The 72,089-nt window shown below is 37.7% G+C and overlaps 1 protein-coding gene and 1 non-coding gene across 2 annotated transcripts; one reads left to right on the top strand and one right to left on the bottom strand.

Annotated features, from left to right (window-relative positions):
- The first annotated feature begins 10,078 nt into the window (after nt 1-10,078).
- Nucleotides 10,079-23,797, top strand: ABCF1 (ABC transporter family protein). Its single transcript, XM_006833154.4, has 6 exons — nt 10,079-10,196; nt 11,079-11,335; nt 21,382-21,455; nt 21,553-21,763; nt 21,875-22,109; nt 22,438-23,797. Exons 2-6 carry the CDS (start codon nt 11,126-11,128, stop codon nt 23,487-23,489), a joined length of 1,782 nt encoding a protein of 593 aa, XP_006833217.1. The 5' UTR covers nt 10,079-10,196; nt 11,079-11,125; the 3' UTR covers nt 23,490-23,797.
- A 19,428-nt stretch (nt 23,798-43,225) lies between these two features.
- On the bottom strand, nt 43,226-43,299 carry TRNAI-AAU (transfer RNA isoleucine (anticodon AAU)). Its single transcript has one exon. It is a non-coding gene; the product is annotated as a tRNA-Ile (tRNA).
- Between the last annotated feature and the right edge of the window lie 28,790 nt (nt 43,300-72,089).

Consider the following 72,089-nt stretch of genomic DNA (forward strand, 5'->3'; position numbering starts at 1 on the left):
TTCCGAGTTGTTAAAATAAAAAATAAAAAATAAAAAAAATGAAACACTACCGGACAATCGTGACCATGCAATGAAATTTGGACGGTGATGAGCATAAGAGAAATCGTTGTTCGGCTATCGCATATATATATATATATATATATATATATATATATATATATATATATATATATATATATATATATATATATATATATATATATATATATATATATATATATATATATATATATATATATATATATATATGGTGATTTCGCCTAGCCTCATCACCGTCCAAATTTCATCGCGTGGTCACGATTGTCCGGTAGTGTTTTATTTTTTATTTTTTTCTATAAATCAAAATGACTTGAAATTTGGAGGGTATGTACATCTTACTGAGACGCATCTAATAAAAATATAAAACAAATTATCTGTGAAAAAATTGACCAAAATAACCCCAAAAATTTTTGAGGGTATTTTGGTCAATTATTTTCATGTAAAATATTTTTTTTATATTTTTCAAATATTCCCCTATTTTTTATGAATACACACTTCAAATTTCAGGTTATTTCGATTTATAGAAAAAACAAATGAAAAATAAAATACTACCGGACAATCGTGATCGTACGATGAATTTTTGACGGTAATAGGGGTAGGCGAAATCACTGTTCATTTTTGCCTATAGGCGTTGCGTATTATATATATATATATATATATATATAGGAAAAATAGTGGAATCTTTAAAAATTATAAAAAAAAAAAAAAGGTTTACATGAAAAATATTGATCAAAATACCCCTGAAATGTTTCGGGGGTATTTTTGGTCAATTAATTTTTACGAATAATTTTTTTTATATTTTTATTAGATGCGTCTCAGTAAGATGTACATACCCTCCAAATTTCAGGTCATTCCGATTTGTAGAAAAAAAAAAAACACTATCGAACAATCGTGACCGCATAATGAAATTTGGACAGTGATGAAGGTAGGTGAAACCACTATTCATTTTTACCTATAGGCATTGGAAAGACCTTTTCATATATATATATATATATATATATATATATATATATATATATATATATAAATGATAATCTACATTTTACAACACTTCAAATTACAAAGATTAATATTAGAAAATTAGAAAATTTTGAACTCCAAAAATGGTCAAATCAAGTAGATCTATAAACATATGAAAATATTGAAAATGGACGGTCTAGATAATGTATTGCAAGATGCATTATTTTTTGTACTCAAAAACGTTTTTTTTTAATATTCATACATCTCGATGTCGAGATGATCAATTAGAGGGTTTTTCAACATTAAAACAGCCTTTTCGATAGATTTTTGAAGTGTATCGGTGATTCTACATTTTAAGGTTGCAACCTTATATAAACTTTTCCCATATATATATATATATATATATATATATATATATATATATATATATATATATATATATATATATATATATATATATATATATATATATATATATATATATAAGATGCTAGGCTGAGCCCAGTAGCCCATAGGATAATATAAGCCCAATGGCCTAGATTGAATCTGGGCCAATCTGACGATCAGGACTGTATATCAGTAATATAATTTCAATATTTTTTATATAAATCCAAATTGCATGAAATTTGGAGCATAAACTCTTCTCATCAAGGCGCATCTAATAAAAATATTAAAAAAATAATTCACATAAAATAAATTAACCAAAATACCTCCAAACTTTTTGGGGTATTTTAGCCAATTTATTTTATGCGAATTAGTTTTTTGATATTTTTATTAGATTCTAATGATCTTGAAGAATAGATGCTCCAAATTTCAAGTAATTTGGATTTTTTTAAAAAAAAATTAAAATTCAATTACGAAATACATTTGTGATCATTGGATCAATCCATATTCAATTTGGGACGTTGGGCATACACTGTTCCATGAGCCCATGGGCTGATAAGAACTTTTTCCATATATATATATATATAAGAAAGTCTTTCCAACGCCTATAGGTGAAAATGAACATGATTTCGCCTACTCTCATCACCATGGCTTACAACTATTTGGTAGTGTTTTATTTTTCAAATTTTTTTCTACAAATCGGAATGACTTGAAATTTGGAGCGTATATACATCTTAGTGAGGAGAACCTAATAAAACTATAAAAATAATAATTCGTAAATAATATTGACCAAAATACCCTCGAATATTTTTGGGAGTATTTTGATCACTGTTTTTCATGCAAATTGTTTTTTTGATATTTTCACAGATTCACCTATTTTTTATGAACACACATTCTAAATTTCAAGCCATTCCGAGTTGTTAAAATAAAAAATAAAAAATAAAAAAAATGAAACACTACCGGACAATCGTGACCATGCAATGAAATTTGGACGGTGATGAGCATAAGAGAAATCGTTGTTCGGCTATCGCATATATATATATATATATATATATATATATATATATATATATATATATATATATATATATATATATATATATATATATATATATATATATATATATATATATATATATATATATATATATATATATATATATATATATGGTGATTTCGCCTAGCCTCATCACCGTCCAAATTTCATCGCGTGGTCACGATTGTCCGGTAGTGTTTTATTTTTTATTTTTTTCTATAAATCAAAATGACTTGAAATTTGGAGGGTATGTACATCTTACTGAGACGCATCTAATAAAAATATAAAACAAATTATCTGTGAAAAAATTGACCAAAATAACCCCAAAAATTTTTGAGGGTATTTTGGTCAATTATTTTCATGTAAAATATTTTTTTTATATTTTTCAAATATTCCCCTATTTTTTATGAATACACACTTCAAATTTCAGGTTATTTCGATTTATAGAAAAAACAAATGAAAAATAAAATACTACCGGACAATCGTGATCGTACGATGAATTTTTGACGGTGATAGGGGTAGGCGAAATCACTGTTCATTTTTGCCTATAGGCGTTGCGTATTATATATATATATATATATATATAGGAAAAATAGTGGAATCTTTAAAAATTATAAAAAAAAAAAAAAGGTTTACATGAAAAATATTGATCAAAATACCCCTGAAATGTTTCGGGGGTATTTTTGGTCAATTAATTTTTACGAATAATTTTTTTTATATTTTTATTAGATGCGTCTCAGTAAGATGTACATACCCTCCAAATTTCAGGTCATTCCGATTTGTAGAAAAAAAAAAAACACTATCGAACAATCGTGACCGCATAATGAAATTTGGACAGTGATGAAGGTAGGTGAAACCACTATTCATTTTTACCTATAGGCATTGGAAAGACCTTTTCATATATATATATATATATATATATATATATATATATATATATATATATATATAAATGATAATCTACATTTTACAACACTTCAAATTACAAAGATTAATATTAGAGCGAGTTGTAATGGTTGACTTATAAATTATGTGGTTTTTTTGAAAAAAAAAAATATTCTTTATGATATTTTGCTCATCAAGTAAGATTGTTTGTGTAAATATCACTAAAAGATAAAATATATTTTTGTTATTTTTATAAGGTATGAAGTTGAAATTTTTAGTTAAAGGCAAATGTACTATTATATAAATAAAATTTCAAGACATTAACTTCGAAAATATTATAAAAATTTCAAAATTACCATTGCTTAATAATTAAATTACCTATTAAAATAAAATTTTAAACAAAAAATAATGATTTTTTTAATAAGAGACTGTGTACTATGATATCACTTATGTTTTGTACAAGGAGGGCACAATTATTTTTAGCCACTAGATGTGAAATCCAATAGATGAAAGTGTTTTACAACATTCGAGAAATATTGTTTTAGACTTTGTATTAAAACAATGACACATCTTGAATCACCCGATTTCAAATCTAATGGTCAATGATGATTGTGACCTCATTGTATCAAAAGTAAATAGTTTCATTATATTGTTTTCTATTTGATAAGTATATCCATCACAACTAATTCTATATAAATACGGAGGCACTATGTTGGCCGTCTAGTCGGACCATATTGATTATATGCCATTTGGGTGTATATTATTCCATCCAAATTTTGACATATAAAATTATATTATATAGGAAAGGATTTTTTGGGGAGCATTTTTTTATTTTTCTTCCGTAGGTAACACTCAATCCAGAAGTAATTATAGGACCCAAAATTTGAAGGATGTAACTACTTGAACCTAGCTACCAACCTCAACAAAAAATAATAATAACAATAACAATATAATAATAATAATAATAATAATATATTAACTTTCAAATATTGAAGGGATTGTCCCATTTTTTTTATGGTTACATCTAGGTGTTTAAAAACTCAAAATCGAATTTCTTTTAAAATGATCATTTAGTGATACATCGGTGGATCTCACAACAAAAAATCGAAAAGGTCCTCTTAAGTACTTTGTTGGCGTGAGGGAGCAAATGGATATTTGGAGAGCATGTTGCCGCAAGAGCATAATATACACACGCATAGATACACCAAGTCACCAACACAAAAGCGACCACTTACTTGTGGTATTAAATTACAAAAAAAGTTTCTATACTTCCTCTACAACATAGAAAAGCTTGCCCTTAAATTATATCCTAAGCATGAAAGATGTGAGATCTTTTATTTATTCCCCAAATTCTCACATTCTTTCCTCTACATCAAGTTTGAGATTTTTTATCGGAAATTGTAACTAAATACCTTATTTTACCTTACAAAGTCTTTAAAGGGTCCAAAGAGAACCATTTACCAAACCTCCTCACAAAATGTGATTGTCTACAAAGAGACTATTTATCTTTTACACATGGAGATTACAATCATTATTGTTCTTTAAATTTCAAAATAGGTGGTTGTAAGAGTATTCTTGAATAGAATCAAAGTTCAAAAAAAATAAATTCTTGGACTTCATGATTCACCCCAAGCCATCCAATTTGATATCCAGCGAGTGATGATGATTATGACCTCTATGTCCAAAAGATAAATGATTTCTTTGTAGACAATCCCTCAAAGAATTTGTACAACACTTCCCAATTGCCCTTGTTCAAAGTGGGAATTGCAAACAACTACTAGCATTTTAGTAAAAGGTCTTATTTAGTGGCTCGGGCAAAATTATGAAAGTATCATTCTTTGTTAAGAGTAATGTTGTCAGATTCGTTTCGGAGTCTTTTTCAATTTGGTGAAAAAAATAAAGCAATTCAGTGCTTTGATCGATTTGGGGGAAGATTTTATACTTTTTTTAAAAAATTAATATAATTAAATTAGATATTTATATATATATAATATAAAAATAATAAAAAAAATTTTAAAAAAATACTTTTATATCGGTATTTCTTTTTTGACCGTAGCAGCCCGAAGCTTCGACCGAAGCAGCCTAAATCGAACTGAAGTAACATGATTACGCTTCGCTTCGCTTCAGTTTATGCTTAAAATCTGCAGGCTTCGGCCTCTTCAGCCGAAACGAAGTGAATTTGATAACATTGATTTAGAGTTGAGAATATGAACTATCAAATGATCAAAATACCATTTTGTTGTTCAAGTTGGCAAAGCAGAACAGATGATATTTTCATTAATTGATAGTTATGTGTTTCGAGCTCTTAACAATTGAAGAAATTTATATTCGGATGAAATTTCTATAGGGCCTAGGCTTTATAAAAGCAAAATAAAGCTTCACCTCAAATCTTCACCTGGAAAGCACTTTGGGCATCAGAAATCTTCATGATGGCTCTATAATCAATTCCAATACTAACTACAAATTTGAAACTAAAAAAATAGTCAAATCTTGCGGATCTGTTAACTCTTATTTTTAAGGGGAAACGGATGATCTATAGATGATTTTGTGCAATCTATATTATTTTTAGAACTTGAAATCCTAATTTTTTTTCACAACCATAATGTTCAAGCTAAGATGATCGATTTGAAGGTATTTCAACACTTGAATTGCAATTTTTTAGTTATGAGGTAAGGCTTTATGGTGCTGCAGCCCTATCAAATCATTTTCTTTTATGTTATTTTATCGAACCACTTAAAAAAATTACCAAAAATATCCTTAACTAGTCAGAGTCTACAACCTCAAATACAAGTAATTAGAGAATTGTTAAACAAACTTTTTAGAAAAATGCCTTTATGAGAGGACATTTAAAAGGGAAATATTTGAGACCTTTGTTAATATTTCTTTCTTCATTTCAAATCAATGATAGACCTGGGGTCCAATTAGTTTGTTGTTCTGTTTAGTCTATGTCAAAGTCTCAAAGATGAAAGGTCTCACTAGATAATTCCTCTTCTTTATTAACTTTTTTTTAACCAAAGCCAAACCGCCACTTCTTTTTGAACTTGTTTTTAACCAAAGACCATTAGTATGCTCCTGTGCGAGTATACTGTACAATAATTCTCTCTAGCAGCAAAATAGCTGCGTAAGAGAATTTATTAGATCCGAAATTTTAAGATCTATCTAAATATCACTAGATGATTATTTAAAAAAAAAAAGATTTAGAGTTCTTGAACAACTAGATCTCATGTTCATTCTTGGGTGTCATCTTGTTTAGGGACATAGAGAATGCAAAGTTATTTATTTATTTCCTTCTTTCTGGTCAGTCATTATATTTCAGAGATTACATCTCCAAATTTCGGAGTTCATAAAATAGTTTGAGTTTTGTCCAAGGGAGCAAATGGACAGTATGCAGAATGGGAGCATGAAACCTTACCGCTAATTACAAACTTCATTCATATCAACATGACAGTTGGATTAAAAAGTAGTGGGGAAAATTGACGAAGTGATTGTAAAAGACGAAGTAATGATAAATATTAAAGGAAAAATTACTAAAAACCCCCTAAAATATACTTTTTTGGCACTACTCCCACCCTAAACTTTTCTTACTTCTTTTTCTCAAAAACAATTTCTTCTAACTAATACCTCCCAACTCAAAAAGTGATATCTTTTTTTTACGAAAATACTCCTTCCAGTACCTTCATTGTACGAACAAATCATTTGGACAGATCCCAATAATATTTTTGCCGGATCGCGGTTATTATTTGCCGGACTTACGATAAATGTCGGACTGCATTTCTAAAATGCCGGACTACTTCTTTAGACAGTGATACGCCGAACCATAGACTACTAACGCCAGACCACCCTACTCATGTATCTAAAGTGCTGGACTGAGACCATGAAATGTTGGACTTACGTCTCCAGTAGTAAAATCACGGGATCGAAGTTCTGTAATGCTAGACTGCGAGTAAGATATTGCCAGACTGCATTCTCCTAGTGCTGAATAGATCGACCATAACGCCGTAGCGAAGCTGTGAAACACCAAACTTAACATCATTCTAGAAACACATGTTGAACCGCACATTGCAAACGCCAGACTGACCCCATTCCAGTAAGTAAATTGCTGGAGCACTACTTCAAATAGCCGGATTGCCCACATTACAGTAAACATATCGCCGGACAACGCACATACACTGCCGGACAACTGCATCAAAACGTCGGAGTGATTTTATTACAATGAGCAAAAAGCAAGACCGCACCCACAAAATGCTAGACTACCTACACAAATGCCGGATCGACGGTTACAAAATGTCGGACTGCCTATGCAAACGCCCTTTTTAAGGTAGAAGTTAAAAAGGGGGGGTAATTTTTTCTTTATTTCTATTTTTTTTAGGTTGAGGGGGTAATAGTTAAAAAATATGGTTTTTGAGAAAATGATGTGAGAAAAATTTAGCGTGTGAGTAGAGTGTCAGAAAGTATATTTTAGGGAGTTGTCAACAATTTTCGCAATATTAAAATTGAAGTCACGCTAAGTTTCTCTCACATGGAAAGGTATTATAAATTTGCCTATGAAATGAATTTGATTCAAAAGCCATTATACCTAAATAATTAAAGGAAAAAAAAACAGGATTTCAAGCTTTAAAAATATGGTTAATGTAATAAATTATCTAAACATTTATTTCGCCTTAAAAATAAGTATTCATAGATCCATAAGATCTATACTATTTTTTTAATTTCAAATTTTATTGTTGATGTTGAAAATTGTTTTTAGAGCCATTATGGAGATTTTTATTGCCGAAAGTGTTTCTTGGACAAGGATTTGAAAAGAAAATCTAGTCTTATAGAAATCTCATTAAAGTGTTTTGCCATACGCCATGCTATACACAATTGGATACGTGTGGTATGTAGTGCACCACAAGAGCATCAACCACCCTCACCTTCCACAAGCTCTCTGATGAAGGATGGGGATAGTTATAGATCTCCACCATCTATCATCAACTAAGGGCAACAAATGCTCCATTGTCTGATACACAGGCTTTGTGTATGGTATACCGGCCTCATTAACTTTATCATACATTTCTAATGAAATAATGAATGGTGATGGAGAGAGTGGGACACACCACAAGGCGAGATCATTTACCGTGAGACTCTCTCTCTATTACAAACATCAATTTTTTTTTACCTCCTGAAGTTTTCTTTTGTTATAAAATTTTAGGATCCACTAAAAAAAATATGGCATAGATTATTGTCGAAAATCAAATTTAGATTTTTTTTTTTTTTTTGGCCGTTCAATTGTAGGGATTCAACTTGAGATGTAGCATTGCTTGATATCAACAACTAGCCACTCAAGGCCTAAACCCAATTCTTAAAACAAATTTGGATTTTATGAACCATAAAATTGAGATTCTTTTATGTAGGTTTAAAATTTGATGATAAAGTTATTCACTTATGGTTTAAAATTTGATAGTTCAAATTTAGGTTGTTCATTCTTCTAAGCATGTCTCAAACATTTTAGTGCCAAAAAATAAACAGCCTGAAAAGACAGATAGGTAGAATGATCGGCCACCCTCGGTCTTGATTCGAATCAATAATCTAGATCATTCTCGGATCGTCCAGATCGGCGATCCAGAAAAAAAAATAAAAAAAAATAAAAAAATTAAAATAAAGGTTTATTGGGTAGGGATTTAGGGAGGATTAAGGACAGAGGAAAATAAAAAATAAATAATGAAAGAGAGTTTTGAGGATGGAACCAATTCAGCCCCGATGGATTTTGCATTCAATACAGTGATCAAAAAATGAGCACAAGATCTTAACCTAATAAAATAGGATGAGATTTTTATAAGGTCTAAGCTTTATGAAAACAAAATAAAGCTGCACATTAAATCTTCATTTAAAAAGTACTTTCGGCGACGAAAATCTCTATGATGGTTTTAAAATCAACTTCCAATATCATAAAAAAATAATACAAACCTTGCAGATATGTGAACATTTATTTTTTGAACAAAATAAACGGTCTAGATAATTTGTTACAATATACACTAGTTTTAGAGCTTAAAATCCTATTTTTTTCACAACGATAATGTTCAAGACGATATGATACATGCAAAGGATGCTTGACGTGCGATTTTTTTTAATGAGCTAGGAGGTGAGGATGTATTTATTTTGATAGAACTGCAACACTATCAATCCATTTTCCTAAAAAACAAAGGGTAAAGTTTCAATAGAGCCTAGGCTTTATGACGACAAAATTAAGCCTCACCTCAAATCCTCTTATGGAAAGCACTTGTGGCATCGAAAATCTCCATGATGGCTCTAAAATAAAATTTGAAACTTAAACAATATTATAGATTTTACGTATATGTGAACACTTATTTTTAGGATGAATGGACGGTTTAGATTATTTGTTTCAATACATACTATTTTTAAAATTTAAAATTCTAATTTTTTTCACAACTATAATGTTCAAGTTGAGATTGTCGATTTAAATGTCAATTTTCGATGAGTTATGAGGTGGCGGTTTATTTATACCGATATCAAACCATTTTCCTGAATTAAAAGTGCAAGAGAAGTGGAATATGCTTCGGAGAGGGCGGCAGCGAAACATCAATGGTGCATGAGACGCTGATAAATCTGCCGTCCATAGAGAAACGTGACACTATCTACGGCCAGATTAAATACACGTGTATGATATCTTTTCGAACACGTGCGTTCCGGAAGTTCATGTGAAAGCAGGAAAGCAATGTTTGATTATGCGTTGATTGTGTAGATAAATACTCTCCTACCCACCGCTTCAACCCCCTCTTCTCGACCCCTCCTCCAGTGGACACTTTCTCTCTCATCCGACGAGAACCGCTTCTCTTTCTCTCTCTAACTCCTGCTATAGCACCTGCTTCCAGAGATATTTATCACTTTAAAGGTACTTTCTCTCTCTCTAAGTCATGTATTATCTTGCTCTTTCTACAAATGTATTTCATCTTCTGAATCTATTTTTTTGATCATTATTTTCTCTGAATCTTTTGTTGTTTTTGAGCATGCTTTCTTTGCGATCCACAAAAATACAGGTTTTCTTCGTCTCCCATCTTGTTATTTTTTCTTCTTGGGATTGCTTCCTTCTCTTACTTTCCTAAATGGGTATTTCGTTCAATAGGGTTTCAGTTTCTGATGCGTTAGCTTGTTGTCATTCATCCATTGCTCTTCCTTTTTGTGGTCAAAAGTAATGCTGTTTTTTTCTTTCTTGGCTCCAAGTTTGTGGGATGCCATTATCACTTAAGTTTGTGGCTTTGTAATTACTATTTCTGTTGATACAAGTTATCTTGTTCCTCAAAAAATATCCTGTTAAGTGATCTTTTGGCATTGGTCGGTTTTAGTTTTTGTGGTTCTTTGACCTAGCTTCTTTAGTTAGTCTAACAAGTTTCTCTTTTGAATGGGGATGAGTTTCTCTTTCGAATGGGGATGTGTTTTCTGTTATTTATGGTTTCCATGAAGCAGCAACTTCATATTAGTCACTAACTCAAAAATTTCATCGTGTTAGCATAAATGCGAACAAGAAATATTCCTGTGGCTTCGATTTGAGCGATGTTCTTGTGTCGCTGTCTTTTTTGGCGAATCCTCAGAGCCATTAACGTTATGTCCTTCTGTTTTGAGAGGGTTACAGATAAAATAATCAGTTATTCTTCTAGACGCTTTTCATCAATCCAAAAAAGTGAGATAATTCAATCTGACTCAATACGAGAACTAAGCCCTTTACTTTTTTTATAAGAAGTATAACTTATTATTGTTCGTTTGTTGTGGGAATTAGGGTTTCATCAGCTTGATCTTTGAAAAGGAGGATAAAGGAGAGAGAAGATGGTGTCCGATGCTAGCAAGAAGAAGGCAGCTGCCAAGAAGGCTGCTGCTGCCGCGAAGCGAGGAGGTAAGTCTGGGGCTGGGGCATCAAAGGCTGCCGAGGCTCAGAATGGAGTTGATAAGTTGGCCAATGGAGTTGGTGGGATTCATTTATCTGATCGCACTTGCACTGGAGTTCTTTGTTCACACCCCCTATCCCGAGATATCCATGTTAGTAGATTTATGGGCTTCTTTATTTGGCTTATTTGTTTCTTCTTTTAATTAGCCTCTCATGGCTGTTGTGATATCATCTGGAGTAATTGAAATTGCTTTCATAATTTTATATGATAATATTTTAAGGGTTTAATGGTGATGCAACTTGTTATTACTGTCTACTATTTATGCTGAATATCTTATAGCTTAGTGCTTTGATGCTTGATATTTAATGATCACGCTTACATCTACTGGTTCAACACTTATGTGGGGAGTATGTGGTTTCCTTGTCTCTGCAAGTATCTTCATTGCTTTAGTCTTTCCTCATATGCAGCCACATGATGAATTTGAAGGACCATGAAGGGTGGTTTGTATGTGTTGAACATTGTTGGTGCTCATCTCTTGCTCTGCCTGTCTTGTCTCTAGGCATTGTTTTTTATTTTCAATAATTCCTTCTTGTCATGTGGAATACATATTTTTTATCCATACCACTCACTTCAGATTTGTAATGAGAGTTTTAAGTTCATAATGTATTGTATGTGTTTTGTAATATTTCTCATTTCATGCTTCCTATTGCTTATGTTTTAAAGTAATCTTCAGTAGGAAATGTGTTTTCTTGGGTTATGGTATAACTTGTTTCATAGGTTTTCGTTTTTTATATCTTCCCATGATTAAAAAAGAAAGGATAAAAGTTCTGCGGTAACTTTTGCTTTGGTTCAAGACGCACACGTTTCACTTTCTTATGATCCAAACTCACGTATATGCATTTTTTTGGTGTTAATTTTTTATTGTTTTGCATTTATAGGTATTCTAACTATTTTTTTTCATGCAAATATATACACATGAATGTTGAAACATGTCCAAAACTTCAAACCATTGAAAATTTAATGAAAAACATAAACAAATCCATAGTGTATTAGTTCCAACTCTCCAATCCATACTCCATAGTGGCATACAATAATAGCCTCGCTAGCATCACAAAGAAAATTTAAATAAAAAAGGGTAAGCTTTTGGATGCTTCTTCAAACCTCTCAATTTTTTTCTATTCAAAGAAATTTGCGAAATCAGTTGATTTGGGGTGCTTCTAGGGTTTAGACTTAGAGTTTTTTTCTGCTTTGGAGGGTTCAGAACTGGGTGCTGGGAGCTTGCTTAGGTGGTCGCCTAGGCTGGTTTTTTGGGCACCCAGAGAGGGCCCCGCAAGCCCAGGCATGCGGCCTAGGGCCCTTTGGATGCCTAGGTGCGGGGTGGGGCTTTTTTTGGAACAGTGATACTTATCAAAATTTGTATGCATTGAACAACATTATCGTCAAACAATATTATCCTCACATAACAGCCCTCAACAATGGGAGATGTCAATTGGCCCCCGTACTGCCCTATATTTGTTTAGGTGACCAGAAACCGTATTGTAATTAACGTTGATATGTTCATTAAGTTGCACTCCGAAGAATCCACATGGCTTTGACTTCCATTATGGATTTGCTACTTGAATGGTTTGTTTGAAACATTGGATCAAGTGCTTTCCAAGAGGTTTACTTGATTATTAGCTTTTATGCTTCTCTCTGAGTTTTCAAGTTTAAAGAAATTCACACTCAGCTATCCTTCTGGTATTTCCATTGGAAAGTTGTTTGGATGTTCTATGCAACACTTGATTGATGCCATTCTTGTTGCTTAGACAAGGCTTGCTCCATTTCTTACAAATGGAATCCTCGAAAGATTGTTTTTCATTTCTTAGATGGTTGGAATGGTAGCTATATTTGAGCCATGCAATGAGCAGTTCACAATCTTATTGTTGCCTCCAGTTCAATTTTGTTATCTTTAGCATCACTTGGACAGTGCTTGACATTTTCATGGCTTTTGTGGATGATCGCCATTTAATTTGCATACGAGTCTGTAATTTTTAAGGAAACTTGTTCACATTTTGGGAACTAACTGCAGCATGCTATAGTATTGATGCTCATAAAATTGGTGATTTGGGTATATGTCATGAATGCACAGTTTGTGTGCTTGTCCAAATAAGTATTTTGGAACGCAACTCTATGGAATTGATTTTTTTATAAATGCATGGTTTCTAGAGATATTATTCAGTAATTTAACGGAGCTTCTAGGTATCTTTCTTATTAAAAAAAAAAAGGAAAAAGAGCTCTTAGGCTTAATGGCATCCATTAAGCAATTGCGAGGTTAGGATTTTTTTTTTGAAATATCATGCTGATGGATGTGTTAAGTGTGTGCTTTTATTCCCTGATAGAGCCATTCCATCAATGTATGGCCTTAAGGGAATTGTTCTTATATCATGTTTAAATTGTTTGGTGGAGACTGCAGCAGTTGGACAATTGGCAAGAATGTTAATTTCCAATTTTTATGACTACTTTTACTTTCTATGTAACCTCCAGGGTGATCCCGGTTATGAAGATCCATAACTCTTTGGAAAAATTAGTGATAGGATCTAAACCAAAGGGAGGCTTAAGAGATGAAACATCTTGCACCTTGACACTTGTGGCCTGCATTCTACGGTCACCTTCTGTTTGAGAAGTTGCTTTTGTTGAAACTCCCGTTGGTCCTCTAGGCTTAATGAAGTCCTCATCATTAGTTTGTATATACTTTCAGCTTTTATGGTTGTTCCTCAGTCTCTTCCCCTCTCTTTCCTAAGAGTTTCTCCTTTTCTGTTCTCAAAAAATTTCACTAATTTTATCCTAGTTTTGACGAAAACTTTTGCTCTATCCTCTCTGAATCTCATCTAAAATAGGTAGAGACTTGCCCCTTGGGGACTCATTTCTTTGTGTTACATTGAGGTACTTGTGTCCCATTTTTGACTTGGTCTCAAAATTCTATTTGAAAGGGGTGCTTATTGGCTAGCTCTGTTTTTAACCTCCGCACCACCTGGAGTACGTCGCAAAGTGTTGTATATAGCTCATTGGTCAGCATGCACTTGAAAAAAACAAAAAAATGAAGTAGTTTTGTATAGCCCATGATTTTATTCATTCACTGACACCATTGGGAGCGCACTGTTTTTGTAGTTGTTGGAGTGTATCAGTTCACAGTCCCCATGTAGTATTTATTCTTTATAATACACAATGTGTATAAGTTTAACCATTCTCAAGAGAAAGATATTCTATATGAATTTAAACTACCGTTGTTCTGCTCCCATGCACATAATATATATGATGCTCCCTTTGTACCTAATTTGATGCGGATATCATTAGTCTCCTATATTAATATTCCTGGTTGAACTGGAAATCTTTATATTCTGCAACTGTTAAGCTCTAATTCTGAATTACTATCTTCACTTCTTGATGACTGCATCTTTTAAAAGATGCACACGTACATTGTCATTGTACATGTTTGGTCTAGTAGTATTTTACCTTCTCCCCTCTCCTAGAAGCCTGTCTTCCACTGTTATCATGAAGTAAGGCATCCCCTTTCGTCTTGTAGCTCTCAGCACTTGCCAGAACATCCTATGAGAATGGGTGCCATGATCAACTTGAGTAGTCATCTATCACTAATGTCTAAATAGTTATCTATTTCAACAAAATCACAGAGAGCTTTACATGTGCAAACTGCAAAGACCCCTCATAGAGAACTGACTCCCTGCTATTACTTGTAGATTTACCTCTGTTATGCAGTACCTTATATGTCCTATCGACTGTGACTTGAAACAGATTTTCATTTTTGCACGTGATTTTCTTGTTGCTTCACTGACGAATTCAAGTGCTAATTAGGGGCTAACATCAACCTCGCCCAAGTACGCATCCCCTTCGACCAAGCCATAAAAAATCTCCCTTGACTTACTTGGAGCCCTAACTCTATCATCTCAGTGAAGGTTGTGTCCTCCTCCAGTTTGCGTATCTGTCCATGCATATGCTTCACCTAGGTTCTCACTTGATAATTGATTGCCGAACCTCTTTGATGGACATCTAGAGTTCAGTGATCCAAAAAAAATTATATATATATATATATATATATATTTATTTTCATGGATGTGGTTGCAGTTTATTTATTAAGCTTAATTGTTTTAATTTATATGCTTCCCTCTTTTGCCTAAGAAAAAATTCCACTCATCCATCATTTGCTTCTTTGATTTCTCTGCTTGCACATGTCAATCTTAGATAGGTGATGGAAGTGTCGGACAGGATGACTCCATATTAAGTCCTGGAGCTGTAAGGTCCATTGAGTTTTTTTTAAGAAAAATAATCACAAAAAAAAAAATTGAGATCATTCCCTCCTCGAGCTGGCACTCTGGCTATCCTTCCAAATAGATTGTCATGGCATGAACTAATTTTGCATTTCCCTATTGGCATCCTATGTCTCACTTTGGTGGGCTTCCCCTGAGGGGATACTGAAGGTGTATTTCCTTTTATGCACACTTCCCTCCTCATGTGGATGATCCCACTGTGTTGTTTGCTACAGGCCAAGTACAAATATAAAAATTTATGAAGTATATAAAAAGTTTATATATGCAAATATCAAAACTCAAGAATAAAAAGAAAGATTGCTGTCCAACCCCACATCCTTACGGCAGTAGCAGATACTTTGGGGTGTAGGACTGAGGATTCGTCCTCCACCTCTTTGCATTGGAAACCCAAAGCTACCCAGTGGAGCCACATTGAGACAAATTTGACTGTAGATTGGTGGGATGGAAGGGAAAGTATTTGTCCCCTGCCAGTAGCCTCACCCTCATCAAAGCTACAGTCACCAACGTTCCCATCTTCCAGATGCCCTTGTTCCATATGCCAGCCTTGGTGACAGATCGCCTAGGCAACTCATTGATGAATTTCCCCTGGGCTGGTGAAGGTGGAAGAAAATGCCATCTTATTTCGTGGGCCAGGGTTTGCACACCCAAATCTCAAGGAGGATTGGGTATCCGCAACTTGAGGCATAAGAACCTGGCTCTGCTCAGTAAATGGTAGTGTCCTTCACTACTCAGGACAACCACCTTTGGCAGACCATAGCGTGGCACAAGTACCGCTGCGAAGCTCATGCCTGGCTCCCTACTACTAGGGTCGGCCCCATCATTTCACTGGCCTGGAGATCGCTGCTCCACTGTTTCCCCCCCCCCCCCCCCCCCTCACTAGTAGCCTCTGTTTCTACCTCTGCCAAGGCCATTGGTTCCTCTTTTGGTCCCACCTGTGGCTAGTCCTGGCCCTACTCAAAGATAGGTTTCCCTATCTCTTTTGGGTCGCTCGAAACACTCTCGCCACTGTAGCATATAGCTTTCAATTGTTGGGCTGCATGAGAGTGAGGAATTCTAGCTTCAGAAGACCTCTCTCGGACCTGGAGATTCCTGAATTTCTAGCTCTATCCACCATCCTTCTCTCTATCTTCCTTCCCTCCCTAGGGATCGATGTACTTTCTTGGTCTCTTCTTTCTACAAAGCTCTCCCGCAACCTACCTCCCCTCCCAACCACCACCCCTCTTTAGTGGGTAGAGCTCGGTTTTCTCTCATCCGACCCAAGATGAAAATGTTTAGCTAGATTATCTTCTTTGAGAGAGCTGTCACTTCAGACCATCCAAAAGACATCCAGGCCTTCCTCTCTCCGCCATGGACCAAATACGGTAGCTACCTGTGCCATGCCTCTGTTGCAGCAACATTTTGGGTTATTGGTTGGAGCAACAGTCGGATTCTTAGAGGTAAATCCACTATTGTCATGGCCATGTTAGAAAAGGTGACATCCTTAGTGACCTTTTTGACCAAAAACAACAAGTCATTCCAGCATTATTCCTTTTTGGATTTCCATCTCAATAGAAGAAATTTGCTGGCTCCTTAGAGCAGCGATGGTCTCTTGTTCCTCTTTATGGAGACCACCTGAGTGGGACCAAGACCAAGTGAAGCGCAACTTCGACGGCTGCTCCCTCGGCAACCCTGCCCTGCAGGAATTGGGGATATTTTCAGAAACTCCATTGGAAATTCTATTCTCTCTTATTCCCTCGTTGTCGTAGACACCAACTCTGCCATGGCTGAAGCTTTAGCCCTTCTTGTGGCCCTACGCAAATTTCATCCTTTGTGGAGGTTTTTTTTTGAGAAAAGTTTACTGGTATTGAGTATGAGAAGTAAATATACAAAAAAAGACCCCTTAATTAGGTCGAATATCACTTAGAAGGTGAGGTAGATACAAAAATTCTATACATGCACTTTGTGATAAAGATCAAGACTATAGCTGCCAACAAAAACTCGTGAGGCCCATTCCCAGGAGTAGATGCTACTCCCTCTTCCGCTAAAGCATCAGCCAGGGAGTTGCCTTCATGCCAAATGTGGGTCATGAATTGTGGATTTGGCAAGTAATGTTGAAAATGTCATCGAAAATGTGGGCCAGCCTCCAGGGTTGAACAGCGGAGCCCAAAGCCTAAGAGATGATGGATTTAGCGTCACCTTCAATGGCAATTTGGTTTGCCCACTCAGTCTTATAAACTCTTAGGCATTCGAGTAAAGCATTGGCCTATGCTGTGGTACTATCAGCACGACCAAAGGGTTTGGAGATAGCAAGAATAGTTGAGCTAGAAGGGTCCCTGAACAATCCTCCAACCCCGGCTGGTCCTGGGTTACCCAGGGAGCAGCCATCAAAATTCAATTTGATCCAGGCCTGTTTTGGAGGTCTCCATAGCAGGTAATGAACGACCCTTGAAGAGGTGGAGTGGCATAGCACCTGCCAATTGTACTGGAAGTCCGCTGATAAGTTGGCCTTAAAACGTTTGTGGTTCTTGCTCCAAAAGATGACCATAGTTAGAATTTTTTCTTTGAGGTGTTCAGGTGAAATGCTTCCTCCTCTGAAAATTCTGTGGTTTTGTTCAATCCAAATGAACCACAGGGTGGCTGAAACTGGCCTTCCATAAGATAGTCCCTTGTTCAGGTTATGGGAGAAATTGAGAGAGGTTAAAGAGACTGGGGACAGACTGGGGGTGACCCTAGTTTAGCAAAAGAGTTTCAGGAACTGCCCCAAAAGGAATTGAGCAATGGTGCAGTGAAGAAAAGGTTCGCTCTCCTTAGCGCATAAACACATGGGGCATCGGTTACGCAAGGGAACACCATACATTTGCAATTGATCCACAGTGAGCACCCTTTGGTAAGATGGTCAGCCAATTGAAAACATGTGACTTTGGTGGGATAAAGTGCTTTGGCCGAAGAAGGGAAGGCCTGCGGGGGATTGTGAGAAGCAGCTGAGGCCAAGTAGCACGAATCCACAGAGCAACAACCCGAAGAGTTGAGTTTCCAGATGAGTCTATCCTCGCCTGTGAGAGGGAGATAGATGGGTTGCAAGAGTGCTTAGAGTTGGAGGAAAGACCCTAATCCTTGGTCATGTAAATAGTGCCTAAAAATGGGTGTCCAAGAGTGATTGTGGCTCAATTGGGTAAGTGGTCGAGGAAGGAAACAACTTTGTTTGTAGCAAGGAGAAAGAGGTCAGGGAAAGAGTACCTCGGGGGGGTGTGACCTACCCAAATATTCATCCAGAAAAGAAAAGAGTTTTGCTGCCACATCGAGGGAGGATTCTTGCATTGGCCTCGTAAAGGTCGTAGCATCGGATGATGGAGCGCCAAAAACCAGATGAGAGGCTATCGGTGTGGCAAGGGGGCATCCATCTAGATGAGTTTGATGTGGTATTTGCAGGATAGAACCTCCTGCCAATGGTGACCCTCTTGGGTAAAAAGGTGCCACCACCATCTGGATAATAGAGCAGTATTGGAGTTTCTCAAACTCCAAATGCCCAACCCACCTGTGCCTTTTGGCCTGCATACCTTCTCCCATGTGACTATGTGGTATTTGTTGGCTGAACCGTCCCTCGACCAAAGGAAATTTCTCATTAGTTGCTCTAGTCATGCAGTGATTGAGGCTGGGATGTGACAAAGGGTCATTTGATAAGATTGCCTTAATGAGCGTGGTTCTCCCAGCTGAAGAGAGGAAATGGCCTTCCAACCAGCAAATCTGCAGTCAAACTTGTCGATGATGTGTTCCCAAATATTTTTCTTTAATTTTCCTAAGCAAATGGGTAGGCCAAGGTAGGAGGCTGGTAGAGACTCTACCCTGCAGCCCCAAGATTGTGCAAATTGGGCAATAACACTCTTATTATTTAGTGTTATTCCAAAAACATCATAGGTTGGGCTTCGAGATCTTCGTCTTGCGCCTGGAGATAGGCTTGCATCTTTGATGAAATCATTAACGTTTGCAGGGATACATATATGGTTTATCAGCATATCTGGAGGGGAGGCCAACACCACAGCCGACACCCTTGCTAAAGATGGAGCCTCACAGCAGATTGTTTCGGAGTCCTTTGAGTACCTCTTTGAGCTCTATTTGTCTTTTGTATTATGTTTTTGTAATCATGCATGTATAGCATTTTGTGGGCCCTGTAGGGGTTTTTGGATACGTACACCCGCTATGTGGGTGCTTCATTTCACCGTTCTACCTCTTCAGCAATGCAAGGCCAACACCACAGCCGACACCCTTGCTAAAGATGGAGCCTCACAGCAGATTGTTTCGGAGTCCTTTGAGCACCTCTTTGAGCTCTATTTGTCTTTTGTATTATGTTTTTGTAAAATGGCATGTATAGCATTTTGTGGGCCCTGTAGAAGTTTTTGGATACGTACACCCGCTATGTGGGTGCTTCATTTCACCGTTCTACCTCTTCAGCAATGCAATAGTTAACATCCGCCCCGTGCCCCCCCCCCCCCCCCCCCCCCCCCCCCCCCCCCCCCAGCCCAAAAAAAAGGATTTTATGGAGCTCCTCCCAAAGTTCTATAGTACGAGATTCTTTGAATGAATGGTTGGAACATATTTAGAACTTGTTAGAAATTATTTTTTCTTTCCATGATAAATTGTTAGAAATGTATTCTTAGAAATGGAAAGTTAAGGACCGAGGTGATTCTATCTGGGAAGTATTAAGTTCTTCTTGGGAATCTTGGAACATCTCCTAAGAAAAATATTTTCACCTGTCACAAGTTGTGCTATTGCATCTGACTTGATTAACCACGACAGCTTTCTTAAAAAAAAGGAAAAGAAAAACAAAGATATGTATTGGCCATGATTTCGGATGTAGGGAGGGAGGGATTTTTTTTTATTGGCTGGATATTTTTAAACCTCGAATTGAGCAGCACTTGAGAACCTATAAACCACCCTCTATAAAGGTTGTCACTCTTCTTAATTTTTAGTCTCAGATACAGGGGTTGAAGAAACTTAATACAACACTCTTGCCCTTATCTAAGGGCTGTGATTGTCCCCTAAAGTCGTGTAGGTCAGTTGAGTGGTTACATCCTGATTTATGATGCTCTCAGATGTGCTAAGATTGGCACTTGTCATTTGACACACTAATTATGATCATTACTGACCCAATCATTACTCACCTATGGATTACTTCTTTGTATTATGCCTATTAAGTTTGTTTCTTGGACTAATTCTGTAAAATCTAATACCGCTTTTCGATCCTTCAGTTGACGATCCTGCATTTTCTTATAGTAGGATATGGCATATATAAATTTCATTGGGGATATCTTTACACACAAGGGAATTTCAGATAGAATTTTTGTTTTGTGAGTAGGGAGTATGTGTTTGGAATGTTGCTTCTTAAATTTCCCATTTACTTTAAACATATTGCTGAAACTCATATTTATTGAATAGTTTTGTACTCGTTCCCTGTATGCCAGTAACAACTGGATCACAGTGGTTCTCTTGATCATTAGATTTCAATGACAGCAGCATCATATCTTAATCCAGATATTATCTTTTATTATTTTTTGTGGCTATATGAAGTCTCCACGATCAATTTTGTCAATATTGATACTTACTGTTATATTTGGCGTAATTTATTGGTGGAAGTTTGAATTTGCCAGTTCCATGTTTTACTTGTGTGCATCACGTGTGTGGCTGTGTGCATGCGTGTGAGGGTTGACCTTTAATGATATCTTCTGTAATACAGAGAAATGAGGAAGGAAAAATAAAGAAACAAGAATATTGCTTGATCATTTAACATTTTTGTTTGGGAGTCAATAGAACGTGGAATGTTTCAAAGCCATAATTCTTTGTTACTGAAATGTTGATGTTCCTTCTCTGACCTTTTGTCACTTATCATCGTGTGATGCAGATAGAATCCTTATCTGTTACCTTCCACGGCCACGATCTCATAGTTGATTCCGAATTGGAGCTCAATTATGGAAGGTAAGCTGCTTCCCTGGGATCATGCATTTTCTTCACCCATCTGCGATCTCACTACATAAATGCCCAAAAGCTCTCTTAATATCTCTGTTTCCTCCAGGCGCTATGGTTTGCTTGGGCTGAATGGCTGTGGAAAGTCCACTCTTTTGGCAGCTATAGGATGCAGAGAACTCCCAATTCCAGAACACATGGATATCTTTCACCTTACAAGGGAGATCGAGGCTTCTGATTTGTCGGCATTAGAAGCGGTTGTCAGCTGTGATGAAGAAAGACTGAGATTGGAGAAAGAAGTCGAGACACTAGCTGCACAGGTCAGCTTCAGGAATGCTTGAACATGAGTTTGGGGTTTCACCATTGTTCTTCTTTCTGCCTTGGAAATAAGATTTTGAAAACTTAAATATTTATTATTTCCCTTTTATTAGGATGATGGTGGTGGAGAGGCTCTTGATCGTATTTATGAGCGTCTAGAGGCAATGGATGCATCGACGGCTGAGAAGCGTGCAGCAGAGATCTTGTATGGTCTGGGCTTCTCTAAACAGATGCAGGCCAAGAAGACTAGAGATTTCTCTGGTGGGTGGCGTATGAGAATCGCGTTGGCAAGAGCTTTGTTCATGAATCCCACCATTCTATTACTAGACGAACCCACAAATCATCTTGGTAACGAAGTTCTCAATTAATTGTATTCATGTCCACACTATTAAGTGTATTGCTTTTTTAGATTAAAAGACACTTCGCATCATGAACATGATCTAGCATCTACTAGAGACCTTGTGCTTAGTGTTTCTTTTGTTGCCTTTGTGTCAAAATTATTCAATATCTGATAAGAACATGATACTTCGATAAAATGAACTTATCCTCATTAGCTGAGAAATGAGGTATTACCTATAGTTCATAAATGTTAAATTACAAAGACTCTCTGGGATTTCTTAAGTGTACAAGAGAAATGACCAAAATGCATTTTTCTTTGAATGTGATGTCTCAACAGATCTAGAAGCATGTGTTTGGTTGGAGGAGACACTAAAGAACTTTGATCGCATCCTGGTGGTGGTCTCCCACTCACAGGACTTCCTCAATGGGGTGTGCACCAACATCATCCACATGCAGAACAAGAAGCTGAAGCTCTACACTGGTAACTACGATCAATACGTTCAAACGCGCCAAGAGCTCGAGGAGAACCAGATGAAGCAATACAGGTGGGAGCAGGAGCAGATTGCCTCCATGAAAGAGTACATTGCTCGTTTTGGTCATGGTTCTGCAAAGCTCGCACGCCAAGCTCAAAGCAAGGAGAAAACCCTTGCGAAAATGGAGCGTGGTGGTCTCACTGAGAAGGTGGTGAGGGATAAAGTCTTGGTCTTTCGCTTCACTGATGTGGGTAAGCTCCCCCCTCCTGTTTTACAGTTCGTTGAAATTGCCTTTTGGTACACCCCGGAAAACATCATATACAAGAAGCTGGATTTCGGGGTTGACCTAGACTCGAGGATCGCTTTGGTGGGTCCTAATGGGGCAGGGAAGAGCACACTATTGAAGCTAATGGCTGGGGATCTAGAGCCCAAGGATGGGATGGTGAGGAGGCATAACCATTTGAGAATTGCTCAATACCATCAGCACTTGGCTGAGAAGCTCGACCTTGAAATGTCCGCTTTGCAGTACATGATGAAGGAATACACGGGCAATGAGGAGGAGAAGATGAGGGCAGCCATTGGAAAATTCGGGCTTACTGGAAAAGCTCAGGTGATGCCTATGAATAACTTATCAGATGGGCAAAGGAGCCGAGTCATTTTCGCATGGTTAGCTTGGAGGCAGCCACACCTATTGTTGCTCGATGAACCAACTAACCATTTGGATATTGAAACCATTGATTCGCTTGCTGAAGCCCTCAATGAGTGGGATGGGGGGATGGTGCTCGTTAGTCACGATTTCCGTCTCATCAACCAGGTGGCCAAGGAGATTTGGGTGTGTGAGAACCAAGTGGTTACAAGGTGGGAGGGTGATATCATGGACTTCAAGAACCATCTCAAGGCGAAAGCGGAGTTATGAGCTAGTTTTCGAGTGAGCCCCTGGCCCTATGATTTCTATTACTTATATTTCAATGATTACCAGATGCTAGCTAGCTAGCTATTACGTTGTTGCTTTAGTGTCTACCTATCTTTTAGAGAACATAATGTTTGTATTTTAGGGATGCATGTAACGGGGGCTAGGGTCTTACCTTGAACCGCTGCACTTTTTGGTTTGGGTAGAGTTTTTCACGGCAAAATTCATGTTTTAGATCATACACACGTATTCTTTTGACATGTATTAAAGTAAAATACCTAAATTTGGATATGATACATGGAGTTTTCTATTCATTAAGTTGGATATCATTCATTGCTTTGGCTTTTCAATTTCATGATCTTTAGGTTACTCCGGACGATTGGGGCAGAACCGTCCGCCCTAATATAATCCTCCTGGGTTACAGTAATGGGTTTCTTTGCCTTTTAGACAAAGCTTTCATAGACAAGGCATCTATGAAACCAATATTCTTACCATAGAATTGCCCATGACAACCGGCGGTTACAAGGCATGCCTCTTTTTTTTATCAGTCAATTATTGACTTCCGCCCCTTTAGGACCGTGTTTTCCATTTAATCCATCGGATAAAACTCACTTGGAAGTATAATGTAGCCTGTTCAACTGGCCACTTACCAAGAACAAAGTAGTAAAAACGCCTTCTTTGTGCCTGAAAAGAATATCCAATTGGATAAGGATTGTTCAATTGACCATGCATTGAAGAATTCGAAATCCGAATTTGCCTCTTGAAAACGATCAGCGGAAAACTTTAGATTGTAAAAATCCTCTGAGAGTAGTTATCTGCGAAGGTAGTAAATCGTGCTGGAGAATGAGCATATGGTATGCTCTTGCGGGGTAATATACTCCTGCTGGAGTACATTATACACTCTCCTACGATAAATTATTATGAAATGAGGGGGTGTGCGGTTGAGTGGAAGCTGACTCGTGAAAGACCAGTTTACAAGTGTAATCTTTTACCTCAAATTTTGCGATGATGGTTTAAAATCCCGGGGGGAAATTTAGCGTATACGTGCTCCCATGGGAGCAGAATGTAAAAGGTTTTTGGTCTAAAATTTTGGGAAATACATGAGGGTTTGTTATCCCATATGATTATTTTCAAAAGAAAAAATTTAAATTTTGAGTAACATTTACATAAAGCCTTTGGACGGTCTGTATTCAATCTTCAGGCATTAGTTTTTTTCCTAGTATACAAAGAGTTTACTTCCGTTTTGTTTTTTTTGTTTTTTGTTTTTTGTTTTTTGTTTTTGTTTTTTGTTTTTTGTTTTGTTCTTTGTTTTTTGTTTTTTGTTTTTTGTTTTTTGTTTTTTTTACCTTGAGATTAATCTATTGGTAGTAGGGAATGCATCTTCAACATTTGAGATTTAAGAATCTCTAGTATGTGTTTTGCCCGACGGAGTAATGGATAGTATCCTCCAGCGAAGTAAGAAATCTTTTGGCATTTATCAGTCTTTGGTGTTCAAAAAACCAATTTATAATGATCTATAAATAGATAACCTTTGCTTATATTTGATACGTTAAAAATTATGTTGGTACGTGTGTATGGCCATGGGATTTTTAAATGTGCAATAATTTTCTCTTATAATTTAATGTTTATTATTAAAAAAGAGAAGCTTCTTAGAGAGAGAAAGTGTCGTTATCGAACGATTAGAAAGTAACCACCTATTTTTCAGGATTACATGATTACGTTTTATCAGATATTTCAGGAGGAAGCCATGGGGCTTTTAAATGTGCAATAATTCTCTCTTATAATTTAATGTTTATTATTAAAAAAGAGAAGCTTCTTAGAGAGAGAAAGTGTCGTTATACCCATTTTTCAGGATTACATGACCACGTTTTCTGAGAGATTTCAGGAGGAAGCCGAACAGTGGAGAGGTTTAAGAGGGTTTCATAGCCATGGAGAGGTACACATAAATTTACAGAGTTCTCACAGTTCTGGTAAAAGCCTGATCTTTGCGATTGATAGTCTCATGACTCTGCCCACAAATCTTAGGAGTGGGTCCATCTCTTCCCTCAAGTTTTTCAACATTGGTATCAAAGTGGGTTGTGGAAGCGTGGTGGGCTTGTACCCTACCGTTCCCAGGTTTCATTATTCAATTATTTATTTATTTATTTAATTTTTGCTCATAACCCACAGGTCCCAGGATCGAAATCGATTATTTGGTTTCCTGTAAGTTTAAATCAGCATTAAAAAAAAATGTTACCTTGATGATGAGCAAGAAATAAAGGCCTGAGAGAATAAAAAGTATATGATGTTTCTCTCTACCTTTTGATAGAAATCTCCTATTTACAAAGTGCGTATATCAAAAGTGCATATGGTTTAAATCAAAGTGCGACTGCTTTTGTTGCTGTAACAAAGGACGCCAATTAACTTGCAAAAGGTATAATAATTTATGAGAGGAAATAGAAACAGATTGATATCAAAGGATTTCAACTAATTTTTACAACAATAAGATAAACCTAACAATGGAACAATTATCTTAGAGATAATAACGAATAAATAATAAATTGACTCATGGCATAAATAATAAATTGACTCATGGCTTATGAAATCAACTTTATCAGAGAAGACAAATTTCAATAGAGTAAATAGAGAATTGATAAAATAAATAAATTTAAGAGGTATTGTTCAATAAAATATAAAATAAAAAATAAATTAATAAAAGGTTGCTGAAATTTAGAGTGAGAAAGATAAAGACATACATAATTGCTGAAAACCAGTTGGCTTGCACCTTTCTTTCTTCCATATTTTATTGCTGAAAATTAGTGCATAATTTTATTGGATTATTGAAAATTGTTATGCACACAACAACTATTCAAGTAAAGGTTGTTATATCATTTGCACGCATTTTTTTTTGTGGCTTATAATTTAGGGATTTACTACATATTTTATTTGCATAATAATTGTCATTGCATTGCATAATTATCCTATGCTTGGGTCTTTTTAAGTTAAAAAATTTCATGATCTTGATTTTGTGAATTCATTATTTTTATGATTATGCAATGCCATATTTTTGTTGAAAATATCAAAATATCATTGTAGACTCTCTCTCTTGGGCAAAAATATTCATATATTCATGAAACTTATTTTATGCAATATTTGACATAAAGTAGTTGTTGCCTTACTTTATTATTATTTTTTTGCATCACAGCAGTGCGAACATAAATTGTTCGAGAATTTTTTTTTTTTGAGGTATCAACTCATTGAGAGTCGACAAACCTATTAAGTTAACTAGCAGACAACCCTTTCTTAAATACAAATTTTTTTTTTTTTAACTTTAAGGTATTATCTAAAAATTTAAAATGGCATCTAGGCTAGTCACGTCAGAAAAACTCAATGAGACTAATTTTTCTATGTGGAAAAGAAAAATTGGATATATTCTTTTTCACGATAAGGTAGATTATGTCTCAGAAACAAAACTACCAGTTTTAGAACCTAATGCCAATGGTCAAGCCAGAAGGCGACTTGAAAAGTTGTAAGAAGATGACAAAATAGCTAGGACTACTATGTTGAGCTTTATGGAAGATGATTTAATTAGAGTCTTTGAGGATTACACCACAGCTCAAAGTATGATGTGCGCCCTATCTAAAAAGTATGGGACCACTTCTGAGACCCATGTACAATTGTTGTTAGAAAAATACAATTCTTACAGAATGAAAGAAATAGACTCAGTGACCGAGCATGTCAATAAAGTGATAGTGCTTACAAAGGACCTTGCTGTAACTGTAAATCCAATCCCCGAACGCATGCAAGTGTCCATTGTCCTTAACAGTCTCCCTCCATCTTGGGAGTCTGTTGTAATTGCATTGAATCATTCTACACAAGGGATAATCATGTTAAATCTTCCCATGCATCTTAGTATTGAAGCTGAGAGAAGAATGATGAAGAAGTCAAATGAGCTCCACTTTGCCCAAAGTTCATCTTCTCATATCCCCAAGAAACCTTTCAATTATCAGAAAAATAATAGGCATAAAGAAAATGGGAGAAATTTTTAAAATCAAAAGAATAAGGTTGAGAAGACCTGTTTTTATCATAAGAAAATTGGCACGTCAAGTTTAATTGTCTTAAGCTGAAAAATAAAAATAGGAACCAAAATAACAACCCTACTCAAAATAATCAAAATAAGATAAAGGATTTAATCTGCGTAGTCCTAGAATCAATAGTTGCCGATCATGACTTGAGAAATTAGTGGGTCGACTCAGCCTCTACTCGACATGTCTCGAGGATCAAGGACGGATTCATAGAATAGGAAGAGATTACAACCGATAACCAGCGGATTTATATGAGAAATGACACCTACTGCGATGTATTAGGTGTTGGTACTTTCAAGCTATGTTTATCAGGAGGGACAAATCTCTTATTGACTGATACATTATATGCGCCCAATATGAGGCGCAATTTGATTTTTGTCCCTAGGTTAGACGACAAAGGTTTTGAAATAAGGTTCAAGTCTGGTCGAGTTACCATTGAGAAGCATTCTAGAGCTTTGGTGTACGGTACTAAAGTTGACAATTTATACCGACTGAATATTAACGAAGACTCATCATTTTCTGGTTATATTGATGCTTTTATGTGTATGGATGATCTATATGTATGATACTTAAGATTAAGACATATAAATAAAGATAAAATGAGTCAAATGGTTAAAAGATGCTTGCTCCCCAATTTAGGAGAAATTGTATTCAAAACATGCGAGCCATGTATTTCTGGTAAATTAACTAAGGAGTCTTTTTCTAAAGGGAAAAGGTCTAGTGAACCACTTAGTATTGTTCACTCTGATATATGTGGCCCATTAAATGTGAAAACACATAGAGGCCTGAAATATTTCATAACATTTATAGACGATTATTCACGTTATAGATATGTATACCTAATTAGTATGAAATCAGATGCATTAGAAACATTTAAAGAATATAAAGCTGAGGTAGAAAATCAGTTAAGTAGACATATTAAAATTCTTTGAACAGATAGAGGAGGTGAATATTGCTCCGTCTTATTTTCTGAATTTTGTAAGGAGCATGGTATAATTCACCAAACAACTATGCCATATACACCACAACAAAATGATGTAACTAAAAGGAGAACTAGAAGTCTAATGGACATGGTTTGGTCCATGATGAGCCATTCAAATTTATCACCTCATTTTTGGGGTGAGGCTCAAAACACTGCAATATATATCATTAATCGTGTTCCAACTAAATTTATAGACTTGATCCCATATGAATTATGGACAGGTAGGAAACCTGACCTTATTATCTTGAAAGTTTGGGGTTCTTGGGCACGTGCTTATACCACCACAAAATAGAGATAAATTACAAAATAAAACTATAAAATGCTCTTTTATAGGTTGTTTATAAAATTCTAAAGGGTATAGATTCTATAACTATGTTACTAGATCATTAGTAGAGAATCGTGATACTCATTCTTAAAAAATATAGATGATGAAAATATTTAAATAAGCCTATTAACTTACATGAAATTGATAAAGAGAAAGGTCTGGTTGTTTTTCAGACTCCCTCTACATTTGATGAGAATGATTCAATTGAATCAAGTATACTAGATAGGCCTAAAGGAACTAGAGTCCCACCTACGACTTTAGAATAATATTATGTATTTATGAATGAAGATAATTACTCTTCAATGAGTAAAGATACAATAGAGGAACCTCGAAGCTATAGTGAAGCTATGAACTCACATGACTTAGCTGAGTGGACTCAAGCCATAGATGATGAACTTGATTATATTAAAAAAAATCAAGTCTGGGAGTTGGTTGACCTCCCTAAATATAAAAAAGCCATCGGTTGCAAATGGGTCCTAAAGAAAAAGCTTAATGCAAATGGATCTATTGATTATAAAGCTAGGTTGGTAGCTAAAGGATTTACCCAACAGGAGGGCATAAATTATGTAGAAACTTATTATCCAGTAGCCAACTTTTTATCTATTAGGATCATCCTTGCATTAATTGCATATTATGATCTAGAATCATTTCAGATGGATGTCAAAATAGCTTTCTTAAATGGATAATTAAAAGAAGATATGCACATGAAACAACCAGAAGGATATGTACTTAAAAGCCAAGAAAACAAAGTATATAAACTTACGAAATCTTTATATGGTCTAAAATAGTCTTTTAGGCAATGGTACTTTATTTTTCATAATTCAATCACTGAAATTAGCTATATAGCCCATAGGTTAGGCCATTGTGTATATGTCTGGAATAATGAGAGCAATTTTGTTATATTGTCACTATATGTGGATGATATTTTGAAAGCTGGTAATGATATTGGCATGATTAACCATACCAAATCATGACTAAGTTCTTATTCTGAGATGAAAGATATGGGAGAAACTTCATAATTATTGGGTATTAAGATAACAAGAGCTAGAAGTTCAAGTCTTCTATGTTTATCTCAAGAAAGTTATTTAAAAAGTGTTTTAAAGAGATTTAAGATGGAAAATTGCAAGCCCATACACCTATTTGTAAATGCTTGAAAGTATCAAAGAAAATATGTCTGTTAAATGATAGTGACAAAGCTAAAATGGAAAGAATTCATTATGCTCAAGTTGTAGGATGCATAAATTATACCATGATGTGTACTAGACCTGATTTGAGTCATGCATATGGTCTTGTAAGTAGATTCCAAAATAATCCTAGTATGGCTCATTAGCAAGCTCAGATATATTCTAAAAACTAAAAATTACAAGTTGTACTTTCAAGCTGACAACTTAAAGGTTGCTGGGTACTCTAATGCAGATTTTGCAAGAGACCTAGATAATAGAAAATCAACCTCATGAATTGTATTTCTCTTTGGAGGTGGATGTGTTTCTTGTTCTAGTAAGTAACAAGGTTGTGTAGCTCGGTATACTATAGAAGCTGAGTATATTGCTTATAGTATTGCTACAACTTATGCCGTCTGGATTAAACGCTTCATAAATGATTTGAAGCTGGATATAGCAGACAGACTTGTTAAATTTTTTTGTGATAATCAGGCTGCTATTTCATCAATTAGAAATGGAGCTTATAGTTCCAAGGGTAAGCACATTGAAATTGATTATCATTATATTTATGATATTATTGGAAGAATGAAATAACTGTAAGTTATTTGCCATCTTCAGATATGATTGCAGACCCTTTAACAAAGGGATTGAATGCATAAATATTTTCAAAGCTTGTAGTTTTGATGGGATTTAGAAATATTTAAGTTAGAAACTCTCAAATGGGATATTTTTTGATGTCTTGGTCATGAAAGGAAAAACCGCATTAGCGTGAAAAACTATGACATGACTTTGGATATTTTTTTTATTATAAGATGTATAACTGCACTTGCGTGAAAGCCTCATGACAAAAATATACACATAAATGTTAAATTCATTAAGTGATAAAGACTTTATGATATTTCAATATATACAAGTGAGAGATGTTGGTATGTGTGTGTGGCCATGGGGTCTTTAAACGTGTAATCATTCTCTCTCTTATAATTTAATGTTTATTACTAAAAAAATAAAAGCTTCTTAGAGAAAGAAAGTACCGTTATCTAACGGCTAGAAAGTAACCACCCACTTTCTAAGATTATAGGACCATGTTTTCTCAAAGATTTTAGGATGAAATCGAACGTTGGAGAATGACCTCCTCCATCCCTCTTTAAGAAGCCTTCGTGGCCATGGAGAGGTATACAGAAATTTACAGAGTTCTCACAGTTCTGGTAAAAGCCTAATCATTGCGATCGATAGTCTCACGACATTGCCCCTAATCCTAGGAGTGGGTCCATCTCTTCCCTCAAGTTTTTCAACAAATTATAGGTCTCCATTCAATCATATTTCAATCTTAGGATTCCATTTTTGAGGTTGATGTTGGTCTCTGGGTTGAAGATTACATCCCTAGAATTTCGACTTCTAAAAATATTCTATATAGGTTTTCCATGAACATATAACTATTACAATCAGTTCTTTTAAAAATCGGCGAGTCGCAACGGACTCGCTCGAGTCGACACGAGAATCGGTCACCCCGTGTCGATTCTTGTGTAATCTCAGGAATCACCTAGTTCTAGATGAGAATCGCCGATTTTTAACCGTATGATGTCATAAATCATGATTCTAAGCGGGCTATCACGTCACAGGTCAGCGAGTCACTGGATGAGGATGTTTTGGTAATTTAGTTTAAAAATTTGGATTACTTTGGCCCTTTTTCGTGATCATGTCATTGACACGGGTATTGAAAAGGTATTTATATCTTTCAAAGTTTGTCTGATTCTATGTGGGACTTGAGCCAAGTGATATAATGTTGAAACGTTATTCAACATAAATATGTTTATTCAAAATTATACATCGATGGGATGCCGTGGTTATCATTTGCGGTTTTTCTTGGGATGTCTTAAGTTCGAACCCTGGGGATGCTATCTTGCATTTTTATTTTTTTGTCTTCAAAAAAAGTTATCGTCTTAAAAAAAAAATAAGATGAAGAAAATAAAATCATCAAAAAAATAAAAGACAAAAAACATTATTGTCTTAAAAAAAACAAAAAAACGAAGAAATTAATATCATAACAAAACTAAAAGGAAAAAATATGTTTTACTCAAAAAAGGTAATACAACATCTTCTTCTTTTTTTTTGTAAAAAAAAAAATAATAAAACAAGTATTTCTTGACAAAAAAATAAAATAAAAGGTATAAATAATAAAAGGTACTTTGGCAGCATCATTTTCTTATTTTCTTGTAAAAAAATAAAAAGTAGTACAAAAATTACAAAAAAAAGAAATACAACATCTTCTTTTTTTTCTTGTTAAAAAAAAAAAGAAAAAGGTAATACAACAAGTATTTCTTGTTAAAAAATAAAAGGTATTTCTTAATACAACAAATATTTTTAATACAACCTAGGAATAACCGATCTAATTATAATTTTTATTTTTATAACATAGTAATCTTTAACATAAATTTAGGAATATTCGAGATTTTAGTGGCCATTTTTCATCGATTTAATCCATTGTTTATTGTAGTCTATGTACGATTATATACTTTATCCATAATAATTCTATTTTTTTTTATGTGATGCAAATTTAATGGTTAACATAAGTTCATATAGGGAAAAACATCTCAATATTTGCAAATTGATAAAAAAAATGAAAGTTAATAATGTAATATCCGTATTTCTTATTGGATTCCTTAAAAACAACATTTATAATGAATTTTTAATAATTTTCTTTAGATTTTTTTTTTAAGGTTTAATCAGACCGATTCGGCCGATTAAAAATCTGGATGGGTTTTATGGGTGCCCGATCCGAGATATTGATCCGTTTTTAAAAACTGGTTATGAGCATGTAATCTTGTTGGCCAAAATATCAGACGCAGGGAATCAACTGGTGTTTGTTACACAATGTACAACACAAAAAATACACTAAAAAAATAAAAAAAAAATTACAGTCTTAATTTCGTGTCCTTATGTAAAATAGTTTAAAAATTTTAAAAAAATTAGACAAAGTCTTGACTTTGAGTAAGGTACTGCCAAACCTCCTTGCGACTAGGATACCATTGTGACGACCTCATGTTTTTTTTTTTAAGAAACTACCCTAGTGACCACTTTATATAGTTAGCAATTCAGGGAAAGGAGATATTGTGTTAATAATAAGCGAGCTATGTATGTTTGGCAAATTAGCTAAGAAACCATTTCTCAAAGGAAAAAGGTCTAGTGAATTACTTAGTATTGTTCAATCCGATATTTGTAGCCCATTAAATGAAAAAACACATAGAGTTTTATATGTCATAACATTTATAAATGATTATTCTCGTTAGATATATATACTTAATTAGTAGAAAGTCAAATGCATTAGAAACATTTAATGAATATGAAGCTGAAGTAGAAAACCAGCTAGGGAGACAAATTTAAATTCTTATAACACATAGGGGAGGTGAATACTGCTCAAACTTATTTACCAAAATTTGTTAGGAGCATGATATAATTCACCAAATACCATGCCATATATATCACAATAAAATGCTGTAGTTAAAAGAATAAATAAAACTCTAATGGACATGGTTAGGTTTATGATAAGCCATTCAAATTTATCATCTTATTTTTGGGGTGAGGTTCTCAACAATACAAGGTACATCATTAATTGTGTTTCAACTAAATCTATAAACTTGACCCCCTATGAATTATGGACTAGTAGGAATCCTGACTTTACTACCTTGAGAGTGTAGGGTTATTAAGAATGTATGGTTATACCACCATAAAATAGAGATAAACTACAAATTAAAACTATCAAATGCTCATTTAGAAAATATAGATGATGAACATACTTTAAATATGCTTATATCTTACACGAAATTGATAAAAATAAGAGTCTCGAAGATCCTATTACTCAGTCTCTCTCTATAATTGGTGAGAGTAATTCATTTGAACCTAGTTTACCATATAGACCTAAAAGAACTAAATCCCTACCTATCACTTTAGAATAATTAATGTGTTTATGAATGAAAAAAATTATTCTCCAATGAGTGTGGATACAACAGATGAACCTCAAAGCTATAGTGGAGCTACTAGCTCACATGACTCAGCTGAGTAGACTTAAGTCATGAATGATGAACTTGATTCTCTTAAAAGGAATCATATTTGGGAGTTGGTGACCTCCCTAAAGATAAAACGCCCATTGGTTGCAAATGGGTCTTAAAGAAAAAACTTAATGCAATTGGACCCATAGATAAATTTAAAGCTAGTTTGGTAGCTAAATGATTTACCCAAAAGAATGGTATAAGATTATGTAAAAATTTATTTTTCAGTAGCAAAATTTTCATCTATTAGGATCATCCTAACATTACTAGCATATTATAATATAAAATAATGTCAAATATATGTTAAAACAACTAGAAGGATATTTAATTGAAGGCCAAGAAGAAAAAATATACAAACTTTATAAATCTTTATATGGCCTAAAACAATCTTCTAAACAATGGTACTTCATTGTCATAATACAATCACTAAAATTAGTTATGTAGCCAATAGATTAGATAATTGTATATATATTTAGAATAGTGGGAACATTTTTGCTATCTTATCATTAAAAGTAGATGATATTTTGCTAGCTAGTAATGATATTGACATGATTAATTATACCAAATCATGCTAAGTTCTCACTTTGAGATAAAAGATATGGAAGAAGTCTCATATGTATTAGGCATTAAGATAATAAGATATAGAAGTTCGAAACTCCTATGTTTATCTCAAGAAAATTGTTTAGAAAATATTTTAAAGAGATTTAATATGAAAAATTTTAAGCCCATAGATACACTTGTTTCTAAAGGCTTGAAATTGTCAAAAAAAAAAATGCCCAAATAAAATTGACAAAGCTGGAATGGAAAGAATTCCAAATGCTCAAGCTATAGGATGTATAAATTATATCATGTTATGTATATTGTGTACAAGACTTGATTTGAGTCATGCATATGGCAATGTTAGTAGATTTCAAAGTAATTCTAGGATGGTTCATTGGTAAGTCGTGAAAAGAACACTAATGTATATTCAGAAAACTAAAAATTAGTAAAATTGGTAGAAGAGTGACCAAATATTCAATGACCAAAGGGACTTATTAGACAATAATTTGATGTTAGAGATCTATTAGGTGATATTTTGATGTTAGATAGTAAAAATTACAAAGATCACTTTTCTTAATTACTATTTGTTACAAACTTTTTGAAAACAAAGTTTAATATGATATGGATTTTTGTTATTTTTATCAAAAAGAAAAATGTGGCTTATATGGGTTGCATGAAAACTTAGAATTGTATGAAACAAATAGTTGAAAAACTACTTTTAAGGAAAAAAAAACTTCTTTAAGAATATACTGTTATGTGAAAATCTTTAAGAAATATGTTAATGTGCCAAGGAAAATTGAAATTATTTAAAATTCATAAATTACAAATATGGAAGTTTTTAAACCAATTTTTTATTTTAAAACTTATGGTTTGACATAGTAAAGTTATAATCAAATCATAATATATTGCTTTCTTGCTCATAATATGTCTATATTTATATCTATATACTACATTATTAAGTCATAGTTAAAGGGTTGACACATGTCACGAAAATAAGAAGGGGTCCTAATTGTAGAGTATATGTAAGGTACATAACCTCTAAATTAAAAAGCCTAGGGTGCCTAATTCTTATCTTTAAGAAAGAGATCCTCTATCTTTAAGGGAGAAAGCCTAGGGCACCTAGTTTTTATCTTTAAGGGAGAAAGACACCCTGTCTTTAAGGGCGTGTTTGTTTTTCTGAAAGTATTCTTTCAAATTTTTAAAAAGTTCCACGTTTATTTCACATATATTATTTTATATTATAATATAATATATATTACATATACATATAATATATATTTATTATATTAAATTACATAATATTTATATTATTATATTATATATAATATATAAGATTATATTATATGTTATTATTTATTTAAATATTATTATTTATTATATTATATATAATATTTATAAAATATTATAAATAAAGAAAAATATTTTCATACCCCCTATTTTTAGGTTTCATTTCATAATAGACCCAAGGTTTTAAAACATATCTTGGGGCATAAAAATTATAGATTTTATTTCTTCTAACCCCCTGAGTTAATTTAAATATGTTTTTTTAGGCCAACAAATTTAAAAAGATATACCTTTCTAAAAGCCATCCTCTCAAACTTCTAGAGAGAGAGTGACTTCATGGAAGTGAGAGGTTATCGGGAGGAGAGAAATAGGTGTTTGAAAAAACACACGAGGAGAGAGAGAGTGAGAGAAACATAGGAGAGAGAGAGAGTGAGAGAAACACAGGAAGAAAGAGAGAAAGAGAGAAGTTTGGGACATATAAGTGAAAAGAGATAAAAGATTGGGTTTAAAAAGAGAATATCTTTATCACATTTGTTTAGGTTAAAAAATAGGTTTAAAATAGTTAAGGGTTAGAAGATATTTTTTGAATCCTTAAGTTTATCAATAAAAAAAACTTAAAAATATAAGATAGGGAGATATTTTCTCTATAAATAATATATTAAATACATATTATATATAATATAATACATGTTTATTTATATATTATATTATATTATATTATGGAAATGACCTTGTGTGTCCCTCACACACCGATGCCTCCATATGACCCCATGTACCTATCGTCAGATATTGTGGTTCTTCGAGATATGGGCAAAGTGGCCTGCTAAGCAGGTTACCCTTTCTTTTGTTGTAAACACATTTCTCTCTCTTGACAACCTGCTTCTCTCTCTAACCCTACTCACTCCTCTCACATGAGTTCGAGTGCTGAAGTGCTTGCATGCTACCAGAATGGCTAGGAAGGTGGGTTGTTGGCTTTATCGTCTCCATTTGATTTCTCTCTCTCTCTCGCAAATAAATCTGGCGTCCTTTTCTTAATTGGACTTGGGTTTCTCCCTCAAAACAAATATGGCGTCGTTCTCTTCAGGTTTTTTTTTGGACTTGGGAGTAAAGTGAGTGAATAGCCTAAGGTATTTGGGATTGAAGATTTGGGGTAGAAAGCTGTAAAGGATACATGAGATATCCTCTCAAGCTGATGATCTCTCTCTATTTAGGATAACTAGATTAGTATCTGTAACTAGCTTGATGGTCTCTCTTACTTCCTCCTCCTTTGAATTTCTCACTAGACCATTAATTAAAAAGCCCAAAGCCTCCAAATTAGGAGCCTTTTTCTTGTTAATACCGTCATTGAACCGTTCATGTGAGAACCCTAATCATCTATTTCATAAAGAAAATGGAGAAAAAACATGAATGAAAAATCTATCTAGGAACCACCCTTTTTCAATTTCTCCATTCTTACAGTAACAAGTCAACAACACATTAAATTATGACATTGGCCTTTTTCCCATCTCTTGCATCTTTGCATGCACTTAAAGAGCGTTGAACTAATCTACAGGACGATGGATTCCAAACTCATCCATCTGGCAAGTGGTTTGCTCCACCATATTAGCTCGACTATAAGAGAAAATAAGGCCATGTAAGAACTTATGTGATTTGGTATATTTTCTTCTAGTTTTTAGTAAGATTGCAATTTCAGATAAACATTGGGCTTTGGCAAGCTGCCTAATCGCTAGGTCCATCAAATACCAATCCCTAACTATGCCTGCTAGCTCAGGAGTTGAGCTTAAGATCTCAATGATTTGATTAGGGTTGCTCAAACGACAAAGCTTTGATTTTTGCCGAGTTGAAAGTGAGGGGTTTGGAGATTATTAGATTGAGAAACACAAGTGCAGTAATGGTGAGCATACACAATAGCTTCGTGTTTGGGGAAGAAAGTTAGGTTAGAGAGAGAGAGAGAGATTGCATAGATTTTAACTTTGGAAAATTGTTTCTTTACCATTTCAATTGATTTGGTTTTATTTGTTTACGGGGTGAGTAATTAACTCATACGTCATTGAGATCCGTAAAGGGATTTGACGGTGATCGAGGGTGAAGGGCTCATAGAACCAATACTCTTATATTATATAATATTTATATTATTATATTCTATATAATATACAAGATTATATCATAGGTTATTATTTATTTAAATATTATTATTTATTATATTATATATAATATTATAAAACACTGGCATTTTTTTGTTTTTTTTGACAAAATTCAATATTTATTGATAAAGCACTAGCACTTAAATGAACTCTACTTTTGTTTACTTAAGCATTACAATAGTGACTACTATACACAACACTCTATCATAGGACAAGACTCAAACTAATAGAGTCTTTTTTTTATTTCAACCTTTTCTTTCGGAGATTGAGACTCGTAGCCTGATCACTATACTATTTAAACTTGAACTTGAACACAACTGGCACTACTAGTAGTTGTTAGTTCGACACCACTGCATGAACCTCGAAGAATTCCTTTTGACTCCATTTCATCCTCCCTTTCATGGGAAAACGGACATTGTTTTGCCAAACCAAATAGCTACCGCCAGCACGCACCCACCTGATTCAGAGCCACCAAGCAAGGGACCTGATCCGTTGGAGGCACTAAAGTCTCTTGGTTCTTGAAGTGTATGGGATCGATCGCTGCATCGTATAAGGAATCTCCACCAAAGTTTATTTCTATTGAAATAAAAAGGTGAATGGGGCCGCTATCTTCAAAGACCTGCCGTAAGAATATATCAAATAAATGTTTTAAGAGTAATGATTTTATGAGACCCTCTCACACCCATGTGTGTAGGACTCCAAAGGATCACCATTAAATTTGACACAGATCTCTAGAAAAGTTATCACATAGTTGTAAAACTTGACTTTTCTAGATATCTGTATCAAATTTAATGGTGATCCTTTGGGGTCCTACACATATAGGTGTGGGAGGGTCTCATAATATCATTACTCATTTTTATAAATAATATATTAAATAAATATTATATATAATATAATACAATAATATTTAAATAAATAACAATATATATTATATACATAATATATAAATATCTTATATTATATTATAATAATACATTAATAAAATATATAAAATACATTATATTATGGGGAAATTATCGCTTATATACCTATATTTTAATAAAATTAGAAAATAAAAATAAAAAACCAAACTTTTCAAAACCTCGTCTACACCACCCTTTTTCCCAATTTTTTTACTTTCTTAGACGAAAATACCCTTTACGGTAGTTTTTTTTACTGTAATGAATATTACGATAATTTAAATACCGTAATAAGTTGAAGGAGTATTACGGTAATTAAAATACCGTAATACCTTAAAGTAGTATTACGGTAATTTAATTACCGTAATAACATTACAGTAATTTAAATACAGTAATACTCATTACGGTAATTAGAATACCATAATACCTTAAAGTAGTATTATAGTAATTTAACTACCGTAATATTGCCCAACCGCAATACAAACGATTTTCTACTCTCTTGAGTGTACTATGTATTTACCCCCTCGACAAAAATCCATGCTACCTGTATTTTCCAATCTCAAATTTTTAGGGTATAATCTCTACTTAATTTTTATATGGTTCTCAAATTTTTAGAACAAAAACACTCTTAAATAGGTATTTTTGAACGAGAGAGTAGATCCACATTGTGCTCCCATGAGAACATGGATTTTTTGAAAAGAGAGAGAGGTAGCCCTGATATTAGTTTCGGTTTGAAGCTTTTCAACCAATAGTATACTATATATTATATAATATATTTTATATTATTATATTATAAATAATATATAAATATCTTATATTGTAATAATATTATATTATAATAATACATTAATAAAATATATAAAATACATTATATCATATATATATATATATAGGGAAATGATCTAATGCAACAGTTGAATAGTAGTATAATGCAACTATACCTCAGGAAAACCATACTTTTGGCATTTGTATGACCCCAAATTTTGCACACACATTCTTTTCATTCTCATATTCAATATTATGACAAATAATTTTCAATTTGCACCCTAGATATTGTCAAAATTAGTACCCATTCAACAATGAATATCGACCATCCATTTGGTGAATTTCAAGATCTAGGCCTTAACAAATTCAAAATCATTTTTTTTCCTTTTTAGCATTATTAATCTAATGATGATAACACTATATAAAAATTTTGGGAATAAACAATCCTTCTGAGGCCTATATCTAACCATCTCAATAAAATGGACGGCTTATATTAATTGGGCTAGAATGAAAACTTTCTATAGAATTTTTTCAAAATTTTCTTCTTGTGGTTGTTCTTCAGAATGAAAAGAGTGTACATTTAAAAATTTGTGCCAAACAAATGTCTCTAGCATGGTTTTTGAAGATAGGTGCATTATACTACTATACAACCGTTGCATGAAATCATTTCTTAGTGATTTCATGCATACAATGGTTGTATAGTAATGTGATGTAACAACCTTCAAAAACTATGTTAGGACCATTTGTTTGATCTAAACTTTAAAATATACACTCTTTTCATTGTAATGAACAATTACAAAAACTAAAAATTAAAAAATAGAATCTAGAAAGTATTTTTTTAGCTCAATTAACATAAGCCGTCCATTTTGATAAGATAAAACCTTCAAACACGTAAGAGAGATATGAGAGAGAAAGAAAGAGAGACGTGAGAGAGATAAGGAGAGGCGTTTGTTTTTGTAGATAAAAATAAAGGGAAAATTACAAAACCTCCCCAGAATATACTATTTACTCAATTTACCCCCTTCTAACTTTTCTCTCTCATCTTTTTCCCTTCAACAAATTATCTTCGCAAAAACCCCCGAACGCAAAAAAAAGTAAAAGAGATACCTTTTTGTCTTCATACCCTTCTCTACGCACCTGAAGCTTTTCCCACGCGCTCCGGCACTATAGAAACACACTCTGGCACACAAGCTTTTGGAGTCAGAGCGCTCTGGCAGTCAGATCAGTCCCTCTGGTAGTAAGCCACTTCGATCCGGCGGTTTAGTACGCCACTCCGACAATACAATCTGCGCTCCGGCGACAACTACATACGCTTCGGCAATACTCTTTTGGAGCACATCGGTCCGGCGGTGTGGTAGTGCGCTCCGGCATTGTTTGATCTCGCTCCAGTAGTGGCTATTGCGATCCGACAGTCATTTCAAAGCGGTCAGCCGGCGTTGTTATTCGCTCCGGCAATAGGCAACTTGGGACCGCCAATGGAATTTTTATTGTACGTTAAAGGCATTTCTGTCCAAAAAATTACAACTTTTTGCTTTGGGGGGGTTTTTGCGAGGAAAGCTTGTTGAGGGGAAAAAAGTGTGAGAAAAAGTTTGGTTGGGGGTAAGTTGAGTGAATAGTGTATTCTTGAGGGGGTTTTGTAATTTTTCCAAAAATAAAAGTATTTTTTTTATGGAAAAAGTTTGTATAAGGTTTACCACCTTATACTGTTTAGGAAAGGTGCATCTCAAAAATCCCACAATGGAGAGTGTTTCCACATAGGAGAACCCTCCAACTGATCGTCTCACCTTGAGATAAATGGACATGAAGAAAAAAAAGAATTCCAAGTTCAAAAAATAGTACATATTGTAAAAAGTCATACGGACCGTCTGTTTTCAAGATTTTCAAGTTTTTATTGATCTATTCGATCTGTACCATTTTTAAGTTTTAAAATTTCTAACTAAAAATAAAAAGAGATTTTGAAGCCATCATGAGATTTTTGGTGCCGAAACTACATCCCTAAGTAAATCATATAGGTGCACCAGGAGGTACCTTATACAAACCTCACCCTTTATTTTTACCTACAAAATAATATTTTTGGTATTTTTGCCTACAAAAAAACGTCTCTCTTTCTCTCTCTTACGTCTCTCTTTCGTATTTTTACCTACCAAAAAAACGTCTTTCTCTCTCTCTCATGTCTCTCTTTCTTTCTCTCTCATGGACCATGGTGATTAAATACTGTTTTGGTTATTCAAAAAGGAAAAAGTTTATATAAGGTTGCAACCTTAAAATGTAGAACGGATACACCACAAAAATCGACCAAAAAAAGTAAGTTTAATGTTGAAAAGCCATGTGATTGATCATCTCGACATCGAGATGTATGACTATGAAAAATAAAAAGATTTTGAGTCTCAAAAATAGTGCATCTTACAATATATTATCTACACCGTCCATTTTCAAGATTTTTATATGTTTATAGATCTATTTGATTTTAACAATTTTTGAAATTTAAAATTTTATAATTAAATATAAAAATAAATTATGAGATAATCTTAAGAACATTTTACATCAAAATTATATATTATGATAAAATTTGAAGGTGCACTTTAGTTGGATTGTTTAAAGTTGCAACCTTATAGATACCACACCCCAAAATAAAAGTATTTTTGAATAACCAAAACGGTATTTAATCACCATGGCCCATGATATGAGAGAGAAAGAAAGAGAAAAGAGATTTTTTGGTAGGTAAAAATATGAAAGAGACGTTTTTTCGTAGGTAAAAATTCAAAAACCACACCCCAAAATAAAGTATGTTTGAATAACCAAAACAGTATTTAATCACCATGGCCCATGATATGAGAGAGAAAGAAAGAGAAAAGAGATTTTTTGGTAGGTAAATATGAAAGAGAGACGTTTTTTTGGTAGGTAAAAATTCAAAAATAAACCATGGCGTTTTTTTGGTATGTAAAATTTTTTTGGTAAGTAAAAATTGTAGAGAAAAGACATTTTTTGGTAGGTAAAAATACGAAAGAGAGACGTTTTTGGGTAGGTAAAATTTTTTTGGCTGATAAAAATTCAAAAGTACACCATGGCGTTTTTTGGTAGGTAAAAATTCAAAGGTTCCATGCAGGTCGCAGGTTTATACACCATGGCGTTTTTTGTTAGGTAAAAATTCAAAGGTTCGACGCAGGTGGCTGGGTAAAAATTCATTCAAAGGTTCGACGCAGGTGGCTAGGTAAAAATTCACAGGTTTGACGTAGGTGGCTGGGTAAAAATTCAAAAAAATTCAAAGGTTCGACGCAGGTGGCTGGGTAAAAATTCAAAAAAATTCAAAGGTTCGACGCAGGTGGCTGGGTAAAAACGGTTCGATGTAGGTGGCTAGCTCGACGTAGGTGGCTGGGTAAAATTCAAAAAAGGTTCGACGTAGGTGGCTGGGTAAAAATGGGTATGACTGAAAATGGGTAAAAATCTAGCTCGACGTAGGTGGCTGGGTAAAAATTCAAAAAAGGTTCGACGTAGGTCGCAGGGTAAAACTGGGTAAAGGGTTAAAAAACCCATGGCCCATGCAGGTCTCGAACCTGCGACCTTCGCGTTATTAGCACGACGCTCTAACCAACTGAGCTAATAGGCCAGATGTGGTTTGACTAATACTAACTAAAATATATCGCGTATATTATAAAGTCAATACGGGGTGGTAAAGTCAATACTAACTAACCGAATAGGAGATGTGGTAAATTCAATACAGTGTAGTAAACTGAACTAATAAGATGTGGTAAAGTTAATATAATAATTCAATACAATGTAGTAAACTGAACTAATTAGATGAGGTAAAGTTAATATAATGTAATCGGATGTGGTAAAGTTAATATAATGTAATAAACTCAGTGAGAAGTAAAGTAAAGAAAAGAAAAAAGATACACATAATTATTGATAAAATAGATAGACATTAATATTGTTATTAACAAAAATAGATAAACATCAATATTGAAGTAAGAGAGACCTATTATATGTCACTATATTTCTTTATTTAAACCCGAGTTAGCGGTATGCATAATTATTAACAAAATAGATAAATATGAATACTGCTATTAACAAAAATTGATAGACGTAAATATTGGAGTAAGACAGACCTACTAATGTCACTATATTTCTTTATTTAACTGTATAGAGATATCATATTTCTTTTTTAAGCCCCTCATTATCTCAAGAGAAAGAGGAGAAAGAGAGGTGTTAGGGAGAGAGAAGCTATTATTTTTAGTCAACTAATGTTGTTATTAGTTAACGAATATTGTTATTGCGATGAAAATGGAATTGAGAGATTATTTTTAGTTAACGAATATTGTTATTGCAATGAAATTGGAATTGAGAGATTATATTTGGAGCTAGCAATAATTCTTTTTTAATTTTGATTGTACTTCTTTATGATGATAGTTCTCCTCTAGCATATACAAGCCCCACGTGAATATCAAAGTTCCTCATGAAAGAGTTCTTAGATGAATTAATTTCTCCTATTTTCAAATCAAAAGGTTTGGAAACAACACGAGTAAGTTTTTCTTTTTCTTGTTTTGTTTTCTTTTTCTTTTTTTACAATTCTTCCCACTGAGCCATTCTTATTGATGAACTTGGACTGGAAATTGAGGTTTATTTTATTAGTGTAGAAACTTAGTTCTCAAATTTCGGAATATCATTGTGAAAGCCACGTTTTATGAGAAGTGAAGTTTTCCAAGTTTTTATTTTAAATTGAATAAATATTATTGAGGTTCATCATAATAAGTGATTTATAATTATGACGCCACTAACCCTTCCAACAAATACTACTATCTGTTCATTCAAGATTGACACATACACATATCAGTTCATTCAAGATTGACACATACACATATATGCATGTGCACGTGTGAATGTGTGCGTACGTCATGCTACCATATTTTATTTAAGGGAAAATTTCGTATGGAACCTAATTCGTCATATTATTTCATGGTAGACTTCTTTCTGTTTTTCTTTCAAATAGCATAAAAAGACCCCTAAAGATTTCACCATACCCACTCATCTCTTATCTCCCTCTTTTATGGACTTTCATCAGAAAAATTAGCTACCATTTCAACCGAAAGACTTTTTTAATGGGTGGAAAGGGAAATGGTAGCTAATTTTTATGAAATGGGATAAAATAGTATAAAAAGATTTGTTGAGGTTAAATTTAATGATCAACAGTCAATAAAAGAGGGAGATAAGAGATGATGAGGTACGGTAAAATCTTTAAGGGTTTTATTAGGCCTTTTGAAACAAAAACGGAAAAAGGGTATACCATGAAATAATATGAGGAATTAGGGTTTTATATAAAAAAATTTCATTATTTAAATATGAGTGTTATCCAAATTAAGGAATTGTCACTCGTGTGAATACCATGTATATTATGCTAGCATATTCTATTTTAATATGGGCGTTATCCAAATTAAGGACTTATAACTTTCTTATGGTGTGAAGGGCAGCCAATTACAATGAAAGTGCACTAAAATTTGTATCTTTATTTTAAACATAACATTTGATCCATAATAATTTTATTGGGATTTTTTTTTCTATAATAATTTGCTTTTTGTCATCTTATAGATGAATCTTTTTAAATTTTTTATTTTTTATTTTTAATATTTCCTTCTTTGAATTTAATCCGTTATTTTCGTTGGATTATCACTTTTATGCACTATTAAAGCGACATACGTGGTTTTTTCTTTAAAATATTTATAATTGAAGATTATATGTTCCTTTTCTAAATAAATTATTAGTCGGTCCTGCTATGCCTTTAAACAAAAAAAAGATACACGCGTATTTCTTTCACAAATATAATAATCTCTCTCGATGTACTAATAGGACTCTAATTGCTCAATTAGTCTCTCTCTCAAACTCCTAAATACTAAAAACGATAGGACTGAACTTGATATTAGGTCTCAAATTTTCTTAGTAATTCATACATAGATCTAACAATGGTGTAGATGTGATTTTATGCAGATTTTTTGAGATGAAGGTGATTCGGAATCGGATTCTAGCATTAGCGGTGCTGATGCAATTGGTGCTAGGAGCCGTATGTGTTGTTGGAACGTGGAAGCAAGTACAAAAATAGTACCAATTTCTTAGAGATGAAGATGATTCGGAATCGGATTCTAGCATTAGCGGTGATGATGCAATTGGTACTACGAGCGTTGTTGGAATGTGGAAACAAGTACAAAAATATTGTCCTAACTTTTTAGAGATGAAGATGATTCGGAATCGGATTCTAGCAGTAGAAGTGACGATGCATTTGCTACTAGGAGCCGTATGTGTTGTTGGAACTGGTACTAGGAACCGTATGTGTTGTTGGAATGTGGAAACAAGCACAACAAAATGGTTTCAAGACTCGAAATGCGCAACTTGATGCGAGCCCTGGCTCCATGTAATGTGCAAATAAAATACTTTCAAACAATAGCATAAGAATTGACCATCATCCTCCACCACTGCGAACGGTTATGGTATTTTGCTATGATGTTTGAGCAAGTCTTCCATTCATACTGCTTTGTCAATCATTTTGGCAAATATGGAGGGACATGCTGCATTGACATGCATTGATAATTCGCGGTGCATTCTTTCTACACAGTATTCTACTTCTTAAAGTTCGCTCACTAGAGTGGCCAAATTTATAGCCAAGTTGTGCCACCTTCTGATGTACTCGATCACTAGCTCCTGTGGCCTTTCCCTTAAATCAAGAACTCATGAAACTGCACATTCCTTTCTATGTCATAGAAGCGCTTGAGGAACTCTCTCTCCATTTGTTCCCATGATGAAATTGATCCTGGTGGTAATCGAGAGTACCACTTGAATGCGGCTCCTGTAAGAGTCCCCATAAATTGTTGGAGCAAGAGATGCTCATTGTTTGCGGTATTGCCACAAGCAGAAACGAAGTGAGCTACATACTGTTGGATGAGCCGGTGCCATCGTATTTGGGGAAATCAAGTCTTTGGTAGCCTGGTGAGAATGAAATTTAGTCAACATAATCCGGGTAAGGTTTTCGATAGTGATTCAACTCTTCTACTATTGGGATATTGTATCTCTTCAATGCTTCAACTACTATGCGTTTCACTAGTTCCTCATCCACAACCTAGGTTGATGAAGAAGAGACTGGGAGTGAGGGAGGTATGAGTGGGAACATCTCTTCTTTTGGTATAATCATTTTAATGGGTTGACATGGTGATCGGGAGGCGGTAAAGAGGATTTGGTGTGCCAAGGGAGTATGCTCAACCTCATGGGACACCAACATCTCTTGACGCGTGGTTTCCATCATTGTCCTCATCTCGGCTTGCAATTGTCTTAATGTGGCCTTAATGAATCCGGGTAATTGCATCCAGATTCATCCGGGAAGATGCAATGAGGCTCTCAACCATTTGAAGCAATTTAGCGATACTGACTTGCTCTTATTTGATCTGGGGAGCCAAGATGTCAGTGAAGACTGTAGGTGAAGATGGTGGGTCATTCTCTTGCAACATGGTGGTGAAACCAATCTCCTCTTGGTTCATAACTTACGCCATACGGAGGACACTTTGCTTAAGTGAGTATATGATGGCCTCTTTAGAGGGGGCCACATCATTCTTTTCTGCATGCTCCATAATTTCCTCTGGCTCATGAGCTTCCCTGAGCTCAGATTGAGCTGTCTTAGGCTCCGACCTCATGACATGCTTGGACCTAGTTGTTGCTTTGGGTGCCCTGACTTGCGATGGGCTCGAGTGGAGATTCTTTGAGGAACTGAACTACAATAAGCTCAAGCAAAGCAAGTTTTGGCTCAGGGGCTTGAACGGGTAGTGGCTTAGCTTGTCTAGATTTTATGGGCTTATCAATGTAAGACTGGCTCTTTGCCCCATTTGTAGGCTCTTCTTTAACTCGAGCCAGGCTTTGGACCTTGTAAATCACTGGCCCCACTATGCCTCAAGCGACCTCTTTGACTTGTACCTTGTGGTAGGCTTCTTCGACCTCACTAGAGCCAAGGGTAGCTGTAAAAATCGAGCTTTTCCCAGCCATGAAGATGCGGCAGGAAAAGTCTGATGGAGAAGGAGCACGTGCGGCTATGAGATGGTGTTACCGCTGAGGGTGTTACCGCCGCGGGTGTTACCACCGCGAGTGTTACCACCGTGGGTGTTACCGCCACGGTGTTTCCGCCGTGGGTGTTACTGCCGTGAGTGTTAGAAATAGAGTGAGAATAGACCGCTGGGACTGTTGGAGTAGGGTAGGTTATGAGATACTTCCTTTTCTTTTCCCTCTTCTTCTTTTTGTCTTCCCCCTTTAAATACATGGATGTACTCCTTGTGCCACTTGGAGGTGGCTTGCTGCCACCTCACCTCCCTCCTTGTGCTACTTGGAGGTGGCTTATTGCCACTTCACCTCCCCCTTCTCTTTACCCACATATCAACCCAGCTCTCTATCACTCTCTCTCTCTCTGTCTCTCTCTCTCTTTCTCTTTCTCTCTCTCTCTCTCTCTCTCTCTCTCTCTCTCTCTCTCACACACACACACACACACACACAGAGCCTTTGAAGCCTTTGCTAGGAATTGGAAAAAAGAGGACTATAAGAAGGACTTCTGTTGGAAGAAAGCATTGTTGAACTAGGTAAGTGGGTCTAATCGCCACTGCTTCCATAATTTTGCTGAAGTATGAAACTAAAAAGGAATGATAAGAATGAATTGAAAGTGGGAGGTGATTGTATATACACTGCTTTCACAGTTTTGATGTCTCATTTCATAATGAACCTTAGTATTAAACATGAATCAATTGCCCACAAAACACCTATAGAAGAGTGTTTATATGTGTCTAAATCAAGTTGGAACAAATTTTGTGACATTGTCTACTATGAATTGAAAGCTATGAAGTATGTTTATGAAGCATGTCATGTGCCACTGTGAAATTTTCAAAAACATTCATATTTTTGTACCAAGCATTTGAGTAGACAAATGACGTCCAAATGACCTCCAATTACTGCCATTAGAAAGATGCATGAGTCTATTACAATCTTCATGTTTAAACCGTGTTAAGATTCCTAATGAATGAAACGTTATATCCTAATATGTATAGACATATCACTATAAATAGACTGCACTGAGTTTCATCACTGTCACTACTGTTGCCATAGGTTTTTACTAACCAAATGAAATCCAATTTTTCTTAAGCCATAGTCAATTGAAAGACCTCTGAGTGGGCTTAAAGTTGCATGTAGAATTCATTTCAAAATTCCTCCTAGATTGAAAGTTATGAATTATTTGTGAAGGCATTAGAAATCATTTCGAAATTCCTCCTAGGTTGAAAGTTATGAAATTATTTGTGAAGGCATGTTACTGTGAACAGATTTTACAAAAATTCAGAACTATCACTTTGGTTGTCACATACTTTTGAATGACCAAATGGAGCCCAAATGCTTTCAAATTGCTATTGTTCGGAAGATACATGTTTTTACTCGAATTTTGGTTTTGTAATCACTTTAAAATTCGTTATGAATTGAAAGTTACGACTGTGTTAAGTAGGACATGTCACTGTCTCAACTGCACAACAGAGTTCAGATATAATGTTTCCACTCTAATGAGCTTTTGAAGGGTCAAAAAGGTCCAAACGCTTTCCAACCACCTCCATTTGATAGATGTGTCTAGTGTAAAATTTGATTTGGATCTGTCTCCGAATTCCCATTGGATCGAAAGTTACGACTTCGTTTATGATCGGACATCACTTTCTGAAATTGCAAGAAATGTGAATTGTGAGACTGAAATGTGACACTATGATACTGAAAATGTGATACTGTGATACTGCTACTGTCATATTGTGATACTGATATTATCATATTGTGATATTGATACTTTCATACTATGATACTGATACTGTCATACTGTGATACTGATATTGTAATATTGTGCTATTAATACTGTCATACGGTGATACTGAAACTGTGACACTAACCACTACGCAATGGGACACCCATTGGTAATGGGTACTGTGATACTGTTTTATATTGTGTTATACTGTGACACTGACCACTACGCAATTGGACACCCATTGATAGTTGGATACTATTATGCTAGCAATTGATTGACTTTACCTCAACCTAAATGATAGGATTGGGGTCGGGAGGTGGAATTGGATAATAGGGTGAGTCGTTCCCCCCCAAATGTTATGGGCACTATGCATTGGGACACCCAATGGTAGTGTAACGCTCTCTCGCCAAAAGGGCATAAGGAGAGGGTTGTGTCTTGCAAGGCCATTGCCTATCGAAAACCCCAAAGGGCGCTGGGAATGTGTGTGTGTGTGTATGTGAGGAGCTTACGAAGTGGGACCCCCATTTGTCATTGTCCTCGCTACTGAACGAGGTTAAAGGTTCCAAGCTATAAGATTGACTTGACCTGATTGGTCGAACTTCTATTTCAAGAGTAGGCTTCTCTAGCTTTTACTGTGTGAAACTGTGATCTGTCAACTTTATTGTTATGTTTAAGATGAAATGATTTATGACTTATGCACTGTATGTTCTTGATAATTTAACTGCATTTATTCTTATACTGTTAAAGTATTGAAGGGCATAATAGAGGAAATTTTCTTGATATCTCTGTAAATTAGTAAACACTATCATCTCCTATCATCGTTTATAAAGTTGGAATGCAATGGTGTAGATCTGCTTACTAGGCTGATGGCTCATTCCATTTCATTCCCATGATTGAGCAGTTGATCTGTGTGTTGGGCGGGTGAAGCTTGAAGTCCAGTAGAGTTGCTCTTAGAAGCTTTTCATAGTATGTATTTGGTGGTTATGCCACTATGATGTTTCATGTAACTCAGTAATTTTTGTGGGTCAGTAATGCCTTAAATCGATTGTAAAGAATTTTGGTGAATGAATGTGTAAATGGATATCACTTTGCTTTGAATTTAAGTATTGTTTTGATGAATGGATTCTAGTTTTATTTTGTGGTTTGCTCTTGATTTCGTCTCTATATGCGTTGAGCCACTCCCACCTGAGTGGCGTTCGCCACCTCATGTCGCAGTCTCGCACTCTGCAGCCCTCTGGTATGTACGGTGTAGGGGACGGGGTCGTGACAATTTATGGTATATGAGCGGCCAGGATAGGATTCTTGGCCTAGTAACTAGGTGCTTGTGTTTTAGGTCCAAGATGACGAGGACGCATGCCAACAATACCAGTTCCAACAACAAGAACACCAAAGCCTTCGATGAATTCCCAGGACTCTAGGGGCTATGACACAAATGATGAGGGAATCGATGCCGGCCCCGTCCACCCCTGCCCCATAGCAAAATAATAGTGGGTTGATAGAAAGATTCAGGAGGCTGGCACCTCCAACCTTTGTGGGGCATTGGGGAGTAAAGGAAGCTGAGAGATGGAGAAGGCAGGTAGAAAAGATCTTTGCAGTCCTAAACTATAGAGATGAATAGAAAGTGAGGTTGGTACCTTCATGCTTGAAGGAGAAGCTGAGCATTGGTGGAGCTCGAGGAAGTAGTCTCGGGAGAGGACAAGAACTGTAACCACTTGGGAGAATTTTCTAGAAGCATTTTATGATAAATATTTTCCTGACTTGGAGAGAGAAAGAAAAGAGGTGGAATTCATAGAGCTGCAGTAGGGAAAGATGTCTGTGGAGCAGTACGGAGCAAAATTTGCTGAGCTTTCAAGATTCGTGACGCATATTATTGATACTGAGGCTCAAAAAGTAAGTAAATTTGAGAGGGGCCTTTTATCCGATATATGAGGAAGGGTAATTTCAGCAAACCTCAAGACTTCTCCCCACTGGTGGATCTTGCCCTGAAAATAGAAAAAGATTGTGAAGATTTTTGTTTGAGGAAGAAAGGGAGATATGCCCTTCTTCTTTGCTTGATTCTTCAACCCTTCCTCTCTCTCAAAATCTCTCTCTGAGCTCGCCATGAAGTGCCCAGATTTTGGGGCTTTCAATGAAGAGCTCAGACTTTGCAATACCAGTAAATGACATAGCAAGTAGATAAGAAAGATGGTTGCTCAAAGGCTGAATTCTTAAACGTTAGAGACACTAAATCTTTCGCTTCCAAAAAGTATAAGCCTTGTCCTACTCCAAAAGAATCAGGAAGGAGACTCAGGCCAATCCAAAGACCGGCTCGGCCCAAGCTCCTGAAGTATCTCAGGCCACCACTGGTTCCCTATTCAAACTCACCTACCCCCATTCAAACACCACCTCCACTTCTAAAATATCCAAGACCACCCCTGGTTCCTTACTCAAATTCTTTGCCTTCTTTCTTCAAAACTCCTGAGCTATCACAACCTTCATCTCACCCTATCTTACTAACACCCACTCTGGTTGCACAACTCAGCTAGCCTTCTCTCCCTACTCCCATAACTACAGCCGACCCTACCTTGGAGATTGTAGCAAACCCTACCTCTCAAAAAACCACCCCATCACCACTTGTCCCTCCAAAACCAGTGGTGAACCAAGGAGTCGTTATTCCTAAAGCCGACGAAGTCAAGTATATTTAGTTGGACATCTGAGGAAACTTCCAGCTTTCTTGAGTGTCTATGATGCTCTCATGCTTTCACAGGACTTATACAAGCTTTCTCAAGGCTTGAAGTATATGAGATTAAGGTTGAACAAATTGAGGTAGACCCTACAATACTTAATTGTTGCGTGACTATCACATTTTCTGATGACGACCTTCAGTTGGGTGAGAGGTTTCACAATCGGTTCCTCTTTGTAACTGGCGAGCTGCATGCCTGCCAAATTAACTGGATCATGCTTGATAGGGGATCACCAGTGAACCTTATTCGTAGAAGGATTCTCACATGAATCGGGATAGGCATTGAACAACTTGAGCCGACGAATGTGACAGTTCAATGATTTATTCCGTCAGGTGAGAAACCAGCTGGTGTCATCTTCCTTAAGCTCAAAATTGAGGACGTGAACGCTTCCACTTTATTCCATGTCATTGATAAGGACACTTCTTACAATATTCTTTTGGGGCGTCCCTGGTTACATAATCATAGGGTAGTTCCGTTTACCCTCCATCAGTGATTCAAGTGGGATGGAAGGCCACACATGGTCTATGCTGATAAGAAACTGTTTCCCATTACCGAGTCACTATGTTGATGCCAGTACGCTCTAAAGAGATCATGTTGCCTGTGAAGACCTTCACAAACCCAAAGTTGATAGAGACTGCCCAAACCTCTCACGAAGATGTGGAAGACATAGCGGGATCACTTAATCTCATGCTTCGAGAAGAAAGGAGATATGGAAAAGTGATTCCCTTAACCCCGGTTGACATAAATCTTTGTACTTCACCAAAAGAAGTAACTCCTGCAAGTTGAAAAGAGGAAGTTTCATCTCCTATCGGGCATTCATAAGGATCCACTCCAGTGGTAGCTCTGGTTGGGGAGGGGAGCAATTGATTCAAACTCTCCCTAACACCAATAGTCACTTATGCTCATGGTGACATGAAGGTGCTGCATATCCCCATTCCCTTCTTAAAAGCGGAGGCAACACGTCAGGCTGAAAGAGACCAAAAATTCTTGTACATTCCAGTCTATCTGACAGAGGAGAATGATAACTACTTTAGTCCCCAGTTCAGCTATGCCCAAACTCAGTATAAGGTATTACAAATACCAGAGGTTCTGCACATTGAGAAAGAAAATTCTCATTCCCTGCCTCAAATCCCTCTTCAGCAACACCAGCTCAAATCTTGCAAGTCCTTGAGGTTTTGCATATCCCAATCCCCAAACGGGAGGAAGGTAATGCTTACCCCGCTTCTTCACCTCTTTACCCACAAGATCACTTCAAAGTCTTGCAAATATCGGAGGTTTTGCATATCCCAGTCCTCGAAAGGGAGAAGGATAGTGCTTGCCTCACAGACCAGGCTAGCTACAAGCAAGACTCTCAAAAGACGATGTGTTTCCCAGCCCTTGTTGTGGAAACTCGAGCTACCCATCAGAATATGACGAGAAGTCCATCATCTTCTCCTTCTCGTGACTTCATCAACACTCCTGCACATCAATATGAAGCTCAAAGACAAGCTACTATAGTTGAATTGAAAGAACAGGTACATGATCTGCTCAATCAAGTTGAAATCATAATAAAAGGAAAAGCCAAGATGAAGGAAGTGACGCCTCCAAAGCCTATTTCCACTCCTCTACCCAGTTTCACTCTAGAAACTCGAGGCACGAACATTAAAGAGAAGCCTCGAAGTAATCCCTATGTAGATGCTGTAGTTATGCCATATTGGGACCCTTTGCAGTTATTGAGACCACAACAGCTCAACACACTAAAACGTAGGCCTTGGTTACCAGGGCATGTTAGCTTACCCCCATGGCCGCTCTTCACCGACCAACCTCTCACGTGATAGCATCTCAAGAATTGTCACCATCTCCCTCTAAACCAATTACTGAAGAGATCATTTCTCAAGAACATCTAGAAGAAGAAGAAGTTCCCCAAACTTCTCAAGAACCTAAAGGTTTGGGAATGGAAAAGGTGAAAGAGGAATCCACACCCATGAAATCAGAAGTTGAAGTATTTGAAGTGAATGAACAGACTTCTGATCCCATACTTCTTGATGAAGAAGAAATAGAAGAAGCTTCGGAGGTCCTAGACGATGGTGGTCAAGCTACGATTGATGATTTGGAGGAGGTAAATTTGGGTGATGAAGCTGACCCAAGATCCAGTTCTATTTCTGCCATTATGCCCCTCAAAGAGAAGAAGGAGTATGATGAATTCTTACAAGCCAACCGAGGCATCCTTACTTTGGTATTATCAAATAATGCCTGGTCTCGACCCATCCTACATGATGTGAAATTACATTGCACAACAGTCCAAGCTGCACAACCTTAAACTGCATGGCAACTGTCCAAGTTATACGACCTTAAACGATAGCACACGTCCTAGCCGCATGACTTTAAACTGCTTCAAACAATGGTCCAAGCTATACGACCCTAAACTATAAGCATACGTCCTAGTGGCATGACGTTAAACTGCATCACATACGGTCTTGAAGGCATGACCGTAAAATTGCCAAGGCATGACCCTAAAAACTGCCTTCGCTCGGTCTTGGTGGATGACCTTAAAACATCCCGATTCTATGATCATGAAGGCATGACCCTAAAACTTCCTTCGCTCGATCTTGGTGGATGACCTTAAAACACACTGACTCTATGGTCTAGAAGGCATGACCCTAAAACTACCTTCACTTGGTCTTGGTGGGTAGCCATAAAATACATCAACTCTATGAACACGGTGGCATGACCTTAAAACTGCTTCCATAAGAAAGATGGACACCACGAAAACCCGCAAGGGTGTCATGAGTAAGAGCGTTAAAGAAAAGAAAAAAGAGAAAGAAAAAATGGCAAAAATGCTGTAGAAGCCATAGGCAAAAGAGCCATAAAAAAATGAATACGGGGTTCTTCTGAAAACCAGAAATGACACATACCCCAAGGGCTTGGATGAAAACCCGAGAGGGCACTCAAGTCACATATACCGGAGAGCACGCATGTCTTTGTGCAAAGAAAATCTCCAGGCTCACCTCTCACCCCTTTCGAAGGAGACAATGGTTGATCGCAAGAGAGGGAAGAAAAAGAGCAAACCATGAAGAAGAAGCATATAAGTCAGTGACAAAAATAAAGAGAGCAGTCATTTCATGGAAAAGTCAAGGTTACAGGTTACAGATTTACAGTCTCAAGATACAGAATAAGAGCAAAAGTATTCTTATGAGACTAGTCAAAGAAGCGGAAAGAAAGTCACATGTTATAACCTGGGACTTTGTAAAAGATGAAGGCAGAAGGTAACTAGGTCGGACACCCTCAAAGATCTCTAAGCACCTCACGAAACACCTCCATCCATCATTACTTATGGGATGCTTGCATACGATCTTCTATTTTTGCCACCTTTAAGCTAAGATGTTCAGCAATTGCTTGCGCTTCGTTTACAAAGACACCAAGCTTGCTCAACTTCACTTGATGAAACTAGTTCTCCTCATAACGTTGGGCTAATTCTGACCATTTCTCACTCTCTGTGCATCGTTGATAAAATTTGGCCCATCTGTCATTATGGCAGTGAGGTGATATAGCTATATCCTCCATCAACAGTCGTAGCCCTGACGTGCGATTTCTAGTACGGGTTGTGAAGTCAAATACCTGAGCCAAAACAACTTTCTCCTCACAAGCATGCTGGATTTTTGGGCTACAAATTTGAACAAGTGGCTTCTTCAAAAGAGACTGTGCATCATTGCTTAGCTCTTGATGTGGCAATTCTGCCTTATCTACAAAACAAGTAGAGAAGAGCACCATAAATTTTGCAAACATTTTGACAGTATCTCCCCTATATGCTAAGGGTCGGCAAAGAAGGTGTTTGGCTAATCCAAAGCACCCGGGAGATTCTAAGAAGTCAGGAGTCCGAGGACCAAATGCCCATCGCGACAAAGAGATGCTAAAGAGCTCCCTTTTCCTATTACAGAAATGCTCAGCTCAATCAAGAAAAACCCATGACACCCCGTCATGTATCAAAGATCACAAGATCTACAAAATTGTGATAGGATTTTCTTGACGAACAACAATATGTTGCAATAAACCTGCCACTGCTCACATGGCAGACAATGCAATTGTGCATCAAAAGACACAATGGAGTGGCCATGCTCAATGACACCTGAACTCATAAGCAAAGGGGTGCTCGTAATGAGTCATACGACAAGGATGATGCTCATCCAAAAGGCTCAAATGCTGGCCTATGAAAGGCGTGACAGTCAGTCACTGACACAACACTGTGGAAGACAGTGCCTTAATAAAAAATGCTCATATGCATTAGACAAGAAAAGATGGTGCCTTGGCAAGCTTAGACATTGCTCAATCACAGTGATGAGCACAATCAACATGGTGTTTTCCAATTTCGGGATGCTTTTCAAATGCTCATAGTTTACTCGTTTTGAGTTGAAACAAGCTTAAATTTGGACACAAGCTAGGACTCAATGACACAGTCATTTTTTCATATGTCACACATCATGAAATGGCCCAAAACTATAGAATTTTCAGAGAGAAAATGAGCTCGAAAGCTTAAAAAGGAGATTTCATACAAGGAGACATCCCAAACTTCGTGAAGTCATAACTTGAGATCCTGATGTCAGATCGTCACAAATATAGGTCCGTTGCGACCGTATCGCGAAGGGCTATGATTTGGTATAGTTTTTTGAAACAATTGGAGGATGAATAGTTCAAATTTTGAGGTTGAAAAATGCAGTATTTTCCAGTTGTCGAAATTCCATTTTCCAGCGACTTCTCAAATTTGAAATATGCTCAAACGGCAACCAAATCAGACAAAATTTAGTGCAAAACGATTGTGACGATGTCCTCTTTAATTTGTGATCAAAACTAGGACACAGAACGTCATGAATTGCACCAGATGGGTGGTCAAAGTTTATGGACTTGGAGGGGTTTTTGGTCCTTCATGAAAAGTCTGTTTCAAGACGTTCAAAGTGCATCAAAATGTTTGTTACAGATCAAGCATCGATTCTATGATAATTGTCCACCCGAATTATCATCGCACGCGTCCGAAAAAGCTTCTGAAGTCTAGCCATCGTAATAAGCCCCTCATGGAGGGATGGTTTTGTCATTTGCTCAAAATATCTAAGGGGTATTTTGGTTATTATGTCTAAAAACGGGATTTTATTTTACTTCCATTTAATTGTATTTTTCCACAATTTGCATACTTTTTTAGCATTCACCCTTGTTTAGTGGTTGCTCTATATAAGGAAACCCAAGTCATTTGTAATGGGGTAAAAAGGCTTGATCATTTTATGAAACCTTGAGCATTTGAGTGCAATTTCTTAGTTTATTTATTTTTCTTTGCTTCTAAGTTCTAGATCAAGTGAAGAGGAGAGATAATTTTTTGGTTGAGAGAAACTACCCCTTACACCCCAAGCTCATTCTCTCTCTTCTCCCCTCCCTCTTTTCTTTCTTTCTCTCTCTACCCCACTTTTCCGACACGTACGCACCCGAGCCGCAGCAACCTGTGGCCACATCTCCCCCTTTTCTCTCTTATTTCTTTCTCTCTCTACCCCATTTTCTCTACACGCACACACAGCCGCAGAAACGTGCGACCCCATCTCCCCCTTTTCCCTCTTCTTTCTTCTCTCCCCTCTCCTTCCCACTCCCCACTTCTTTCTTCTCTCCCTCTCCTTCCCACGCCCTCCCAAAGCCAACTTCATTGCATTTCCCCATTCCCACTTTCCTTTATTGTGTTGTATGCCAGGGCCGCAGCAACCCATGGCCTCATCAACTTTACTACGTTACCTGGGGCCGCAGCAACCCGCGGCCCCTACTTTCTTCTCTCGTTTTGCTTCTGTTCCCTATCCTTTCATAACCCATGGTGGTGCCTAAGGGCGGGTCTAGGAAACCTCCCACACCATCCTTTTTTTTTCCCTCTCCTTATCTCTTATCTGTTGATAAACCCGGAGCCGTGCTTGACAGTGGCTCCAGCAAACCTCCCACGCAACTCTTTCTTCCCCCTTTCTCTCTTAAAAACTCTCTCTCCTATACGTACTTATCTCCCTCTCCCTCCGCCCTCCACGCAAATTTTTTATCCCCATCTCAATCTCTTAAATCTCTCTCTCCTACACGTACGTATCTCCCTCTTTCTCTCTCTCCTCCATGCAACTCTTTTCTCCCCCTTTTTCTCCCAAACTCTCTCTCTTACATGCACTTCTCAACTCTCTCACTCTCTTCTTATAAACTGCACCTTTCTCCCTAAATTTTCTCTCTCTCTTACACACACTTCTGAACTCTCTCACTCTCTTCTTATAAACTGCACCTCTCTCCCTGAATTTTCTCTCTTTCTCTCCAAATCTCACCCCCTCTCTTGATCCATCACGTCACTATTTTCTCTCCTTCTCATTATCCCATGCACTACAAATCTCTCAATTCTCCCAAGCGTTTCTATCTCTTTCAAGTTTCCCAATAAATCATCTTTATCTCTTTTAGCTTTCCCTATCCTTTGAATTTCTCTCCTCTCCCTCATGTATTTCTCTCTTTTTTCCCTCACATACTTCTCTCCCCTCTTCCTCACGCCACATTTCTCTCATTCTCTCTCTCAAGCCTCTCTTTTTTACACGTAAACCTCACACACACTCACTCATAAACTTGCATCACACACACTCACATACTTACATTACACACTCTCACTCATACACTCATACTCACTCACACACTCACAATCACACACACTCACGCTCACACTCTCACAATCACACATGCTTGTATCACACACTCTTACAATCACAGACACTCTCACTCTCACCCTCACACTCAGATATCACACACTCTCACCCTCACACTCACACTTACACTCATACTCACACTCACACACTGGCATACCACACACTCCTATCTCCACTCTCTTAGGCACCCCTTTTACACACTTTCACTCACACTTCACCCATTTGCACCTACATTATCTTGAATATGCATCCATTACCCCTCTAACCCTTAGTTTAGACTCCAAATTTATCATATTACCAATAGGAGGAGACCCCAAAAAGTATACCTTGCAGGCCATTTTTAGTGTGTGGATCTAAGTGCAGCACAAAAAAACAAGGGAGCCAAATTCAAACCACGTTGCAAGGACAACCGGAGGGCTCTCGAGATGATCTAAGATGGCGAATTGCCCCGATGCATCCCTTGAACCCAACACAATAAGGTAGGTGCTCAAGCCCTTCATTGTCGATTAGAATCACTCTCTTTGTTGGTTCCTATCCACACCACAAGCACATGTGCGTACACGTGCATGGGCCCCATAGTTGTTTGAGAGAGGATTCCTCCGATCGGGTCACACCCATATCTGTGCCGACCCAGTACGACGAGAAATTAGGCCCAACCAACTGGCGACTCCATTGGGGAAAATTGTCTTTAGGGTTTCTCAAAATTGGTTGGCTTGATCCAAGGTTGTACCGGACTTAGAAAGCTCATGGCTTGAAATCAGAAGTCTTGAATAAGGGGCTAATGAGCTCAGGGTTATGGGCTTCACTTTGGCCAAAGGTTACCCACTGAGGGGTCAGTGTGTGCAGCTAGTACAGGGAGTGGCTCGCTTGTCTTCCAAGTGTTATCATGCACAAGAGTGTGCTAAGCCCATGGCTAATCCAAAGGCTTGTGTGGGTCTGCGAATGAATCCATGTGTTTAAATGCATAAGAGGAGAAATGACAATGGACTCAATAGATAGGAGCTCAGGTTTAAGTGCGGACCTGAACCTTTAACCAATGAGAGGGAAATAAGATGAATTTGATAGGGCCACACGTATGTGTGTGCCCAAGAGTGCTTGACAGTTCGAGACAGAAGAATAGAAAATGTTTGAACGGAGCCGTGAGTTTGTGCGTGCCCATGAACTTGCATGGGGAGTTGAGAGAGAGAGAAAACTTCTTTTTTTCGATGGGGCTGCGCGTTTATGCGTGCCCGAGCTCTCATGAGGAGTTGAAGGAGAGATGGAGTATTTTGATGGGGCTGTGCGATCGCGCATGCCTGGGATTACATGAGAAGTCAGGACGAGAAGAGAACCAGTAACAACCTGGTCCTGCTAGTACCCAAGACACTGCCAGACCACTGAAATATTACAAAATAAGCCTAAAACTGAGCAACCTCTGAAAAGTATTGGAACAGCTTCAAAAGGCATGAAAATGATAATTTGAGATAACGAATAATGGTCACAAATTTTCGTCGCATTCCGATATGTTTTTATATGATCAGGATGAAACTCGGTTCATAAATCCTATTCCTATCATGTTAAAAAGGAACCATCTAATTATAGCCCTATTTTAGGGCTACAAAACAGTACCAGACCACTGCCATTAGATCTGGAACGTCGAAAAGCTCTCAGGGACCAAATTTGGGCTCAATTGGACATTTCAAGACTATTATAGGGCCAACTTACCATAAATGGTAGGTTTTACACTATTGCAGTGCAGCCTCGGTGAACCAGTATCCATATGGAAACTGTGTTTTCCCATTTTGAGATGATTTTCAAATGCTCATAACTTGCTCGTTTTGAGTCGAAATAAACTCAAATTTGGATACGAGCTAAGTCTCGACGACTTGGTCGTTTTGACATATGGCACAGATTGTGAGATGGCCCGAGACGAGAGAATTTCTCGAGAAAAGATGAGCCTGAAACAATGAAAATCAGAATTTTAAACAAGAAGACATCCTAAACTTCGTGAAGTCATAACTTGAGATCGGTGTGTTGGATCGTCGCAAATTTGGGTTTGTTGCGACCATATCGCAAAGGGCTACAATAGGGTATAATTTTTATATACAATTGAAGGCCGGATAGTGCCAATATTGAGGCTGAAAAGGAAAAATTTTTCGGTTGCCTGAATCCTTTTGTCCGGTGAATTCCCAAATTTGGAATATGCTCAAATGAAAACCAAATCGGATAAAATTTGGTGCAAAAAAATTGTGACAATGTGCTCTTTAATTCATGATCAAATGAAGACTCGGAACATCGTGAATCACATCGGATTGATGGTCGAACTTTATGGACTTGGCCGAATTTTCAGTCCTTCATGAAAAGTCCATTTCAATATGATCAAAGGGCATTTTTCGTGATAGATCAAACATTGATTCTACGACGATTGATCGTCCGAATTGTCACCGCACGCATCTGAAAAAGCTCCCGAAGTCTAGCCATGGAGAGAGGCCCCTCATGGAGGGATGGTTTTTGTCATTTACTTAAAAGAATGTAGGGGTATTTTGGTCATTATGTCCAAAAAAGGGATTTTATTTTAATTCCATTTAAGTGTAATTTTCCACAATTTGGATACTTTTTGAGCATTCCACCCTTGATTAGTGGTTTCTCTATATAAGGAAACCCAAGTCATTTGTAAACAGTTGAAGAAAGTTGAGATAAATTGAAGAAGGCTTGATCATTTGTTGCATTTGCTTATTATTTTTGGGCTTTTGTTTCTAAGTGTGTGTGTGATCAAGCGGTGAGGAGAGAAAAAACTTTTCTACATAGAAAAACTATCCCTCCACTCTCTTCTTTCCTCTCTCTTTCTTTCTTCTTTCTCTCTCTAACCTCTTCTTCCCTGTGCAACAACCTAGAGCCACAGTCCCGTCTTTCATCCTGTTCTCTCTTCTCTTTGTTGTGCAGCACCTTAGCCCGAAGCTGCAGTCCCTGCGGCCTTGTCTCTTCTCCCTTTCTCCCTTCTGCTAGTCCCAGCATGCGCGTAAGTCCCAGAGCCGTCGTCTCCACGACCTCGTGTCTCTTGCTCGTCTTTGTGTGCATGCTCACCCCAAAGCCACCGTCTCTGCGCCCCCATCTCTCCTGCTCATCTACGCATGAATGCTCACCCCAGAGCCACCATCTCTGCAGCCCCATCTCTTCTGCTTGTCTTTGCATGCACGCTCACCCCATAGCTGATGTCTCTCTTGCTCATCTATGCCTGCACGCTCACCCCAGAGCCGCCGTCTCTGCGACCCCGTCTCTCTCTCATCTTCGGGTGCGCGTTCATCACGAAGCCGCAATCATATCGGCCCCGTCTCATTTTCGTCTCCACATGCATGTTACCCTCGGAGCCGCCGTCTCTACGGACCCGTCTCTTTCTCATAATTGTGTACCTGTGAACCTCGGAGCCGCAATCCTCACGGCCCCGTCTCTCTCTCTCAGCCAGCCGCCATAATGCGTGCTTCCATCCTTTCTTCCTATTCTTCGTCCTACTGCACATGAGTCCCTAACTACTTGCAACTCCAGCATCTTACGGCTCTGTCTTCCAGCCGTTTCCACCCTCTTGTCCCCTTTGAGCTTACACTCATGTTCAGCCTTTGCGCTGATACAGTTCTGCCTTACATCATTTGCTCATTTCCCTTTTTTGTGCATCGGTAAGTATCCTTCTATCTGTCATACACTCGACTTGATACTTCTCAAAGACATTGTAAGTGTTTGAACACTTAGATTTCCACTCTAACTTCCTCTCCGTATAGTCAAGTCGAGTTGCAAGAGATATAAATGCTCTTGCTCTCACTCACTCGGGTGGAGTCATCCTGAGTTGGTAGTTAAGAGAGTTTCGATTCTTTAGTTACTTTGATCGTCAAGTTTTGTATTGTTTGAGCAGATAAAAGGGTATTTGTTATCCCTTCTTCTTCATTCTTCTTTTGCTAGCCAACCCCACTCGAGTGAACCATAATAGAAGAGTGCCATTTGAATTCGCATTGCAAGTTTCAAGGGAAAAGAAAGAGATGACGCGTTGAAGTTTGAGGAGATTTCGTGTCCAAACCATGCTAGCATACAGCCGGAGGATTGCGTAATTATTCTAAGAGGGCAACTGCCCAGGCGTATCCTTGAATCCCCAAACGACAAGGTAGGCGCAAACACGCTCTTGTCGATAAAATCTCTCTCGTTGTTGGTTCCTATCCGCATTAAGAAGAGCACATGCACATGCCTAAACCGTCAAAGAGCGTGAGGCCCTTCGCGGTTGTTTGAGTTCTCCGCCAAGAGAGGAAAAAACCAGGCCCCGACCAACTGGCAACTCCACTGGGGTGGTCCATCTGTGTATATGGTTAGTAGTAGTCCACTGGGGATGGTGAGTCTTTCAAGGTGATGGCTCATTGGAGGTGATAATCCTTTTGGGATTTGATGGACCACTGGGGATGGTATGTCATCAAGGGTTCTTATGGTACGCTAAGCATGATATTATCCATGGGGTTTCATGAAAGTTGAATGAGCAGAGTATGTTTGGTACAACTCCATGGGGATAATCATGTTTTTAAATTGAGCCCCTGCTCAATTTATCCCATAAACCTCTCACACACTCACTCACACACTTGCATCACACACACTTACATTACACACTCATATGACACTCTCACTCACACTCACACACTCTCACTCACATATACCCTGAAGGCTATTTTTAGTATATGAATCCAAGTGTTGCACAGGGAAGCAAGGGAGTCGAATTCAAACCACGCTACAAGGATAACCAAAGGGCTTTCAAAATGATATAAGAGGGTGAATCGCCTGGATGCGTCCCCCGAACCCAAAACGGCAAGGTAGGTGTTCAAGCCCTTCTTTGTTGATTAAAATTTCTCTTTTTGTTGCTTTCTATCTGCAGTATAAGCACACGTGCACATACGCACGTGGTCCTCACCTTTTGCGAAGCGACCAAACTGCTTGCACTTGGGCTACAGCCCAACCTGAGGTGAGAAGGGGCCCTCAAACTTCGTACTCCCCCTCTACCAGCACCAATGGTCAGTTCGTTGTCACCAAATGCATAGGTGGTTCTAAAACCACTCACCTAGCTACTGGTGGACCTTTCACCCATCTCATGTCTAAGAGTGGCCTTAAAGCCACTCCCCCTTTTCTCGCAATCAGCTCTTCTAAAGCCGTTGCTTCTGTGGGTTCTAAGAAGGTCACCCTCAACTCTTCTTTCCACACACGTGCCACCCGTCTCGGCATCGCATCTCACACACCCTAAACCGACGGTTCAATCGCTGGCCCATCTCAGTCGAAGGACCACAAGGTCAATTGACACACTTTCACACCCACTACACCAAACGGCCTAGCCATTGACTCATCATCTCGAGGTAAGAAAAAGGCCACCCGAGTCTCTCGCACACTTTGGGTCTCTTGGAACCTAGACCCACTATCAAGAGTGGCTCTTAAACCACTCCAATTGCATTGCATACTATTCACTCACCTCGGGGCAGCTCAAATGCCATCCCTCAAAGAGCACACAATCAACGACCCAATCGTAGGTCAAATGTGTGCATATATTTGCTCGTCTTCGCTTGGGGGCAGTTCTACTTGGCCATAAGGGAAATAACAGTCAACCCCGGATATGGGGTCAGGAGACCAGGATGCTGAAAGATCGACTTAATAGCAAAGAAGAAAAGAGCAGTAAATATTCTTCCTCTCAAGAGGAGAACCCCTTCTTCTGCCTTACTACTGTCACAACCCCACCCCTTGACCCCACACCATACATGCCAGAGGGTGGTAGAGTGTGGGACCGCGACATGAGATGGAGAACGCCAATCAGGTGCGAGTGGCCCAACACATATAGAGACGGAATCAAGAGCAAACCACAAAATAAAACTAAAATCCATTCATCAAGACAACACTTAAATTCAAAGCAAAGTCATATCCATTTACACATTCATTCACCAAAATTCTTTACAATCGATTTAAGGCACTATTGTCCAACAAAAATTACAGAGTTACATGAAACATCATAGTGGCATAGCCACCAATACATACTATAAAAAGCTTCTAAGCAACTCCACTAGACTTCAAGATTCACCTGCCCAACACACAGATCAGCTACTTGGTCTTCAGGTCAAAGGCTATCACTTTACAATCATGGGAATGAAACGGAATGAGCTAACAGCCCAGTAAGCAAATCTTCACCATTACATTCCAACTTTATAAATGGTGATAACAGATGATAGTGCTCACTAATTTATAGAGATATTAAGAAAATTTTCTCTATTTTTCCCTTCAGTACTTTAACAGTATAAGAATAAATGCAGTCAATTTATCAGGAACATACAATGCATAAGTCATAAATCATTTCATCTTAAACAGAACAGTAAAGCTGACAGATTACAGTTTCACACAATAAAAGCTAGAGAAGCCTACTCTTGAAATAAAAGTTCCATCGATCAAGTCAAGCCAATCCTGTAGCTTGAACCTCGACCTTCATTCAAGAGGAAGGACAATGACAAGTGGGTGTCCCACTTCATAATGTCCTCACATACACACGCACGCCCCCAGTGTGCTTTGGGGTTTTCGATAGGCAGTGGCCTTCGACCCTCTCATTATGCCCTTCTGGCGAGATAGCGTTACACTACCATTGAGTATTCCAATACGTAGTGCCCATAACATTTGGGGGGGAGCGACCCACCCTATTATCCAATTTCACCTCCCGACCCTAGTTCTATCATTAGTGTCGAGGTCAAGTCAATCAATTGCCGACATAACAATATCTAACTACCAATGGGTATCCCATTGCGTAGTGGTCAGTGTCACATTATAACACAGTATAAAGCAATATCACAGTACCCACTACCTATGGGTGGCCCATTTGCGTAATGGTCAGCATCAGTATGGCTTACAGTATGAGTATCATAGTGTAAAGCAATATAACAGTACCCACTACCAATGGGTGGCCCATTGTGTAGTGGTCAGTGTCATAGTTTCAGTACCACAGTACAATAGTATCAGTATCTCAGTATGACAGTATCTGTATCATAGTATGACAGTATTAGTATCACAGTATGACATTAACAGTATCACAGTATCGCATTTTCAGTATCATAGTACCAAATTTCAGTATCACAATTCACATTTCCTGCAATTTCAGATAGTGATGTCCTATCATAAACGGAGTCGTTACTTTCGATCCATTGGAAATTTGGAGACGGTTCTAAAGCAAATTTTACACTAACACATATCTATCAAATGGAGGTAGTTGGAAAGCGTTTGAACCTATTTTGGCCCTTCAAAAGCTCACTAGAATGGAGACATTCCATTTGAAATATGTTGTGCAGTTGAGATAGTGACATGTGTTGGAAGGTATTTCTCATCAACATGGGCCCCCGGTCAATAAAGGCCTAGCAAGTAGTGGAAATTTCGACAGTCTTAGAACAACCCCAAAACTGGCCAAGATCTTCATGAGGTCTCTCAAGAGTCTCTTCCCAAGTTTCATCGCATTCCGACATGTCTAATGCAGTGCAGACTAAGAAACAGTTCCGACAGAATTGGCCTCTAGCACCCTGCAACGAACCCCTATAACTAGAGTTACATTTTTTCAGTATCTGAAATTGCTGTGGGACCACCACAATTGGCTCTGATACGGTCGAAAACCCTCAGGGCTCAAGTTTCAGCTCAAACGGACACTTCAGGAAGAAGTTGTAGGAGAAAGAGTGAAACAGGAGGAGCCACATGCTATTCCCTTGTGGCCACCCTGCAACACTACACCATTAAAGAGACTGTCACGACCAGTGACTTTTAACGCTCATATCTCGGCCGTCCCACGTCGGATCTTGCTCAAATTTGGTGAGCATATTCGTTTAGTCAAGACGAGCGATTCGCTATGTAGCACTCCTCGTGACGATACCCGAGTGCGAAGAAAAGCTAGAGAGAAATTGCTTATCCGTGAAAAAAGTATAGGAAATTTAACAGTGTCGTGCCTCACTCGAGTGGCGTCGTGCCCGAGACCTTATGGGCATAAGGCATTGGGCCATCTCTGACCCGAGCCTTGTACATGATGAACAGTCGGATTCTGCAAACAAAGCCGATGAATAGACTGCAAATTTCATAGCCGGAATCCTTGATTCCGACCAAAATTCCAAACTTGCAAAATCTTCATTCGGGCACGAAATCGAGTTGCGTTTGGTGCCGCGTGATCGTAGCGGCATGCTCAGTGTGATTCGGCGAAGAAAACACATAAAAACATCAAGAAACAAACACACTATCGATCCAAAGTTTCAAGATCTATTCAAATTTCAAGTCATATGATCGTGCACCAAAAGCACGATCCATGGCTCGAAGTCGATATCAAATCGATCGCCGTGCTGAGCCCTACAAGAAAACGATCATCTTACGATCAACCGGGCATCAGAACGACCTCGGTTTAGCCATGCAGGAACACACAAATTCTAGGCAACATAGGAACTGTTATGGAATTTCACATCTTGTTAGGAAGGGGCAAATCTATCATTTTCACCCTATTTTTTAATTCAACTTAATCTTAATTTCCAACAATTAGGGTTACTTTTGATCATCCACCCATGTTTGGGGCACACTTTTATATATACGTACCATCATTGTACGCTGAAAATAAAGAAGAGGCAGACACATACACACACAAGAGAGAATTTTCACTTAATACAAGTTTCTCTTTCTTACCATTGTGACGTTACACTTGAGAGAGAGGATGAGGTGAGAGAAACTTTTGATCGGTACCCCTAGGGTTGAAGTAAATCTTCTCTCTCTTCTTTTTCTTTTCTTCCCCTCTCTCCCTTCTCCCCTTTCTTCTCCCTCTTCTTCGTCTGAGTCCCTCGCAGAAGTCGTGCACGACAGTGGCAATGCCGTGCATGCCTCTCCCTTGGTCTCATTGGTCGCGCATGGCAATGATAGCACCATGCGCGAGTCTTCTTACCCTCTTTCTCGTATGTCTTTTTCTCTCAATGAAGTCTGTAGACGGCGCTGCCCATTACCTCTCACAGACGTAGCTTTGGCTTCTTGGTGAAGAACCTAGATGGCGAAGTGTGTTGTCGCCTGCAGTAGTCTTCCTTTGCTGCACATCTATCGTAGACGACGATACCTATCACCGCCCGCTAGAGGCCCTGAAAACACCCATCGCCGTCCGCGAGCTTCCTCCGTGTGTCTGGTGCTTATCGTTATTCTCCCTGCGTCCCATGCCTATCGCCATGCAACCTAAGAGAACCCATCGATGTGCACCTTGTTAGGAGAAATCGCCATCCACAAAGGATGTGTCGCCTCCTCGCGTTGTAAACCGCGATGCTTATTGACATCTGGACTTACCGCCTCGCCCTCTTCTCTTCACCCCTTTCTCTTCTCACTTGACTGAGGGTAGGCTTAGATTAGCACCATCATGCCGACCTCGGTTTCAAGTAGTATTGCTGTCGTGCTGGACCTTGAAGCATGCCCGTCTTGCTACCACTCCGAGTCGGAAACTTCTGGCCGTTATGCTAGTCTCACCCCTCTGTCGAGTTCTCTTATCCTTTCTATCTTTCATCTAACCTTGCCCTTCATCACCTCTGCCATGAACGTGCATTACCCTAAGACAAGAGTGGGTATTTTCGACCCACTTGTCTTACAAATTAACCATAAAAGTGTTGTGTAGAAAAACAGGAGGATTACATATCAAGGGAGGCAATTCCGAACCAGCTCAAGCAGTTGGGGGGCTTTCTTCGTGATCTAAGAGGGCGCCCCACACAAGCCAGCCTGAGTAAGTCTCGAACCCACCTAGAGCTCAATCAAGGAAGAATCAAGAGAGCCTTTGACAAGTCTGTCAAGGTTTGTTCATTCGCTCGTGGGCACCTAGTCCTAGCAGTCAAGAGATCGATCGTCATGCATAGGCGCCGCAAAGAAAAGTTTGAACCTAAGTGGGAGGGTCCATTCGTAATCAAGAAGGTTACACTGAGTGGGGCCCATGTACTGATGAACTCTGATGGAGAAGAGGCGATGCTCCCTATCAATGGGCGATATTTAAAGAAGTATTATCCCTAACATGGCAATAAAGTGCGGTGTGAGAAACAAAACAATAGGAATGAAGATGAGAAACATCAAGCAAACTCAAAGGAAATTCATTTCTTTCATTGAATTAGAAAAAGTTGCAAGTTACAATGAAGGCCCATTATCAAGGAAGTTGTAAAGCTCTCACATCTGAGGATAAGAGGACGGTTACAAACCAAAACCAACGACATTGCTCTTGCATCTGAGGATAAGAGGATGGTTACAGGCTAAGAGAAAGTCGTCCCCATATAGAAGAAACAAACTCATCAAAGAAGTGCCTGCCCCATGAACTCATCTGACGAGTATATCAAATATACAAGGCAGACTTCTCTGGCAAGGAACTGGCCTACGATGGAGAGCATACGTTGTTCATAGTGGACGCCCTTCCACAGAACAATATGGACTTCACGGTTGTGCTGGAGGACTTGACTCCCAACACACCGGGACGACAAGGCCTCCCCGCTTGCCAGCACTTTTGACCCCCGCAAGACATCGCCGTCAGAAGTCATCACCGTGCGCAACCCAATGCCGCATCCTATCATAAACACGGGAAGGCTAACGCCGCGCGAGACTATCGCCGCGAGCCTCATATCCCCAAATGTGGCTATCACTGCGTATGACCCAAGGACGTACAAAGGCGGTGCCCGCATACGACATGTGTGACTTTGAAGCACCCCAGTTCCCTCCTGGGGGCATTGACCCCTCTTCGGTTCCCTCAATCGTCACCCCTCGCTGACGATCCACCTTCTTGCGACCTTTCACCCTCCCCGCAATCCTTTGGGTATTCGCAGGAAACACACCTCCAACCCCTAGGAATCTCTACCAGGCCCTGTTCTTTCCCCTACTGACATGGCTTCTCCTGGTCAGAAACACTTTTATGCCCAAAGGGAACCTCCCATCTGGCCCTGTTTTTCCCCTTTTCCGATGGCTGGAAATATCATGGAAAACATAAAAAAAAACCCCTTCCCTGCCTGCTGCTCGTTCCTGGAGTTGGCGAAAAACCACTGGAAATCTCCAGAAGACTTCCCTGAGACCCTGTGGATTGCCCGTTGCCCCGGTTTTTCCACTTCAACAGTTCACCAAAGCTCATCGAAATTCCACTAAGTTTTCGGTGAGCTCAATGAAACCCCTTCTCCTCCTCCAAACACCAAAGAGCTGATAGAGCCCTCTGAACTCTCTGCGACCTCCCCTTCAATAGCAGAATGACCGAAGAAGCACTCGAACTCCGGCAAGGCACCTTTACAAATTCTGCCAAGCCCCCGAGAGACCCTCTTCCTTGCTCAGAAAACCTCGACACTTGCTAAAAAATCTTCGCAATCATGCTGCAAAGCTTCATACCTCCTGAAGTTTGTCAGAAAAATCCCTAAGGACCTATCCCTGCAAGTCTTGGCTAGGAAGTGCTCGCCAAAAAACCCTCGCCAGGAGCTTTGTCTTTCTCTCTCTCTCTTTAAAAAGCCCTTCTACTGTTTTACCCTTCGGTAAAACAGTAATGTGGGGTTTCTCCCCCTTTTATACCCCGCATTGCCGAGGACTAACTCCGACAAACTCAGAATGCTACTCCAGTCCCCAGCTCATGATGGCGATAAGACCAGACCGAGTAGGCCAAGCCCCAGACCCGAAGTATCATCGCCATGTGCCTCGCGTCAGGAGGCTAGTGCCTCGCGCCCCATCAAGGCTTTCACCGAGCACTTCATCCTGGGGTCATCACCTCGTGCTCCCTCCTGGGGTCATCACCGCATGCTCCCTCCACGGGTTGTCACCGCGTGCCTCGTTTAGGGGATCATCGCTGTGCACCTCGTCAAGACCTTCACCGAGTGTTTCGTCAAGAGGTTATTATCGAGAACCTCATCAAAGAGTTAACACCGCGCGATTTGCTATAAGCTACTGCTGCAAGCTTCGCCAAGGGACTCAATGCATTGCCTAGGCTTATTGATGCATGGGCTACCCCACACTTAGTGCCACGTGCATACCTCGGCACTCCCCTTCGGTCCATCTTCCCACATCCTCGGAAAGTTCATTCTCAGCACCACAATCTCGCTCCACAGCGAGCCCAGTTTCTGGATATGACTCTATTCCTCATGGAGTTGCTTCTCTCACTACGCCTCTGTGCTCCATGACCTTAAACTGCACAGCCACGGTCTGTGCCGCATGACCTCAAACTGCATTGCCACGGTCCATGCTGCATGACCTTAAACTGCACAGCCACGGTATGTGCTGCATGACCTTAAATTGCACAGCCTCGGTCTGTGCCGCATGACCTTAAACTGCACAGCCACGGTTCATGCTGCATGACCCTAAACTGCATAGTCATAGTCCTTGTCTCACAACTCGAAACTGTATCACCACAGTCCAAACTACATGACCTTAAACTATAATGGAGGTCTAGTTGTATGACCTCAAACTGCAAAGTCCTTGTCACATGACTTTAAACTTACGACCATGGTCCAGCTGTGTGACCTTAAATCATAGTGCACGTCCTGGTTGCATGACGTTAAAAGGCTTAGCACCATGGTCCAAACTATACGACCCTAAACAATAGCGGAGGTCTAGTTGCACAACCGCAAATTGCATGGTCCTAGCTGTATGACTTTAAATTGCATAGCCATGGTTCGTGCTACAAGACCCTAAAGCTGTAATGCGCAGCGCGCCGAATGGTCCATACGCATAACTCCAACTAGACCCCCAATGGGGTTAGATGCATGTAAGGGTCGTACTCATCCCATCATCTCCAAAGAGTTAGTGTCATCCTTCCTTCAACCCACGGTGGGGTTCATTCGTGCTCTGACTTGTCAGAGTTCCGTGCACACTGATATTCATCATCCCCGTGGAGTCACACTGGCCCTCCTAATCCCCAATGAAGCCTCTCCCATTTACTACTCTTCGTAGGGTTACATCCTTCATCTACATCTCTTCGCATGTGTATAGCCTTAGCTATATTTATCCCGAGGAAGTCAGATTGTTATCCACATACCTACCCCCCATGCAGCCCTACTGACATGATATGTCATGGCTCCGACTCTTTCTAAGATTTCAAATTCGATAAATCGTGGACTAAGTTTTCCCTTGTTGCCAACTCTCATAATGCCCTTAGTTGACGACACTTTCAAAAAGACTCGATCACCCACTTCAAATTCGAGATCTCTTATTTGATTGTCGGCATAACTCTTATGCCGACTCTGGGCTGGTT

This window comes from Amborella trichopoda, chromosome 7 (genome assembly GCF_054954075.1).
Source record: "Amborella trichopoda isolate Santa Cruz 75 chromosome 7, AtrichopodaSantaCruz75HAP2 v2.0, whole genome shotgun sequence".
In the NCBI taxonomy this organism is placed as follows: domain Eukaryota; kingdom Viridiplantae; phylum Streptophyta; class Magnoliopsida; order Amborellales; family Amborellaceae; genus Amborella; species Amborella trichopoda.

What these genes read in the sequence shown, in the direction of transcription:
- ABCF1 (XM_006833154.4), top strand. Translation starts at nt 11,126, where the DNA reads ATGGTGTCCGATGCTAGCAAGAAGAAGGCAGCTGCCAAGAAGGCTGCT. An exon ending in TTGGAGCTCAATTATGGAAG is followed by an intron (nt 21,456 to 21,552) that starts GTAAGCTGCTTC and finishes TGTTTCCTCCAG; the next exon opens with GCGCTATGGTTTGCTTGGGC. An exon ending in TCGAGACACTAGCTGCACAG is followed by an intron (nt 21,764 to 21,874) that starts GTCAGCTTCAGG and finishes CCCTTTTATTAG; the next exon opens with GATGATGGTGGTGGAGAGGC.